Source organism: Miniopterus schreibersii (assembly GCF_964146895.1).
Source record: "Miniopterus schreibersii genome assembly, chromosome: 10".
In the NCBI taxonomy this organism is placed as follows: domain Eukaryota; kingdom Metazoa; phylum Chordata; class Mammalia; order Chiroptera; family Miniopteridae; genus Miniopterus; species Miniopterus schreibersii.
Genome location: NC_138110.1, coordinates 39,537,386 through 39,608,907, shown reverse-complemented (window position 1 = coordinate 39,608,907; position 71,522 = coordinate 39,537,386). Strand labels below are relative to the sequence as shown.

General features: G+C 43.8%; 1 protein-coding gene and 1 long non-coding RNA gene across 4 annotated transcripts; one reads left to right on the top strand and one right to left on the bottom strand.

The window, feature by feature from the left end:
* Positions 1 to 32,031: 32,031 nt before the first annotated feature.
* Positions 32,032 to 39,928, bottom strand: LOC308562567. Its single transcript, XR_013999627.1, has 3 exons — positions 39,368 to 39,928; positions 35,083 to 35,201; positions 32,032 to 33,212 (listed from the first exon to the last, which is right to left on the bottom strand). It is a non-coding gene; the product is annotated as an uncharacterized lncRNA (long non-coding RNA).
* GATA6 (GATA binding protein 6) lies at positions 39,441 to 70,401 on the top strand. Of its 3 annotated transcripts, none has more exons than XM_081148798.1 (7): positions 39,441 to 39,504; positions 41,838 to 42,994; positions 47,503 to 47,669; positions 51,188 to 51,313; positions 52,298 to 52,385; positions 52,481 to 52,584; positions 68,733 to 70,401. In XM_081148798.1, the coding sequence occupies exons 2-7, from the start codon at positions 41,875 to 41,877 to the stop codon at positions 68,901 to 68,903; spliced, it is 1,776 nt and encodes a 591-aa protein (XP_081004924.1). In that variant the 5' UTR covers positions 39,441 to 39,504; positions 41,838 to 41,874; the 3' UTR covers positions 68,904 to 70,401. The 3 variants fall into 3 exon arrangements, with proteins under 3 accessions (XP_081004924.1, XP_081004925.1, XP_081004923.1); XM_081148799.1 differs by lacking the exon at positions 39,441 to 39,504 and adding an exon at positions 40,237 to 40,303; XM_081148797.1 differs by lacking the exon at positions 39,441 to 39,504 and adding an exon at positions 40,321 to 40,494.
* Positions 70,402 to 71,522: the final 1,121 nt, after the last annotated feature.

Here is a 71,522-nt window from a genome sequence, read left to right as displayed (position 1 = left end):
ATGGATTTTAAAATTAAATCTATTGCTCTGGTCGCTGTGGCTCAGTTGTTTGGAGTGTTGTCCTATACCAGTCGATGTTTCTTTTGCACATTGACATTTCTCTGTCTCCCTTCCTCTCTCTAAAATCAGTTTTAAATAAATAAATAAAAGTTAAATCTATTTTTTTGAGAGCATTGGGAGAATTTCTTAACACTTTGTTGGAATAATTGAAAATCTCTGGAGTGTCCCAAGGTGGAAAAACTCTGGAAAACCACCGTGGTACAATGATAACAATAGTTTACCTTTATGAAATGCTTGCAGAATGCCAGGTTCCCTGGCAGGCAGCTCAAGTGCATTTTGTCATCTAATCCTCACACAGTCTGAGGAGACAAGTGCTGTTATTATCTATAGTTTGCAAGTAAAGAAATGGAGACTTGGAGAATCAGGTAATTTGTGCAATCTCTTTGAGCCAGTGAGAGGCAGATCTGAGAGACTCAACTCCATCCAGGCGACTCTAAGACCTGTCCTCTCTCACTGAGGCCAGGCAGGGGACACACTGAGGAGGGACTGAAAAACCCTTCTTAGAAAGAGGAATTTCTTTTCCCTACATTCTCAGAATTGGGTCACAAAAAGCTGAAAGCCAATTAACCTTGATTTCAAATTAAGGAGTCATTAGTTTTCTCAATATTTAACTGAGAAAGAAACACCTCCCTTCTTCCTCCTTGAAGTAATTTAATTTTCACATTATACTTTAAGGGATATCCTCTATTTACCCAATGCTTTCCTGTTCAGACCTTTCAGACTATGAATCTTGTATATTTTATATACACAAAGGTGACTTTTCCTTCCTTGAATGACCAATGCTTATCAGCACAAGCAACCGATACTGAGCTCATAAATATGTCACTCGGAGTTCAGTCTCAGCCCTTCTCTTTTCTAAGAGTAATTCTCACGTGACACTCCTCTTCCCCCTTTCTTTTCCTAACACTATCGAGACTGTGCTTGTGCTCCCAAAGCACCCTTGGGGTCTGTTTTGGTTTAATTCTGCATTGGCAAATATAAAAATGAGTGACCAGTGCTTTTACACCGAAGTCATTTCAGCAGGAGCCTGCAGACAATATAAAACAAGGCCCGTGGAGCCAGCGTCTTCCGATTCCAATTAAATATTTCCTGTAAGTCTGTGCCAATTGTGCATCTTGTAAGAACATTTGAAAACAGAAGTTTGAACTCACAGGGACCCTGTTGCCTTAAAAACCTGTTTCCTGTTTGACAAGATTTTACTAGTAAGAGCAAAGTAGCACATTCAGCAACAAAAGTCATTGTTAGTGGGTAAGATGTGCAAAGGTAGTGGTTTCCTCTCCTGAGTGCCCACTGCCCAGCCTCATTGAGTTGCAGATTTATGTCTTCCAGATAAATCTCTCTGAACATTAGAACTCAATTCCAAAGGGCTCTCATGACATTTCCAGCTTTACAGGAAATATTTGCTTATCTCCTATCTTTACATCCTACCCTGTGCAAATCTTGTAAAGTTAGAAAAGCTCTTCAGGACGACTCTGTAGATGTCATTGTCTCCATTTTACAGATGAGAAAACTGAGGCTTGGGGTTCCTATGTTACTAAGTTCTGTATAGAGTATTTTAGATTGCTAGGGACCAGGCGTTCAAGGTGCCTTTGTGTCATGACTTCGCGCAAGTTACTAAAATGTTTGCTATCTGTTCCTAATCCATAAAGTGGGCTAAATGGCAGCAGGAACTTGACATCAGAGATTGGAAACAACTTTAAGTTGTCTATAATAAAAGTGACCACAAAGCATTATTATTATTAGTGTATCATTATTATTATTTTAAAAATTACCTTAGGACTGAAACTCAAAGTTCTTCATGATCTAGCCCTAGTCTACTAGTCTACCAGCCTTTTCTCCAGCACGATTTCCTCCTTCTACTCCCCCATCTCTCTCTGTCTCTCTCTCTCTCTGTCTCTCTGTCTCTCTCTCTCTCACACACACACACACACAAACACAAACACACACATGCTATCCCTTTCTTCAAATATCATCCTCTGAATCTTTGTCCGCATGGTCCCTTCTACCTGGAACACACAGTCCTGCGGCCCCACTGCTTCTGTGAGGCCTTCCCCGTCTGCTTGGAGATGAGGCTGGTGTCATTCCTAGCACTGATATCAGAATTGGAAAAGCCCGCATTTGAAGTCTCGTGTCATTTAGGCAAGTTACTCAGCTTCTCTGTGTTGCCATACTAATCTCTAAACTGGGCTAATACCCTTTACCTCACCATATTATGGGAACTAAATGAAATAACCCATGTACCGCACAGGGCCCAGAATGGGCCTGCACCTCCCGTCCCCTCGAGTAAAATTCCTTTCTCCCTCCCTTGTGAATGTACTTTGCTTAATCTCTTATAACATTCACCAAATTCTGGTTTGTTTTATTGTCCCTTATGTATGTGTCCACTGCCTGCATGAAATTATAGGCTCGTTGAGAGCCAGAAAAATGCTGATTTATTTTCATGTCCACCACTGCCCTTGCCTCAGAGTAAGTTCACATGATACTTAGAGAACTCCAGGAATGTTAACCGGCTCTTCTGGACCTGCTTGCTTTGTGGGGTGGGCTGGTGACTAACGCTCGTGGCTAATTTGTAGAGCACGGGAAGCTGAGCCACAGAAGGTGAAGTGAGTCAGAACCGAGGCCCGAACATTCCAGAACTCATTCCCAGGCTCTGCTTCCAAACTTCCTTCTCTTGCCGGGTCAGCTTTGCACAAATTAAACGAGTGAACTATCTGCATGCCCATGTGAGTATAATTTGATGAAGTGAGGTTCAAACATTCATTTAACAAACATATAATATTAATATTTTTTTAAAAAGCCTCATCTAAGGATATAATTTTTTTAAAATTGATTTTCAGAAAGAGGAAAGGAGAAAGAGAGAGGGAGGAAAACATTGATATGAGAGAGAAACATGGATCGATTGGTTGCCTCCTTTACTCGCCCGACCGGTGATCGTACCTGCGACCTGGTATGTGCCCTGACCGGGAATCGAACCCACAACATTTGGTGTACAAGACGATGCTCCAACCAACTGAGGCACCCAGCCAGGGCAATATTAATACTTTTAATGGTAGGTACTACATTGTAGGATGCTGGATTTTTTACTCATATGATATTAATCTTCATGAAAATCCTGAGAGGTGTTTTTTTTTCCATTTGCAGTACAATAATGCTTAGACAATCCTGCGCTAAATTCTAGAGGTATCCACTAGCGAACACCAAGCTCCCATTTGTTAAGATTGCAATGTAGTGGCAGAGACAGGCGAACAAATCATTAACTGCATCATGAGGTACATAACTTATAAAGCGGAGACACAGAGGGAGAATAATTAACATTATTGGGAATGAGAAATTATCAGAAAACAGGCAATATTTGAACAGACTCCTGAAGGACACGAGTTCAGAGAACAGATGAAGGAGAAAGGCAGTTCTAGGAATAGGGAACAGTGTGTTCAAGGTTAAGGAGGAGAGAACAGAACTTATTTCAGTTATAGTGGAAAGAGGAGCTGAAACTTATGCTGGGGCAGGACTGGGTATCATGCCAAAGAGCTTGGCCTTTTTTTCTATAGGCAATGGGGAGCCATTGTGGGTTGTACACAGGGGGAATTACTCTGTTGTTTTCTGACAATCATTTTGGTGGCCTTGGAATGGGAGCAGACAATGAAGATTCCCTGAGCATGTTAGGTATAAAGTTATATCAATGGTAAAAGTTATCCTAATAAAAATATGAATAAGTTATTATTATCACTACTAGTATTATTATTCTTGCATATTAGCAAAATTATGCTTCTTCCATTTCAGTGCTTATTTCTTCTTTGGATAAAATTGAGAGAAGCTATTCTCTGTATCTAATACACTCCCTTACAGGGGCAAAAGATCTCAAAGAAGTTTCACTTTGTAGAATGTTTTCACCCAGAGTATGGTAATTGTTAATCTTTTGAATGACTATATTTTTTTGTTAGTGAAAATGCTGTTTGTCTGAGTGTATCTCTCAGGATATTTCCCCAACATTCTCTTCGCAGCACAGGCTATCACAGCGCCGTTGTAGGCAGAGAACTTTGCAGTATCCAACCATCCTGGCCCAGACCCATGTGCCCCAAATGAATGAAATCTTCAGACACAGACTATGTGTGCAGTGTGTAGTTTGTGCATATGTAGTTTTATATATTTGTAAATGGGGATGGGTAGAATATGTAGGATATGGGGGAAAGATAATCCAGAAATTTTGTTGAAACCAAAGATTTCCCTTGCACTGGCCAGTCCAATTCCTGCCCAAGCAAAGCCCTGGGTTGGAGAACCCCATGTGAGCAGTCTGTGCAGCGCTTGGCTTAGCCCAGGGAGGGTCCAGGGCACCTTCTCTTATGTGTTCCCTGTGGCTGCCTCATGGGACTGACCCTGCATGGGAAATGTCCTTGGACAGCTTTTTACATTTTCTTTTTTTAAAACAACACCTGACTGATCCCATGTGAAATGTCCTTAACAAAATGAGCCCACCAACAGATGGTGCTGCTGGGACTGGTCCCTATACAAACAACCTCCTCACCACTTGGCAGGGCTGGCTCCTCCGGCTTTCCACGTCAGGTTTTAACGTTCCTTCCATTTTCAAGCAATGAGTTCTTGCTCTTTCGCATCTTCTTGCAGTGGCCTGTGAGGGAGGACAATGTGTGTAAGAGGGCAGACATTCCCTGGGATGTGTCCTCCCCAAGGTCACACGGGTAGGCTTACTCTTCCCACCTTCCCCATGTGTGCCTTGAGTAGGCCATCATAAATTTCTAGAGGCTTCTTTTGAGGACACCAGGCATTGGCTCTGGGTCATTGGAGCTTCCAGAACCTTGGCATTTTACCCCCTTCCTGGTGTCAGGAACTTGCCCATTTCATGGTGGTGGTAGGTGGGTCTGATGCAGGTCTGATAACATCTTCACCTGGTGAAGATGGCCTCTGGGGTGACTGGCCGCTGGAGTGGATGCTGCCTCAGGTGTGGTTCCTATGGGAATGGTGAGTCACAGAGGGTGCTGGGCTGCTCCTTTACACATCTGCGTATGTCTGGAGGTGTTTCACTTCCTCCCAAAATGGAGAGAAAGGCCCAGGGTGCTGGGGTAGAGCTGCTCTGCCTCTGCCTAGTTACTTCATCTTCCTTAACTCACTTTGCCTTTCACCAGCTACCACCATTAGCTCTCAGAATCACCCAGAGGAAGCACATGGGGGAAAGCACGTGTGCTCCATCACGTCAGGCTCTGGAGCTGCCCAGGTAAGGACAGGATTAGTTCAAAGAAGCAATAAGAAGAGATCCTGAGCCCGGTTTGTGTGCTGGGTGGAGGGGCTGGTGTCGGGTGAGAGAGGCATGGATGTTGGTGCTGGACAGACATAAATTGGAATCCTACCTTTTCTACTAATGAGCCCCGTGGCCTTGGAAAGCCACTTGAGCTCTCTGAACCTCAGTTTCTTCTTCTGTAATGTGAGAGGTACAGTATTTTCCTCATAGATGTCATCAGATAGATTCCATCTGTCACCGGTCCTGGCTCCAAGACAGCCAGCACCTTCGGGAGTGTGGACAAGACTGTTGGGAGAACACCAGCAACCTGTGGGCTACACCAGAGCATTATGAGGCTGAAAGGACTTAAGGCCAGCTGGTTAACTTCCTGCACTCTGTAAGCTCCCAGCATTACCTGTGAAGGAAATGATCTTGTTAGAAAGGGTGCCAGACACGAGTTAGGAGAGCGGAATGGACTGAGCAGGCCTGGGTGACAGAGAACCATCTGTACAGTGTTCAATTACATCATCTTTCTCCAGATTTCTTTTTCCCCTGCCTCAGAGTCCTTTCATCAACTGCAGTGCCTGCTTTTGGATGGCATTTCTTAAACTTTTAAACATCTAGGTATATTTAAATGATAGACATGAACATGTGTGGAAAAATAAGTCCAATTGTCCAAATAAGGAAAATATTCACTATTGCATTAGATAATGCATCTGATTTCTTGGAAGCCATATTTGCTCATAATAAGCTGAAGCTTAGTTTTCCTATTTTGTTATTTTTATTACCTTAGTACATCTAAAAGTTACTCACGAGGCATTTAAAAAAATGCATTGGCTAAAAAATCCAAAAGATAATGAGGGTAAAAGAATAAACTAGGGGAAGAAAGTGAGTAACTCGTATTTTTTGAGCACTTACTATCACCTCTTGCTACGTATCAAGCACTCTAAATGATCTTACCTAAACCTCGTAACAGCCCTGAAATGGAGATTCCCCATCTCCATTTTACAGATGAGGGGTCCAAGACTGGGGGAGAGGGGGCAGGTAGAGTAATTTGCATAAAGATGGTGAGCTGTGGAGTTGAATTTGAATTCAAGCCAGCCCAGCTCTGAGGCTGTGCTCCTCCGTGTCACCTGCTCACCAGGCAGAATGCAACAGACTCACGGGCTAGGTGAGGTGTATGTAGGGACACTGGACACACAAATGTTTCTTGGGCCCTCAGTGTCCTCAACTGTGGTTAAATTGAATACCCCTTAAACTATTTTCAAGACTTAAGAGTATATTGATTGCCCTGGCCAGTTTGGCTCAGTGGTTAGAGCATCGGCCCTAGGACTGGAGGGTCCTGACTTCGATTCTGGCCCAGGGCACTTACCTCAGTCGCAGGCTCAATCTCAGGTGAGAGGTAACCAATCGGTGTCTCTTCTTGTCTACTCTCTCTGAAAAGCAATGGAAAAAATATCCTAGGGCGAGGATTAAAAATAAATGTTAAAAAAAAGTATTGCCTAAATGTTAATTGAACCATATTGTAGGTATGCAAAATTGTATAACAGATATTAGTTGAGATGGGCATGGCCCAGGTAGAAGGAAATAATATAATGTTGTGACTACACTGACTTGCATTAAAGTATCCATTCCTGTGGACCTTAACCATAGATTAGTTGTCAATTTTTATATTTAACTTATTCACATTAAAAATACGTTTTTACAAAAGTAGAGTTTTGGCATATTTTTAATAAACAAATATGATTGGCTCCTTCGTAAGACTTCTAAATACACGTTTGGGATTGACATTATAAATCAAGTTGATTTCTCCTCAGGTGTATATTTCCAATGGTTTCTCTTTCCGATGAGGCTTAAAAGGTCCCCAGGGCGCTGTTCATCTGGTGTTTAGCTTTAAATGTGCAGAGGCACCTGCTTTATAAGTATATCGGGAGTTTCTCCGTGTGTCTGCTGTGCACGGCTGCTCCGTGAGGACTGCTTCCTACATATGCTCTGGCTTACTTTGTATGAATTGTTGCCACACTTACTTTATCTATAGTTATCTGGAACATTTGGGCCTCCTTGATTTATATGAATGAATAAGAAAAAGCCATTAACATATCTAAACAATAAAAAGATAACAGGTGAGATAGCTGAAGCCAGTATGAGGGAAGAGAAACCACTGGAAATATGCACCTGATTCCTGCAGTTTCCTGCTTGCTATGGACACACTGGAAGTGGCCCTGTGCCTGATGGTGACTGGTATCGTCCCTGGGTCATCTGCTGGGAGTGTTCTGGGCATCCAGGCTGAAGTTGGGGAACTTGATAAGCATCGAGAGGCTTCGTAGAATGTGATGATTTATACTGAAGAGATAAGGGGTACCTGTTTTCCCTGGGGTATAAAGGAAATCTCAGAGTTAGCTTGACTTCTGTCATTAAGCTCTGGGGGCAAAATACATGTGACTTGGAGCACCAAATAAAATGAGAGTGAAATCCTGAGATGTCTCTCTCTGCATTTGAATCACTACTCATGAGGCAGCCCAAAAAGGGAAAAATTATGGGCTTCCAACCAATAGGGTCTCTCTAGAAGTCCTACAATCCATATACACAGAACTATCCCATAAAAACCAGCACCCTGGTCCAGGAGACTGGGGCAGGAGGCAAATGCCCTGTGCTCCTTCACACACATCTGGCTTAGTGTTGTTTTCCAGAGACATCTTTTCTCCCTTTTGGCCCAGAATTCACTTGCAGCAGAATTCACCAGTATGAACGTATTTGGGGGAAGAAGGGAGGTGGATGCCCAGGACCCCGCCAGGGACAGCTGCTTCTCCAACATACTGGATTCAGACTGAGAGTGAATTCCAGACAGTGCCTATTTGAATGCATTCCAAGCAAATGGACTGACTTAATGCTCCTTCATCAAATATCCTTAAAAGCCTTATTAATAAATAGACTGATTCCTGTCTGGTAGGTGTAGACCAGTGGTTCTCAAATTAGGCTCTGTTAGAGTCATCTGGAGAGCTCAAGATCGCAGTGATTTTATAGTTTCTTTAATGAACTGGAAAATGGAAGAATGTCATTCTAATAGACTCTCTCTTTCTGAAACTAACCTCCAGTGCCTTGCTTGCCCTTAATTAATGTGATCAGAGTTGACCCAAATAAAAATGTGTCTCATCCCATCTACTCCCCCTACCTGCCACCACTGAGCGAGAAGATGGTGTGAGGAAGCAGAGCTTGGCACCTTGCATGCCTGATGACACATAAGCCCGTGTGGATGCTCTGAGTCAGGAGCAGCCCTTCCTTCAGCTGGACATTCTTCCTGCAGGGTCCACAGTGCCGGCATTTCTAACCCACCCTGTCCCCCAACCCACACACCTGCTTTCAGTCACTTCAATGGGAAGAAAAGTCCAGCGGAGGAAGAAGCACAAGGCATCTTAGTAACAGAAATGGAGTTGCTTGAATGTCATCCTGTACTTAGCAACAAAGAAAAAAACCAACCTGAAGTGTAGCAGGAAAGAAGGCAAATTTCTCTCAGTGATGAAGATGAGCCATCCTAGCTGAGAAGGAGTCCCCAGGGATGGATGAGTGGAGACAGGAGTAGGGAGAGCTGGGGACTGATGTATTCTTCTGGATGGCTGGTCTTTCGGTGTGCTGGTTGTATTTCTGTAGAGTAAGGTAAGAGAAAAAAGAAGGGGAGGGAAACTTTGGTAGTGAGAGAAGTAGAGGCTCACGCAATTACTTTTTGCTGTTGAGGCCACGGTTTGCTGCTTTTATGGTTGGTCCATAAAAGAAGATGGGGGAATTTAAACCCTTACGCTTCTGGTTTTCTGAGCAGCCTAGTTTGAGGGGAACATTAGCAGCCTGGGCAGGCAGAGCCCAGATGCAATATATGGGGAAGCCCTCTTTCAGATGGGCTTTGGGACTCAGTGTATGTACATTTCACTCCTAAACATATCTGTGTGATCCCTCTAAGTAACCATAGTTTGTAGATGTCATGGTGGTGATGTTGTAAAGGAAAACCTGAGAGACAAACTGCTTAGCTTAATTGCTGCCAGCACTCACATGTCTTTGAAAGTGTAGAACATTTAGGAAAATCTTAGTGCCAGTCACACAGAGGACAGCCCCACACCCTGTCCTCTAAGGCTGGCTGAGCCAGATCACTGGCAAGGTTTGATCTTGATGCAGTTACAGAAATCATGTAAAAAGCAAAACTGACTCAAAACAAATAAAAACAAACTTCAGAGTGGAGATTAGTAAGGAATATAAAAGGGTTGCAGAGGCAAGATGGTCATATGACTTTCTAGCTTCCGAAGTCCGTGCAGAGCTTTGTGAATATTTAGGTAGGAAGGAAGGGTTTGGTCAGCCTGGAGGGGAGACCAGAGGAAAGGGGTGGGGAGCTGCTTCTTTGCCTGAGAACATGAGAGGAGAGTGTGGCCAGCACCTCCTAGACTGGGGCAGGGGACCTGAGGCAAGATCCAGGTTGTATATCTCTGAAACACCTGGACTACCCTCCAGGGAGGGTGTTGATCCTGTAAACTGTTTCATGCATGATCTGAAAGTGTGATAAGGAATGTGTGAGACCCCAACCCCTTCAAGCTGCCCAGCACCCTGCATCTTTCTCAAACACTTTCCAGGTACAAAATGCATAATTTCAAAGAGGAATTAACACATTTGTGGGACAAAATTGAACAGTGTTTTTAAGTTTTAAACACAAAAATTTTAAGAAATGTACCACTGTGACCATAGACATGAGGAAGGTAGACTTAATCTCCATGTATCCTCCAAGCAAAGTTGTTTCTTGTTCCCTGTTTTACAGTTGGCAACTCTGTAGGTTTCAATGACTGGGCAATATTAAATAAGGAAACTGTGGGCCTCCTTAAGTGTTTAGGGGATAAAATAGAACAAAACAGAATTAATATATTTCTTAGCAGTCAACAGCAGTTTCTAAAACCCTTCATTGTAATATTAAAAAAAAAAAAAAAAAAAAAGATTTTCCAGGTCAAGGATATGTTCCCAGAGTTATGAAATAATGTTGGAAAATAATTGTGTCCACATAAAACAACTCCATTCAAAAGAAAAAAATAGAAATACCCTTTAGGAATGGCCAAGGAAGGAAGCTGTGCCTTGTGTCCAAGCACAAGCGGGTGAGATTAACATTATTAGAAACCAATCCTAATGGAACAGCATGGCTCACCACACATCCAAATAATTTTCATTTCCACTGGTTTCCTCCTCAATAGTCGGAACTTCTAATTCATTTCAGGAAAGAAAACTGAAAGTAGATATTGCATCTAAATTCCTTTAAACTCATGGCCCATGTTCAACTGAAAGTTCTAATACAAAAAATAAGTTGTAAACTCATCCAGTGTCTGAAAGGATGTTTCAGGTTTTACCAGAAGGTCTCTCACCCACCTGCCTGCCCCTCTATAGGCCACTTGCTTTAGGTCCTTCTGGTTCCAAGAAGGAAACTAATTCATGGTCTTGCTGAAGCACCTGGCTGTTGTGTCATGTCAGGTGAGTGATAGCCCAGGGTGTTCCTGTCCTGTAGGGAAAATGGAGGAAGCTGAGGAGCACACAGTACACCTTAGATAGGTATCACTTTGTTTTCAAGACTCTTCTATTCACAGTGTGATCTCCTGAAGACTTTCCATGAGAATTTTAGGAATCTTCTATTTTAATTTTTGTTTTCTAATAAGAATAGATATAGAGAACAGACTGACAGTTGTGAGAGAGGAGGAAGGATGTGGGGCAGGGTGAAAAAAGTGAAGGGATTAAGCAAAAACAAACAAACAACTCATAGACAAAAACAACAGTATGGTGATTGCTATAGGGAAAGTGGAGCTGGGGGAGGTAGAAGAGGGTAAAGCGGGGATAAAGGGTGATGGAAGGAGACTTGACCTTGGGTTTTATAAAATAGTACACTTGAAATCTATATAATTTTATTAACCAATGCCACCCCAATAAATTCAAAATAAATAAATAAATGAATAAATAAATAAATAAAATTAAAGTTAAAAATAATAGAAACTTTTTCTTCATCTAAAATGATAACATCAAATTTCTTTCCTGGATTATTTTTCTTCTACTTTATCATCATCATTAGCATTTAATGATTTCATCATTAGGCTATAATTACTTTTTAAATATAAATTTTATTATTTTATAATGAGAAATAAAAATAAAAGTGGTAAAAATAAGAAGAAAAATGTCACATATATTTTCAGCAACCAAAACATCAAAATGGTAACTTGGGGTTATTTGTGCTTCCCCTCCATATAATAATTATTTTTAAAACTCAATATAAACATACTACAGAGTGAAAAGCCAAGACACAGACATTCTTGGGAAAATATATTTTCAATAAAAGTACCGGACAAAGGACTCATCCAGAATATTAAAAAGTTCTTTCAGATTAATAAGAAAATGACAACCTAATAGAAAAACAGTAAAGAGATTGAATGGGCAGACTGCTAAGAAAAGATGTTCAAATGGCCAATAAACATATGAAAGAATGTCCAACCTCATTAATAATAGGGAAATGCAAACTAAACCCACAATAACACATTGCCAAACATCTCCCACAAAGACAAAAATTAAAGTGACTGACAATATAAGGTGTTGCTAAGAATGTGGAGCAACTGGAATGCTCATATACTTCTCATGAGAGTGTAAATTGGCACAACTCTTTGGAAAACTTTTAGTTAGAATTTACTAAAAATGAACATGCATACACTCTACAACCACTAATTCCTATGCTAGGTATGTGCCTAACAGAAATGTGTACATCTGTGCAACAAAAGGCACATATGAGAATGTTCATTGTAGTACCATTTGTAATAGCCCCAAACTAGAGGCAATAAAATGTCCATCAAAATAGAATAGATTAAAATGTTATATTTACACAAGGGAATACCACACAGCGATAAGAAAGAATTACTGTTAAATGCAGCAGTGTGGGTGAATCTCATGAACATAAGTTAAAAAAAAAGATAACAAACACAAAGAAGAATATAGTGCCTGTTCCATTTGTATAGTTCAAAATCAGGTGATACAAATTTGGGTAATGATTACTTTTTGTGGGGTGGTCTGAGAGGGGACCTGACAGGGATTTGGGGATGCAGGAAACATTTGATTTCTTGTTCTAGGTGGTGCGTACGTGTCTGTGCTCATGTAGAGAAAATTTATTGACCAACAACCCCATGATTTTAATCCTCTTTGGTACGTACAAATGTCAAAAGAGGTCTACTTTTCAAAATACCATTTGAAAAAGAAAAAGACACTGTTTTCAAGATGTTTGTGAAGTTAAACAGTTGTTTTTTTCCCCCCTAAAATGAGTGGGAAAAAGGCAACATTTCAAAATTGCCATATTCTTTTATATAAAATGTGATTTTAAATGTGAAATGGATTAAAATTAAGTATTATAAGTAAAATTATATTATTGTAAACCTTGTAAAAATATTGTATCCAACTTATTTCACTTAACATAAACATGCTATGTTTATGTTATTAACATGTTATTATGTATTATGTTAATAACATGTTATTTTCATGTTATTAAAAATTCATCACAAATATCATTTCTGATGTCTATTGTAGCATCAAAATTTTCCTCCTTTTCCTCCTGCAGAACTGGGTAACTTAAAATTTAAAACTATTATTAAAAAAGGTACAATGAATACTTTGGTGTGTAATTTTGATCTATAGTTCAAATTATTTGCAGATATGAAATTACTGGGTTAGAAAGCAGACATTTTGAACACTTAATGTATGTTATCAAGTTGCTCTCCTAAGGGGCTCCTCCAATATATGCTCCTACCAGCAACCTGAGATTGTGCTTACTTCACTAAAATTTCACTGACATTATTTTCTGTTTCTTTAATTTTTGCTAATTTGATTTGTGAAAACAGTATCTCATTGAAAAGATCAATGCTTACTCCAAAAATACTGCATTTGCTGAAAATGTCTCTTCTGCATTTGTCTGCAGAATAGATTTATTATACCCACATAAGACTGTGTGAAACCCAAATAATGTTGTCCATCTTTAAAAATGTCTATGTTTATCAGACATTTGAAGAGTCATTTCAAACTTTTTGTTTCCAGTTGTGTCTTAGAAATAAAAATTATTTGTAAATATTCCAGTATGCATCCCCCAAAATAAGAGCTCTTCTTAAAAAACATAACCACAAAACCATAATCATACATAAAAAGATGATTCTTTAATTTTATTAATTACTTAGTCAATATTCATATTTTCCTTTGTCTTATAAATGTGTGTGTGTGTTTAAAATTTAGATCTACAGAAGTCTATACATTATGATTGGTTGATATGTTGTGTATGTCTCTTTTAATTTATAGTTTTCTGTGTAATCCGTCTCCCACCCTAGATTTATTGGTGGATAACATTGAAGAGAGTGATTGTTAGTCCTGCAGAGTCCTTACAGCTGGGATTGCACTGATTGCATTCTTGTGTTTGTTTGTTTTTAAACATGTTTACCTATTTCCTATTTTTGTAAATTGATAGCTCTTGAGGCTTGGTAAAATTCAGAATTTAAAAAGAATCATGATTACTTCATAGGTACCCATGTATGCTTCCCTTAAGAGGTACATAATGTCTAGTTGTCTCTTTTTATGTTTGTAGCCATTGATGGTCATTGCCTGGATAATGAAGTCATTAGGGCTTGCAAAATGCTGATGAATTATTTTTTTTTCATTTGTTAGTTGGAATACCTCAGTAAAGACAATCTTCTTTCTCAACTCTTTAGTTATCCTAAGATACACCTTATATAGGAAAGACAGAGTAAATGTTTTGCTTATCAGTTTTCAAAGTAACGAGTTGGTTCTCTGCTTTTTTCCACATGTGAACAATGAGTTTTGTTTTTTAGTATCATTGTGATTTCAGACTTGAACACATTTGATGTGTTTCAATCAGATGTAGTTATTCCTTTTTGACTCAGAAACAGTCACATACTTGGCCAATAGGAACCCCTCCAAATTGGCTCTTATGTTCTATTGACATGACCCTAATATTTCTGGATACCTTTTTTTGCTTTCTGTTATGATAGGATGTCCCAGACTCTTTAAAGAATGCTTTAAATTGACTTATCCTTAAAGGATGAATATTTTCAGTCATTGAAAATATTCAGAAAGGGAACATTAAACTCTGAGTACAATTCTCAAGTTGGAATCACCCCAGATATTCTGAGTGATGGCAGCTTCTTCCTTCCTTCAGGAGATAGAGGGTGTTGGCTTGAATGATATAACCCTAGTCAATTCATAAGTTCCAGCACATGTGCTTTAAAGCCATTTAGATTCTTTCATAATTAGACAATTTACATGTCTGCCTTCCTTGCTAGTCTGTATTCTGAGAACAAAAATTCTGTCTTCTTCTTTGTATTTCTAGTACAGTGTTTGTCACTTAGTTAGTACTTAAGAAATATGTTCTTTCATTTTGACTTTAGAACTAACATAAATAAATTTAGAAGAACTATATACTGTGGGAAAGCACAGTAAGGGAAACAAACCCCTACATTCCCAAAACCAAACAGACTCACTCTTAGTGTCTATCTGGGTGACTAGCTTTGCACCAGAAACGTGAGTTTAGGTTTTGCATTAATATAGCCTGTGGTTTTTGTAGTAATATCTATACAATAGTAAAATCTATACAATAATTTTTAGTCTTAAAATACTTTTTATATTTATTACTGGATTTTAATTCTACAAGTGATTAGTAAAATATATAACACAAGTGTAATGAAGGCCACTTTGTACTTTGGGAGCTAAGAAATAGAAAAGTTATTTAACTGAAGACACAGAAGAAGTGTCAGAACTTAGTGGAGACTGAATGAGCTTATTCCCAACCCCATTATTGACACCTTCCAGGCATTCTTATGTCCACAGCCTTTCGGGAAAACTGCTGGGATTACCTCTAGCTTTTGCTTGCAGCATTGATAGTCCTGGAGGTGTGGCGGAGGGGGGGGGCACATCACTGGCCTCAAGTCTTCAGGATAGTATTACTATTTTAAGAATATGAATAAACTTGAGATTTTTCAAGGGAACAGAAATGTCACCCTTTTAAGGGTACATTTTGCCTACTTTTTGACACTACTTTAGAACTCAAGTTACTCATCCCGCTTCAACTTAAGTTACTTAGAAAAAGACACGAGCATAATTTATGAAAGGCACAGGGTTTGGAAACAGAGACCATCTCCAAATGATGGTTCTTTCACTTATTAGCTTCTCTGTGTCTCAGTTTTCTTATGTGTAGAATGGAGATACACTCACCAGGAAGGATCTACGTTAGCATTCAACGAGAAAATTAAGGTAGCACTAACTAAGATCCTTGGTACCTAGTAAGTGCCAATAAATATCTAATACTATCAATATTATTAGTGCTTAGCAGAGTGTCAGGCTATTAGAGCTCAACAGATGATAGCTAATAATTTCATTAGCTGAGTTCTCAAGGTAAGCGTTCTGATTCCCCAAGTCTTCCCCTGTGGCTACTATTGACTTGGACCAAAGAGAGACCACTATTTGGAGGATGGACTTACATTAAGAAGGGCTTGGGATGTGGTGGGGTCCAGGTTACTGGGACATTTGACAGTAAGCAAAAGAGAAGAGGGGCTAAAGGTTTCTAAAATGGGAGCAAAGATGTACTGTGAATTCTTAATTTCTCAAATGATAAACAATTCAAGTGTTCCCAGTCTTCAGAGTGGAGGTTCAGGAGTGTGGTGGTGGGATAGCCAGATCAAGGCTATGGGTGAGGTGAGATAAAGGTCTTGACTCACTCAGATCAGAAGGCCCAACAGAAGGATTTGAACTTGGGAAAGTGATCCCCGTGGTAGAGACATCTGGACCTGTGGGGCCAAGTGAGATGCTGATACCCCTGGTGGCCACTTCCCAGGGGTGAGATTGGCTTTACCTGTGAGCAGTATGTAGAGCTACTCCTCTCAGGGCGTGGAGTTCTGCATCTCTGGTTTTCTCTCCACTTACAATGTCCTTATTCATTGCTTCCTTGGGCAGACCCGAGGCTCAAGAGGGAGGCCCCTCCCCTGACAGAAGCTGGGATATTTTACTCCTGTAGTCATGTTCCTACCTACCTCTCTTGCCCCCTCCAATGTACACTCACATATAAACAGAGCCACCTTTAAACATTTCAAAGGCTTTTAGATCCTGATAGGACTGCTGCTCTTACGGAAGGACTAGATTTATCAGACTCAACAGCCAGGTATTGTTACTCTGAAATTTAGTGACCTCTTTTCAATTCATCTCCCCCTTCCCCTTTTTTTTCTTGAAAAACTTCAAGCCTATATAAAACTTGAAAAAAAATAGCACAACGAACATCATGATATCCTTCACCTAGACTCTCCGATTCTTTCAGTTGACATTTATTATTATATATTACCCACTATGTACTAGACACGTGATAGCCTTTGGATTAACAAAAATGGGCGTGTCCTGCTTCCTGAGCTCAAGCTGCTCACGGCTTATTGGAAAGGGAGACCATAAAACAGAACACTATAATATGGCCGGATAATGTTGTATTCCAAGGAAGTGTATTCTGAGCAAAGGGAGCAGCATGGATGAAGGCATGGGAATTTGACAAAGCTGGTCGGTTTGAGGAAATGCAAATCAGTGAAGTAAGATATTCTGAGAAGAGAGAAGACCAATGTATGCTGGCTCTGGAAGACACTGGAGCTGATCAACCCAAAAGTTGTTGTTTTTTCCTCATGGTGTAGTTTTATTGTTTCAACCCAAAAGCTTTAAGCCAAAATGTTTTTCAGAATTGGTAAGGGAATTGCCTATGTTCCTTTATGAAAGAAAAATAAAGTGGGTGCCAGGGCTGGTGACTGTCAGAGATCCTGCTTCAAGAGTGTATTGGTGACTTAAGAGTGGTCGAGTTTCTTGGAATTGTTCTACTGATGTGTCAGACCTGGTATTTGGAATGCACTTGTTGGGGGGCCCCAGCCTTCATGAGCTCTTGGAACCCCTGTCCTCTAGCAATAACTTGATTCCCATTTCCTGGAATCCATCAGAAATGAGCCTTGTAGTATAATTACCCTAAGTCATTACAACTAAATTTTGAATGAAAAGAAGTAAAGAAAGATGCTTGAAATGTCAGGATGACTTTTAAAAGGATGCAGGAGCTATTTCTCCTTTTAAGAAGAACAGCAACTCCTAGCTTTTCTGTATGGCTCTGAAGCGATTGAGAGCACAGGGTAGCCATATCTGCAATTCCTCATCTCTGGGGAAGATTTAACTGCCCCTCTCACATGGCACCTAAGAGGACTAAGCTCTCCCATTTGTGTCCATATTTGCTTTAACCTTTTCATTTAACACTTAAGAAAACAAGTCATAGGACTAAAAGCTGTGACCTCTATCGCCTCGCCTCAAATATCTAAATTGTATAATCTTATTGTGGAAAGGGCTGGTTTATCTTGCTTAATTTGTTTAAATGTACTACAGCGTTTTCCTTGGTGTCCTTCAGATAGGACGGCATGGTGGTGGCCTCACTTTAGGAGGGGCTGTGGCAGAGGATGGGGGAGAGGTTGCTGAAAAAAACCCCTGCTCTTTCTGCTTCTGGGGCTCATAAAGAAATTCAGTTGCATTGGACTTGTTAAATACAATCTCTTCTCTGTATCTGAAATTTAGGTCTACAACCCAAGGTTGGCCCTCAAGCTGTAGCTCAGTATCTTGACCAGTGGATTTGCTGGTCAGATGGCAGCTCCACACCCACAGGAAAGGCTGTTGAGAGTTAGCATCTCTGCTTCCTGAGAGAATGAAGGTTCTCTCCTGTACTGTGGGGCTCCGGGCTGGCAGAGTGAAGTAGGGAGAGAGGAAGGCCTTACCCATTTAAAGATATGCTAACAGATAAAAACATAGCCTTGTTCCCTTGTCTTTTATTTCTGACCAGGGATGTACCCTGAGAAAACTAAAGGTGTCATTTATACAAAAAAATAATTATAATAACCAAAAATATAAAAACAAAGAAAAACCTCCAGTCCTGCCTATCATCGTTTGCATACTTTCATATCTAATGGTATATTCAGACAACATTGGTTCCTAGCAGATTTGGGATAAAAGAATTAAACAACTAACATTTTTCAGGATCTGTTCTTTTTATTTTATTTTATTTTTTCCAGATTTATTGAGATATGATTGACATATAACAGTGTATAAGTTTAAGATGTACAACATGATGATTTGATACACATATATTGTGAAATGATTACCACAGGAAGGTTAGTTAACATCATCACCTCACATAAGTACCTTTTTTGTGTGTGTGTGGTGAGAACACTTAAGATCTAATCTCCTAGCAACTTTCACTTATCTAATATGGTATTGTTAGCTACAGTCACCATGCTGTACATAAGGTCCCCAGAACTTATTCATCTCAGTGAGGGTCTATTCTGTAGAAAATACAGACATTTAAGGTATGAATAATACCTTTCTCTAAACAACTTTAAGTTAAAAATAAAGTTGGTGCTGAGGGAGGTCACAGGAAAGTTACAGCAGGGGAAGTCAGAGAAGGTTTCATGGGTGAGCAGTGAATTAGCAGGTTAAACTCAGCAAGTGTTACAACACCTAACACGTGTGAGAAGGGGCCTGGAAGATACACACCAGACTGTTTAGTTCTGGGGAGGAGCCTGGGACTGGGTATGGAGGCATTAAAAGGACAATTGATTTTTGTCTGGATTCATGTATTACTTATATAATCAGTGGTGGGCTGGTAAATGTTTAAGAAGCAGCTATTTCTTCTTTTGAAAAACTTTCTGTTGCAGTGCTGTCGATTTTTCATGCTGTAAATACTCCCACCATTGCTAATTGCAAGCAACCAGTACAAGATCAACTAGCTCACAAATTCTTGGAAATTCAGTAATTCAAGCACTTATGTGCCGGGTGCTGAGTCGGGTGCTGGGGCAGCTGGAGTAAAGATTATGATGCAGTCCTTGTCTGCCAGGAGACAGAAATATAGATGAGCTCAAAGAGAAACTAAAGGAAAAAGAGATTAACTTTGGCAAGGTGTAGGGAAGGAGGAAAATCCAAGAAGTTTCTCTGAATGAGCTTGGAGAGATGAGGTCATAGTTATGTAACTAGAGAATGGGAAAAGGCCCCAAAGCATGAAAGCACATGATACATTCAGGGAATTGCAAGCTGCTCACTTTGCGCGGGATTGGCACAAAATACAGGATGAGGCCAGAAGAGAGGGTCAAAGTAGTGAATTTCACTATGTAGTAATGAGGGCTACTGATAGCTTTTGAGAAACATCAGGCAATAATTCTGATAACAGTGTGCAGACTAAACTGTAAAAGAGACCACTGTGTTGTTTCAAGCAGGATATAAAGAGGGCTTCAGATGAAGCAATGCAATAGAGATGGAACTGAGGCAGATCCAAGGGAGGGAGAAATGACAGGACAATGGATTGGCTGAGGTCAGTGGAAGCGTTTGGTTGCTTGAAGATAATATCTAGGACTTCGAAAAATGATCATTCTGTCTCTTGTGGGAATGAATGACTTCATCAGAAAAGAAAGGAAGCGTTTTAAGAGACTATAAAGTTTAGGACTTGGGAGCTCACTTGGTTATTTCCTTTGCATTTTTTTTATTAACATTTGTAAGTTTGAAAGCAAAAAGGTCTGAAACATGAGTGGCAGATCATGAAGATGGTTTTGTTTTATTGAATTTGGATGTATGGATCTTGATTCTGGGTAGTTATAAAAAGGATGGGTTTTTGGTTTAGGATGGAGGGCATCTTACAAAATTGGGAAATAATAATTAACTCAGGAGTTTACCAGATAAAAATAATTTATTCATGGAGCTTGAAAAGAGAATAGGTAAGGGAAGGGAGGAAAGCACCCAGGTAGATCTGTGAATCTAGTTACTTGGAAGAGTAATAAGGGATGACAGAGAGCGAATAAGGGAGCAGGAGATGCCTGGTGATTCAACGAGAAAACAGTTGGGAAGGAGGCCAGAAACAATACTTAGGGCCTTAGGTGTCTGTGTACAAACACACAGGGCATAGGTAACAAGCAAAGTAAACTCGGGATTATAGCACTCGGTGTAAACATAATGATCTCATTGAAATCTTGCAGGTGGTACGCGAGACTGACATACAGTGATGAAATTGAATCTATGCCTCATTCAAAAGAAGCATGCCTATGGCCCTGACCGCGTGGCTCAGGTGGTTGGAGCATCACCCCATACACCAAAAGGTTACAGGTTCGATTCCTGGTCAGGGAACATATGGGAGGCAATTGATGGATGTTTCTCACATTGATGTTTCTCTCTCTCTCTCTCTCTCTCTCTCTCTCTCTCTCTCTCTCCCTTCCTCTCTCTAAAATCAACAAACATATCCTCAGGTGAGGATTTAAAAAAAGAAAAAGCAACAGCATACCTATGAAGTGGAGAAGAAGATTGATGTGTGTTGTAGGGGAACTAAGTGGAAGGCCATTGAAGAACATAAAGGTGAATATTTAGGAAAACAGGATCAGAATATTAAAGCAATTATTATGTATCATTTGACCAGAAGGTAATAGGGCAAATATTAAATATGGAATTTGTATAAAACATTAAAAAAAAAAAACTTTTAAAATTTGTAGTGAGAAATCTGACCTTGATTTCATGAACATGACATTTTTATATCCATTTTTATGCTTGAAATAGCTACATGTAGTTCTTGACCAAGACTCTTAAAAAATGATCTCTTGAAATTCTCAGTAACCTCATCAAGAAGAAAATTTCTTTGTATAAGTGGGTAGCAAAAGTTTTTAAATGTTTTTATAGCTATTTAAAAAATGTACAACAGTTAAGACAATCAAAAAGTACATACTTCTTTTTTTAAAAAAAATTGACAAATGTAATGTTCACATTCATGTGGTAAGGTAAACAGATTCTTTTTTTTTTTTCTTTTTTTTTTTTTAAATATATCTTTATTGACTTCAGAGAGAGGAAAGAAGAGGGAGAGAGAGAGGTAGAAACATCAATGATGAGAGAGTCATTGATCGAGCCCACAACCCGGGCATGTGCCCTGACCAGGAATCGAACCCCGATCGCCTGGATCCTAGGTCGACGCTCAACCGCTGAGCCACGCCCAGCAGGGCCAGATTCTTTTTTTAATAATTTCCAGAGGATATTTTTTCCATTGCTTTTAGAGAGAGTAGAAGGGAGAGAGAGAGAGAGAGAGAAACATCAATGTGAGAGAGACACATTGATTGGTTGCCTCCTGCACGTACACTGACCAGGGCCCGGGATAGAGCCTGCAACCGGGGTATGTGCCATTGACAGGAATTGAACCCAGGACCCTTCAGCCCCTGGGCCTATACTCTAATTACTGAGCACACTGGTTAGGGTGGTGAGCAGATTCTTTATGATGGGCAGGTACACTTGTCTCTCATCCATGGGGACAACTCTCCAGCTAACCCCTGTAGCCAAGGATTATGATTCTGTCCACAGAGGTCTGATCAAAACTTCAACAGTGGGAGTCTCTAGAAAGTGCCAGGTCAGAGGCATGTTGGTGCTCTCAGGTGGTCTAATCTTATTTGGAGCCATAATCCATCAGTACCTGGGGATTCGGGTGCTAAGGGTTGAATTGTGTCCTTCCTCTCAAATGCATATGTGCATATCCTAACCTCTAGTACCTCAGAATGTGACCTTATTTGGAAATAAGGGCTTTGCAGATGTAATCAATTTTAAATGGGGGTATATTGGATTAGAGTGGGCTCTGATCCAGTGGCTAGTGTCCTTATAAGAAGAGGGAAATTTGGATATAGAGACATACGAAGAGGGAAGGTAATATTAAGAGACACAGGGAGAAGATGGCCATCCACGAGTCAAGGAGAAAGGCCTGGAAGAGATTCTTTCCTCACAGACCTCAGGAAGAACCAACCCCGCCAACAGCTGGATTTTGGACTCTGGTCTCCAGAAGCGTGAGACAGTACGTTTCTGTTGCTTAAGCCACCCAGCCTGTGATGCTTTGTTATGATAGCCTTAGCTATATGGGATTCAGCTCCCAGAAGAGGGGGGTGGAGGGGGGGTGGGACTGGCAAGTACCAGGCAGTATATTGGAGTAACTGCCAAGCAGGGGAGTGAAGCTTCAGCTCCATGAGAGGAATGGAAATGAGAAAGGAAATGAGACAATTCCTAGTGAAGTTAAAACTGCACTTAGGGGCCGTCCCAGGATTCATTTCCCAAACATAAAAGATTTTACACCAAATGTAGGTCAGCAAGAGCCCAGGAAGGCTGGCTGTCTCCATGGGGATCGTTCGAGTGGCTGTCAGGTTGGCATGAATGTGGAAGTCCTCAGTACCTATGACCGAAGGGGTGTAGGCCAGGCACTTGGATGAAAGTAGGTTTGGCATTTATTACCTAGGAGGATGAGTTGTGGCTCAAAATGAGTATAAATTTTATTTTTTTAAAATAAAGGCACCTGGAATTTAAAATACCATAGGAAACTTGGAAAACAGGAAAAGAGAAAAAAATCTCCCCACAATCCCACCATCTTAACCAAATTCACCAGCATTTCCTTTGTTTTCTTCATGTATGTGTATTTTAAGTAGTTGGACTTAGAAAAATGTACATATAATTTGCACTTTTATTTTTAAATAAAATTATAGTGCAAGCATGTTCCCATTTTCTATGTGATTTCTCATAAGAATGACCTCTGATGGTTGCGTAAGTCCCCGGTGTGGGTGAGCCACAATGAACCATCCCTCCGTTGTTGGGTGTTAAGGTTGTGGCTGTTTTGTTCTTACCAATATTCACTTTAAGGTGCCTTCCAGTATTGAGATTCCCTGATTCTGTGTTTGGCAAAGGGAAATGAAAACCACTTCTCAAATTATCTTCTCCATCCCTAATTCCTCTTAAGAGAGGTCTTTTGAGACACCTTGACCATTAGGTCAGATTCCTGTTTATTTCCACAGAGCATCAGTTTCATGAAAAATGATTTTAAGAAATGTCTATCTAGTTTCTTATCTTGGACAATTTTTCCCCCAAGATGTACTCCCCCCCAAAAATGCAAAATTAATGCAAAGAATCTCTTTCACCCAGATTTCCCCCAAAGTTAATATTTCACCTAACCACAGAACAGTGATCAAAACTGGGGAATTAACTTTGAAACAATACTCTTACCAACCTGACTCAGGTGCCACCAGTTGTTCCACTCTGTCCTTTCCCCGGGTCCAGATCCAATGAGGTTGAATTAGCTGTTTTGTCTGCTTCAGTCTAGAACAGTTCCTCAGTCCTTCTTTTTATTTCACAATCTTGACACTTTTGAAGAGTACTGGCCAATTATTTTATAGAATGACTCTCCATTTGGGTCATCTTGTATTTTTCCTCATGGACTTCTTGTGCAACCATAGTGATGCTGGGTCCTTCTCAGGGCATCTGAATCAGGAGGCACATGGTAAAGATCTGTCCCATTACAAGCAATGCTAACTTTACTCACCTAATTAAGGTGCTTTCCCACCTCCCCTTATCCAAGGGGCTATGTCCCAAGACCCCCCCCAGTGGATGCCTGAAACCACAGATAGTGCTATGTTTTTCCTAGACATACATATCTATCATAAGGTTCAACTTATAAATTAGACAATTTTACAGATAGAAGATTTGTTCTTACCATAGATCTTAGCAATTTCAGCATACTATTGTTTTCTTTCTTTCTTAAATTGAGAACCTTTTTCTTTTCACTTAACGAAAGCACCTGTAGCTTCTCTTTAGCATATCCGAATTGCCAGCATCAATACTCTTGCACTTTGAGGACATTATTAAGTAAAATAAATATTACTCGAACACACACTGCGATACAGCAACAGTTGATGTAGCACCAAGATGGCTAAGTGACTAACGAGCACTTAGTGTGTACAGTGTAGAGACACTAGGCAAAGGAATGAGTCACGTCCCGGGTGAGAGAGAATGGATGGTTCAAGATTTCATCGTATTACTGAGAACAGTGGTGATTCTTGGATTTAAATATGTAGACTATAGTTGTAGATATGTAATATTTATTTATATCTGCAAAATTACTAGTGTTTTTTCCAACATATGGCCTATTTGCTAAATTTGTTAAAAATAACAGTGACTTAATAACAACAACAAAAAACCTGCTAATTTAATTATAAGCAAATCTAATTGGGTGTTAATTTTCACACGACATATCGACCGGAAACTTTGTCTGTTAAATTCAAAGTCCATAAAATCAAGGTCCGCAAAATCAAGGGTTTACTGTATTTTTAAGTCATTTGTGTCCCCTGTGATTGTCATACCTGGCACAAAGTAGGCACTGGATAAATATTTACTAACTGAGGCACTGACCTACTGACAGCCAGACTTTACACCCAGGGCGAGGGCCCAGCCGAGGCCTTCCTGAATTCCTGAAATTTTTTCTTATTTCAAAAAACAATACATGCTCATTATAGAAATTTGTAAAATAGAGAAAAGCACACACAAAAGAGAAAATGAAGCTCTCTTTATCTTACCAGCCATAGAGAAGATTTTGCCATATGATGACCATTTTCCTATTTATGAAATATTCTTCAAAAACATGTTTTTAATGGCAATAAAATGACCCAGTGTGTGGATGTGCCACATCTAACCATTTCCTTGTTGTGGGTCATATAAATTCTTTACAGTTTGCCACTACTGGAGATGATGTTGTAATGTTATACATTGAAATCTCTAACTATTAAAGCTGATTTGTAAGTTGCTTTCCAAAAGGATTACATCCATTTAAGACCACATGCTAGTGCTTCAGATATTTTAAATGCTGACAGTTGAGAAATGAGGGTTTCGAAGCAACTCCTTTTCTTTTAAACAGCCTCCAGTATGATGAGAGTGAACTAACGTTTTCCTCCAGACTTAACTCTGGGCCCCTGTGAAGCGTAGGGTAAACCACAGGGGAAGAGATAATTTGGAAAACATGCCTGGAAACCTCAACCTAAATTGAGGAGAGAGCATTAGCCTTCCAAAAAAAAGTTTGTGAGATAACTTAAGGAGAAATGATGCCCCAAATTGAACAATTGATAACACAAAACAACTAACTTCATTATGCTGATTGCCACTGTATTCATGGCCTCATATAAAGAACTGTTCTCTCTTTACAAAAGATAAAATCACGCTAATTAAAAGGGGGAAATAGCCCGCTGAGAGTGGCTCAGCGGTTGAGCATCGACCTAAGATCCAGGAGATGGAAGTTTGATTCCCGGTCAGGGCACATGCCCGGGTTGTGGGCTCGATCCCCAGTCGGGGGCGTGCAGGAGGCAGCTGATCAATGAGTCTCATCATTGATATCTCTCTCTCTCTCTCTCTCTCCCTCTCCTTTCCTCTCTCTGAAATCAATAAAGATATATTAAAAAACAAAACAAAACAGAAAACACACAGGAAGGGGGAAATATTGGGGAGAGGAATCAGTCAAATGAGAGAGCACTTTAAAAAAAACTAACATTCACTTCTACTCTGAGAAATATGTTTGTTTCATTCTGAAACACAAACATCACTTTCAAAAATAACACATAATGAAAGCCAAAACTTTCAAAACTTATTTGCCATTATCATAAAGAAAATTTCATCCTGGTGCTTGTTTTTTCTGCTGGTGCGTATTCCACCTCAGAGACTGGTAGACCAGGGGTCAGGCTGAAAGCTTTGCTCAGTACCTACTGCAGGTATCCATCAGCTCCTAAGGGCAGCATGTGCACATCTGTTTATTAAGCCAGAGTTTAAAATAACTGTGAGCCATTACAAACACCTAAAGTCTTATTATCATTGCAACAGAAGAGCTTAACTATTTTAAATTTAACCCTTAGTAGGACAGTCTATTACCAAGTTTCCAGTTGAGCACAGGCTATACTACTTGGAATTCTGTAGAACGTTCTAGAGATAGAGTCCTGGGCTCTGAGCCAGGCATTCCGTGGGAAATCACCATTTTAGAAAGTGAGGTTTTTGGAGTACAGTGGGAGTGAGGTTGAAATCAATCTTCATGTGGGACAATTTCGCTGAAAACTTGAATAACTGACCCTTTATTTTACTTTCCTGTTTTCATTGATTGTCACGAATCCAATTACAGCTTATTTTCCAATCATAAGCCTATTTATTATGTTTTACAGTTTGATGGCTCATGAATGAACATTGTAACCACCATTAGTAAAAACAAGGCTATTCTGTAGAGTTGGGTAAGTGTACTTTTATTAATATGAGGGTAGTTGTGAAGCAGTATCGCTCCCACTTTCTTTGTACATTTCTTTAGATAGCTTCATCGTTAACATTGCAGTTCTTACAGGTCATCAAAAGTGGATTCGAAGCCATAATAGTTCTGCCCCAAAGCATACTGGAAAGCCAATGGTACCAAAGCCATGTTGTTAGGGGATAAAGAATGAGTCATATTTCTAGGGCCCTTATGTTTCCCTTTGACAAGGAAGTGAGATGAAGAATATGTAAGATGTGTAGCCACTTCTAAATGATGCAAGATATATATTTTTTTCTATTGATATTTTCCTTTCTAGTGGTGATGTTAGATCTGAAATTTCTATGCTAGAGTAAAGGTCCAACTAGCTGGTATTTGAGACAGAGAGTGGAGATCTATGGTCTTGGGTATCTAGAGGAATAGAACATTTCTATTTTCTCCCTCTGATTCCTACATTTGTATGCCTGCTGATGCCATTCTAGCTTTCTTAGTTCTACTATGTCAGTGGCTGGGATTGGGGTCAAAGGGAAAAGATGATTTAGAGGATACTGTTGGTTATCTATCCATTTCTCCCCTTCCTCCTCTCAGTGGACCCACATTTTCACTTTAGTTTACACCATCACCCATGTACTTTGAGGGGAGATGACCTCAACCTTAACTCTTGGTTGGCTTAACACAATCAGCTCATTCCATTCCCAAGCTAAGGTCATTGATTCAAGGGTGAGCATATGACTTACAGGGTTCAATCAAGGTCATTCTCAGGACTTCTGCTTGGAATCCTGTGAGTGAGGTTCTCTCTTCCTTTTTCTGCATGCCAGGATATACAGGAACCACCATGATCCTTTTGCTACATGAGAAAAATGACCTAAAAGATGAGGTTAACAAATGGGAGAAACACATACAAAGGAGAGGCAGAGAAACAGAGCAGGAGCTCCTGGGTTAAACTGACTTTGAACTTCGAGTGACATGAACACATGAATGTCTTCATTGCTCAATCTAGTTAGAAAAGAGTTTCTGTATCTTGGAACCAAAAGCATTGCAACCTTTACAGAAGGTTGGAGGTCTTATATTGAAGCATCATAGGGCCCATCTCTAGAGGCTGTGTCTTCCTTCTGACATGTTATGTGTAGTCAAATACTCATACTAACTTAGAATATAGATGAAGTGTTATACGCTCACAGTGAACAATACTAGAAAACAAAACTGTTCAAGTACACAATACTGTATAATAAAGAGAGGAAGGGCAGGATTCTGGGATCTACCCATCATTTATGACTTATTTCTATAAGAAAATCTTCTCCAACTTCCAAACAAATTTAGAAATGAATTTTGGGGACCTTATAGGTCTCGGGTTTCTCATGAGGCTGAAATATTAAATGAAGTTTAAGGCATCTTCTAGCTTTAACATTCTATGATTCTTTGTTACCAGTTTGTTTTAAGTAAATACAAGCGAATCCCTGTAATACAGCAGCAGTCTTGAATAATATAGCACTTGAAGATTGTTCGTATCCTGTTCAGCAAGCTGTATCTTGTTTGTTTTCACAGCAGTTGAAGATCTGCCATCATTATTTTAACCATTTTTGAAATTCTAGCACAGTGCTCACATCTTGCCTCTAAATATTTATATGCAGAATGCCTTATTTCCTACAGCAAACTAATTTTTTGATTTGTCAGTTTTATGGAAACCTGAGAGATCCACATAGGTTCATATTTCTAAGCAAAAGCAAATAGTAATTTCCCCCTTCTCCACCCATGGCATGGGTTAGTCAAAGCAGGGACTTTTTCTAAGAGTAGAGATATTTGTCATCTTTTGATGGTTTTAACACAAAAATGTAATGGTTCATAATACTTTTGGTTCAACACAAGTTATAGACTGAAAAACAAACGATCAAGTAAGCATAAAGAATGCATTGAAATAAAAAGATTTATGCTTAGAATCATCATTAGGCAAAACCTCCCTTCCCTTTAGGTATGGCAGGTGATCTACCTGGTAAGAATTAAGTGTTCCTTGGAGACTCTCTCTACCCCCCCCCCTTGCCAAATCTCTCCCACTAGACTCCTAAGGAGTCTGAAATTTCACCAGTCCCTCCTCTAAGAAATTGTACTACACAAAGTCCCCATTGAAACAATGGTATGTTACCCTGAAGGGCTGGTTATTAGCCCAGTAACTCCCAGTAACAACCCACTGGCTTAGATCAGCCCCTGTGGCCACCTGTTTTGAGTGGGTTGTGGGGAGAGGGAAGAAGGGAAGGATTGAGTCTGACGAGAGTGCCTGTTGGTTACAAAGCACTGGATATAGGAACAAGGGACCAAGGACAATTTGTTGCCTTGGGCTTTCCTTATGTATCTTGATTCAAAAGAAGTCAGTAGATCTCATTTCTCCTTATTAAGTCTCAGAGGGTGCCAACTGGAATACATCTTCCTTCCATATCACTCCCATTCTCTGCCCTGTTCTTCCTTATTGTATGGCCACCTACAAAAAAATCTCCCCAGGACCCTCATGATGTGGTCAGGCAGTTGCTTCGTAAGTAAAAGAACAGCTGTTTCTCTCCCCTGAAGGACTTACTTAGGGTTCTGTCCAGAAGTAATAATGCCTTTTCAGTGAGCCCCTGGGTTGGTGCACAGAGGAAGGAAGTGACAGACAATTATTTCACTTCTCCCTCATCTCTAGCCCACAGTCCCTGTATCAGCGTGAGAGATGAAGTAATCAAGAGAAAATATAATATAGGCATCTGCTCTTGGTGTTGTGGGACAGAAGAAGGACAGTTGAGCTGATGTGGGTCTGGAACTTTGCTATGGATCTATTGGGGTGCATGTAATTAGGTAGGATGTTTTACGGAGGCTATCCTTTAACAAAGGATTCTGTAAGGCAGAAACTTTATCTGCAGTGTTCTTGTATGATGTTGTGTGAGAGTGTTTAAACTTGGTTTCCTTAGCAGTTCTTGCCCTGCTTCTGGTATATTTGGAGCTTCTAGGTAGGGAGGACCTGTGACAGATAGGGCACCAATTCTCAGACGAGGCATGTCCCCACCAATAACAAGAACTTTGAACTACCCCAAACAACACAATGGAAAATGTAAGTGATAGTATTCTTAAATTGAGTTCAGTAAAAATGAAAGGAATTTGACATTTTATTTGAATTACCCCTTCAAAAGTGACCCTCTTTCTCCTTTCATGGTGTGATATCATCCTATTTTATTTTTGGTAGATGCCAGCCATAAATCTGTTCATTTGTTATACCTAATGGCAAAGGGCAGTTGCTCTCAAGTCCGAAATTTGTTCCTTAATATTGGAATGATGGAAACAAGAGAGGCACATGTGTCCACTGCTAAAAATGGAAGTTACCTCTCTGCTTCATGTTCATGATGCTGGAGATGCTGTTGACATTTAAGAAATTCTTGCTGATTTGTACTATTTGCCATTAATTCTCCTTTTAAAGCATTTGTCTCATAGGTTTAATAGAGCATTGGCCAATACAGAATTCTGAATACAGATAATATAATATAATATTCTAAAGTGGCTGAATTGGGAGAAAAAATGGGGAAAGCATTTTGAAGTGGGAGGTAGTAGAACATAGTGAAATATAAATTCCATAAAAACAAGCAGTCTGGGAAGTAAAGGAACAATGCCTGCTATAACAACAGCCTCACAATATCTCCCTTAAAGACCAAACATACAAGGACCACAGGTTACAGTTAGGGTTACTGATCACAAAATACCTCATAAAGATATCATTGCTGGAATTCATGCTTTGGGCTTGGAGCGTTGTATCTTAAAATTTTCATAGTGTCACACCCAACAAGCATTTTGTGAGTGCTGTGTGCTAGACTTGGTGTGTGTCAACGGGGACACAAACATGAACGAGACATGATCTATGCCCCGCAGGTTTCACAGACTAGAACAGGATAGGGACACAGTAAAGATGAGCCACCTGTGATCCACCACATGTCACAATGACCACAGCGCTGCCAGAGCATAAAGAGGGCAGCCGTGACGGTGGGAGTGCGATGGGGTGCGTGGAGAAAGAAGGGGGCCATTGTGTGATGGAAACACATATGACAGGTTTCGATTATTTTGTGATGGGCTTCATGGTCATTAGAGCCACAGCAGTTGTGACTGTGGATGCAACTTGGGTTGCTCATGAAGACAGAGTGGGTGGTGTGACCCCAGGCCAAGTTCTGGCCATCACGCTGTGCTTCCTCTAGGGAGAAAGTGCGGCTCTGTCAGAAAAAAGAACCTTTTACATTTATTAGACATTAAAATATTTGTGCCCTGATAGAGTTTTATTGCCTCTGCAATCTTCACTTTTACCTCTATATAAACATGATATGGCTGGGCAAAAGCCTATGATTCCATTTGCAGATCAAATTATCGGTGCATTTGTCATTGTGAAAACAGTACATGGAAAGGTGCTATATACAGAAAGGGTGAGTTTATGTTGTTAAATAATCCCCAGCAGGAAATGTCTGACATTCTCAAAGGCTTTTTCCCCTATCTTATTTTTATGCCTTTGATCACTTCCTACCTAACTTTTTTGAGGCTTTGGTATGTTTTCTCTTTCCTCTCATCTCTCTTCCTCTTAAGAGGTGGCCTGAAATAGAAATTTATGTTTTTACTTATTAAACAGTTCAAATAGCCTGCTTGTCAAGCCAGGCATTCTTCTAAGCACTTTGTAAATATTAACTCGTTTAGTCTTCATAACTATTCTTTGAGGTGTCTACTGTTATTATCATTCCCTTTCTACAGATGAGGAAATGACACGTAGAGATATTAAGGAACTTGCATAAGAACACACAGCAGGAGAGAGAACAAGCTGTAGGGATGGGATTTGAACCCAGACCTCCATACAGTGCTTAATCTAGCTGCAGTGTTGAGGTGTAGGCAGATTCTGCTGCGGGCCCACAGCTCAAATCTTGGTAGGCTCTTCCCCATTCACCTAGTCTTTTCTGATTCTGCCTAAAGCATGCTGAGCTTTCTATGGAAAGGTACCTTTGAAATGCATAGGTTGACAGCTTTAATTGTGGATCCGTACTATAGTTTTTGGCTATAGTCTGCTGGTAACTGGTTTTGTAGTAGTCAGCCTTTAAAAATGGTATAATATTCACATTGCTTTTGTTGGATAAATTACATGTCTTTAATTTGTGGTATTATAAACAGAACAGTAATCTGGCTCAGGAGCAGCCAGAGAAAGTTATTTGATATCCATTAAGTCAAGTTTCTATTTTTATTCACCTCTATCGGGGTGAGTATTATAGTCAGGAAAAAGCAACATCATGAAATATATTCTAGTGGGTGTCCCCTGATTGGATAGATTTTTAAAAATAATGTCTTTTGAAGAAGATAGGTTTCCTTCTGCCTCCTTCCTTCCTTAACAGAGCAGGTAAATACAATTTTCACCTTACATATTATAACAGGTTAGCTTTCTTTAGAATATGAATTTTAAAGGGGAAAATAAAATCACACCTTTTTTAGTTCATGGACTTGGAACAGTGATTATTTTTTTAAAGATCTATTTAAACCGTTGCTACCTAAAATGTTTACCTTACTCAGAAAATTCTCGATAGTTCAAAATAAATAAAAACATTAAGCCATGTAATATAATTACTTTATTTAGTAAATATGAAGTTCCCAGATAGTAGCCATATTTGAAATAAGGGCATCCATTGTCAGTGATTACTTTTTATCAGTGTTCTGTGATTAATTGACCTATTATGTATTTATATGTAAAGAATAGATTCTTTAGATAGCATCTTCCATCAGAAGACATTTCAGTGGTTAAAAAACTTGAGCCTGAGCTAACCGTTCAGTCTTTGGAAATAAAGCATTCCTTTTGGTTAACCCATTGGTATAGTATTTAGATTAGCTTATAGGTTACTATTTAACCTGACAGAGTCCAAAGAATCAGATAAGACACATGCAAAGGGTCGTCCTGGGACCCTGACAGAACTACATACAGGGGGAGACCCAAGTCATTAGTCTGTGATTGTTTATAAAAATTAATATTTCTACCATTTTACAGATGGAGCATCTGAGGCACTGAGAGGTTAAGCAGCTACGTACCTGATCCAGGAAAATCAGGTACTCATGCCAGCTAACCTTGGTTTTGCATCCAATTCTCACCAGTTCTAAAATTTTGCAAGTTCCTGTACCTGCCCTCAGGTAGGTTACAAACTGGAATTTGGATCTAAAATGAGAGGATGTTGTTGACATTCACTTTCTAGGAGAAGAAAGCTACCAAGGTTTGCTCTAGCTAAAAGAGCTGACATGGGGGCTAATGGTTCCCATGGACCCAACCCTCTTGGACCTGCTGGCTCTCTGCTGATCCCCCAGGGCTTTAGTCCATGAGGATTCAATCAGCCCCAGACCGCTGGCCGGGGTGGGGGGCAGGAGGACTGTAAATCTGGGAAAGCTGCAAGCATTCAGGGTCTTGAACTTTATCAGGTTTAAATGTGTGATTGTGAAAGTAAAGAGCAGAGAAATGACAGCACTCAGTAAATCAAACATAGAGAAGATCAGGACTGTCAGAGACGAGAGAAAAACAGGCTCTGGGCACAAACCCGGTTGAAAACCTGCAGGGAGGGGAAGACTTTTATGTTGTCTCCAGACTTTGCCTTTTGAAAAACAAATCTTTTTCCCTGTCATTTTATCTAGAGAACAGTATTTTTTGTTATGTCCCATGGATTTCTTTTTTCTTTCTTTCTTTCTTTCTTTCTTTTTTTTTTTTTTTTAAGTTTTCCTGATTGAGGTTTAGATCTTGTTTTAGAAGACAGGGTCCTATAAGAAAAAAAAAAAAAAAACCAACAAGAAAAAACACTGAAAGAAAATCAGTTGGAAAATGTCTAGTGGCCTAGATTTTCCTCTGTCAGTAGTGTGTTCCATTTTAAGCAAAACTGGAAAAAAAATAGCGTGTTCCGTAGCTCCTCAGAGAAATAAATTTCTTTATTCCATAACAAAAATGTGATTAAAGTAGAATAAGTCTCTCACATATATAGCAATACCAAATCGAAAGGTAAAAAGCATGAGAGCATGGGAGAAGTGTAGTTAACTGACCAGGTCAATTTAATTAGTTTTTTCTTCCTGATATCTAGTGCCAGTTCTCATATCTTCCCTCCTTCATGGCCCCATCTGTTAATTCACTCCTATCTACTGCCGAAAAGGAGTTCCAGGGAGAGGGTGCTGCTAAGACTGGGATTCCTTTCTCGGAGCAGAGGACAAGCCTCAAGATTACTATCTTTGTCCTGTGGAAGATGTTGGTCTGTTGCTGGCATTTGCAAGGGGAACAACAAGGAATGTTTCCTCTTCAAAGGAATCAATAGCAAGTAAAGGACCTTTTTGTCTCACCTCCCTCCTCCCCCCTTTCCTACCATAATGCAATAAATAAAGTCCTTACTGCTGGTGCGTAGGAAAAGCCTGAGACCTCTGGTGAACAGCAGTCTCAAAGAAGCTCTTTCCTGGGAATTTAGCTTCGGGGGACAGTTAGGTCAAACGAGAAATTAAAATTTGGTGTAGTATATGCGAATCTATTACACTATAGATATTGGTAATAACAGTTCACATTTATGTAGTTCTTACTATGTGCCAAGTACTGTTAGCATTTTACATTTAAGAAGTCTTTGAATCCTCTCAACAATCCTGTAATGGAGGTACTTTTATCATCATTTTATAGATGAGGAAACTGAGGCACAGAGAGGTTAGGCAACTTGTCCTGGTCACACAGCTAGTGAGTGGTGGGGATAGGATTCAAACCCAGGCAGGCTGGCGCAGAGTCTGGGCTTCTAGAAAGTCCCTCAGTGTGTGAGCTAGAGCAACTCCCTTCTTTTCAAATTAACCACGAAGCCCAGAGAAAAATCTGAGCCTGAGCATTTCACTAGAGAAGAAAAAAGGCTCAGACACCTCCTTCTCTCTTGAAAGTTGTCTGTGGTACTTCGCCTCAGCAGCTCTACAGAAGTGCCAACCTTCTAGACTGTAAACACTTCAGAGCTAGAGGCCAACTCTAGTTCTGCTTTGTGCGGTGCGTGCTCAGCACTGCTGGGCAAGTGCAGGACACTGGAGGACTGCATGTGGGTAGACAACCCTTTGGTCCTAATTCTCTGCATATTTGCAACATAGCTAAATGGAGAGGTCATATTTCTGGGTGGCAATTACAGTAATTTTTTTTTTATTTCTTGGGCACTTTTTTTTTTCTTTAATTGATTCAAGGAGGAACATTGGTTACTCAGCAAATTTTCAAAAGCCTATCACCTCCTTTTTCTGCTGCCCCTTAACACCCTCCCCCTGAAAAAAAATACAACAAAAAAAACCTAGTCAGAAAGGTCTCTGACCTGAGACAGCTTTGGGGCAGTGGCATGTGGACCCTGACCCTAGGGTTGGCACTGCCCGCACACTTAATGATACCAGCAAAATCCAGGGAAAGCCCAAGATTTTGGGCTTCGGAACTTTCTGCATCACTTTCACCTTCTTGGGTGCAGAAAGGATCCCTTTCTCTCTGATGATTCTATTTTTCCCTTTCCTGGAGCCTGGGTGAGGAGAATTAGATTTTGGAGTTCGCCTTATTTGGATGGGGAGAGGAGAAAAGAGGCATCTTTAACTTCTGGGGCCCAGCATGAGGTGACAGACAGAAGCTAAAGATGCTGGACTGACTTACGGAATTCAGAGCCCGGTCTCCAACTCGACAGAGAACAGATAGGGGAAGGCAGAAGACGGTAGGAAGCGCCGCCGCTGGGAAGCCAAGGGGGTCTCCTGTGCCAGCCCCAGGCTTTCATCCTGCCAGATTCAAAGTGGTAGAAAAGGCTTATTCGGGCCTTAGGGGCAACTCGAAAACATGGCATCATACTCCCCAAGCTCACCTTCCAGTCCTGGATCAGGAAACTGAATATCCCTGGCTTCACCTTTGGCTAAAAGGGAAGGGATCGCCCCAGGGGCAGGGCTGGGGCCCAGCTGGCAGCCCTAGGCTTTGGGCAGCGATGCCAGCAGTAATTAATAATGATAATAAATACCGCGCTTCATAACCAAACCCAACCTGAGCACGACTGAATACTTGGACCTCTGCCTCCCACCTGCGCGCTGTGAGCCTGCTAGTCCCACCCTCCCCTTAGCTTGGGTCGGATCCAGCTGCCGTCCAGCCACCGAGGTCTGACCGGGGTTCAAAAGAAGGTCTGGTCCCAGGACCGGAGACGTGGGGTAACGCTGCCCCTCGGCAGAACCGCGGGGAGTGCGGGGGGAAGGCGGGGCGGCTTGGCCCTGCAGGACTCGGCCTCCGACGGCAGTCAGCACGCGCGGCTCTTAGGCCCCGCCGAGCGTGGTCCAGTCTTCGCGGCGCGCAGGGGGCTGCTCGGGGCCCCAGGGTCCGGCGCTCCCAGGCCCGGCAGCCGGGGGACCTCCGCATTCCGCGTGCAGAGGCCTCAGGGCCCCCCGGCGCACCCGAGGTCTGGGCCGCCGCAGTGGAGGTCTCGGGGCGTCGGGGTGCAGCCAGGCCGCGGGGAGGGGGGCCGGCGCCGGCGGGGAATGTCTTTATCGGGAGGCGAGAGCCACCCGCCTCTCCCGCGCTTCTTGGGGCGGCCACGGAAGGACACCTTTCGATCTTTTGTCAGACGTCTTGGCCCTTAATAGCTAAATTTATTTGGTTTAAAGCGGCCTTGGGAGAGGCAGGGGATGAAAATCTTTCGTCGGTCATTGGGTGGCCTAGATAACAAGCTTTAAAAGACAGAGGGGAGAAGAAAGTAGAAAGGTTAATGGATGAGGGGCGGGCCGCGAGGCGCCCGGCGCGGGGCTTTTACGGCGACCCTCCCCCGGCCGCGCTTATCGCCGCCGCGCGGCCCCGCGGACCGAGCGCATCGCGCCGCGTAAACAGCGCCGGGCCGCGCCGCCGCCGTGACCTTTCGCGCGCCGCGAGCCCACCTCCGCGCCGCGCTGGCGGCCGGGGCTGCGGGGCCCCCGCGCCCCTGAAGCTCGACTCCGGCCGCCCGGGGCCCCGGCGCGGCGCTGCCCGCTCCTGACCCAGGGGGGCCGAGGCGGGGCGAGGGCGTGGGGGCGACCTCTGGGCTGCGCGCTGTTCGCGCGGAGCCGCCGCCAGTGGGCATGGCTGAAGGGTGCTCTGCGGCTTTCGAGAATTTAAAAAAAATAAAACAAAACGACAACCACCTCTTCCCCCGTCCCCTCCCCCCTCCCCGCGAAAAACAGCCGTCAAGAGTCCGGGCGAAGGCCTGCGTGGGGCTGACAGCCGCTGGAGGGGGTGGGGTGGGGGTGACACGCCGCCGGGACCCAGCTAGTGCGCCGGGACGCTGGGGGGTTGGGGGCGCCGAGGTGACCTTGTGTCCTTCGGCCAAAGCGCCCCCGGTACAGGAAGAAATATGGTATAAACGGGAAGGCCCCATAAATCTGGTTTAAAACGCCCTCAATTAAAAACTGTGTTTAAAGTCAGACGTTGTGCTCCTTTTCTTTGAGAAACGTCGCCGGAGCAGCCAGGAGCTTCGTAAAATGACTGTCGAACGAGCTCGTTTGCGGGAGGAAAGGCGGGTGGTGACGAGGGCCCTCGGGGTCTCCTCCGGAAGCAGCGCACGGCCGAGTCCCCAAACCCCGTCTCGCGTCGGGCAGCAGAGCCCCCGCCCCCTGCCCAGCTGGCCGCAGTTTTCGGGCTGAATTCGAACCTGAGGAGAGCTGGGGTGCGGCCCAAATCAATCAGCCGCGGGACGGGCCGCGCCCCGAGCCTGCCCTCTCCCAGCCTGGGGCGCGCGGCCGCAGAGGGACGGCTCACCTACGAGGGGCCACCCCTGGGATCTAAATAGTGCGGAGAAAAACGATTTCGTTTCAGATTAGTAAACCCCAAAAGAGGAGACAGGCGGAAGGAAAAGAGAAGGGAAAGGGGGGAAAAAGTTAAGAAAAGAAACCACGAAGAAAAACAGAACCAAGAAGAGCCTGCCGGTCTACCTGGAGCCCTGAGGGGGCCCCCTGCAGCTCTTGAGTTTCTCTCTAGTTTGGGGTGTACTTCTGCACCCCTATTCTCCCTACCTTCCGAGACCTGCTGGGGCTCTCAGAGGAAGCTCAGAGCGCAGGGCCCTGGGGCCGGTGGGGGTGGCTTTGGAAATGTGCCGCTCCCCCGGGGTGTTGTCCCCAGGGCCAAAGTCGGTGCGTTGGGGAAAACTGCGAACTGGAAGGGTCAGGCGACCCGGCTTTGTGTCTGAATTAACTCTAGGGGTTAAACGGTTTTGTTTTATTTTTAAATTAACTGACCAGAAAAATACCTCACCTACCCATTCCCTTCTTTGGTTGGAAAGCCAATCTTAAAAATAAACACAAAAAACAATTTGTGACCCAGCAAAGGAGCAATGACCTTCCCCCCTCCCCGTCTTTGTTTTAAGCCCCGTCAAAAAGAGATTGGGGGTCTGGAGGGTAAAACGCCCGGTCCCTTCCCGAGCCCTCAGAGCCCGCACCGGGCACTGGGTCAGCGTCCGCCCTGCCGCTCACCTTCGTCGCAGCGGTGCCGGCGCCAGCGCGCCCCGTGGCCGGGCCGGGGAGCTTCGGGAAAAGGAGGCCCCTGGGGGTGAGCTGTTGTACAAGGAAATTCACACGGATACCCCCCGAAACCGCAAATATAAGGAAAAACACAGCAGGAATTCGGTTCGTGCAGGGCTGGGTGTCCTCGGGGCTCAGGCTCCGAGGCCCGTCACAGCCTGGACTCTAATTATCCAAAGGATTTATTTGCTAACCCGTCTTCATTTAAAAAAAAATAAAAAATCCGCTCACCCAAATTTGAATTAATAAAGAAAAACTTTGCTTTTAAGAGCAAACCTGAGAAACATTTAAAAACAGTTGGACTCAAAGGAACGCCAATGTCCACAGTTCTGTAACTGCCTACAAAGGAGCTTCTGCAAAAACTCTCTTTGGAAAGTTGGTTGGAACTCACGTAAAAAAACCAAAAGAAAGACACGGGAAGCCCAGGCCCGAGCTCGGTGCACGGCGGCCGCCGGGCTGTCGCGTTCCATCGAACTCGGGTGAAAACTTAAAGCCCCCGGAGCCCGCTCGCGTCGCCAGCGTCCGTCCCCGAGTTTTCCGCCTTCGGCCTCTCGGAACTGCGGCCGCAGCTGAAACCGGGAGCCGCCGCGGGGACTGGGGGAGGCAGAGAAAAACGTAATAAAAGTGACTGAACTAGATGGGAACGGTTTATGGACCTTCTCAGTAGCGATTTAAAATCCAGAAGTGTTCAGCGGCAATTTACGACGGAGAATGGAAAAATAATAATAATGATCGCCGGCTTCCTGAACGCCGCGCCCTCCCCCGCAGGGCCAGGCCGGGGCCGCTTCTCCCCCAGGACGCGCAGGTTCACGGCTCACGGTCCCGCCGGGAGGAACCGTACACTCAGCCGCCAGGTCTCAGTCTTTCGAAACCATCCTTTACAACGCCCCTGACCTACCCTGGGTTAACTATGCTTAGGTTCCTCTCCCTTCCCCAACTGGAAAACACGGAAACAAACAAACAGCCACGGAGCCCAAACGCTTTCAGGGGAGACTGACCTTTAGAAAATCATTTACTTCGATTTACCTGAAGAAGAAAAAAAAAAGTGTAAAAATCCATTCCCACACCACAACTCCTCCTGCCCTGGTTAAGTTTCTCACAAGCCTTCTGGGGTCACGTCTGTCGGAAGAAATTCTTTTGGTCGGCGAAAGGGAGGGAGACCTAATATCAGGGCTCCCGCGGCGGACGAACCCGCGGCCGCGCGACTCGCTGATGACAGATCGGCGCTGATAACCCCGCGACGTTTATTTCCAGTCCCTTTGCCGGCTAAGGATCATATCAGTTTGTACACAGTCGTGATAACCATTTGGAGGGAGCGGAGAAGGGGTGTGTATGTGGGGCTGGGTGGGAAGCGGCGTGTCGCGCTGGGTCCAGAGAAGGTGACCCCCCCTCTTTCCAACGACTTGTCTGAAACTTACCTGAAGTTCTCCAGGGAAAACCCAGAGCAAACGGGACACCCCAATTCGGACAGCATCTGTGGGCGCTACCGGCGCGGAAGCCCTTTGTCATCCTGTGCACCCCAGGGACTAACCTGGCACACCACTTACTAACTAACGTAAGTACAGCAGGACCCCGAATTAGAAGCCCCAAAGGCTAGCTGAGGCGTGCCGACGCGAACCTCCCAAGAATTTAGTGTGTTTCTTAAAAACAGGGCACAGATAGAGAGCTGGGCACTCGAGTTCCTTTTTTCCCACATCACAGAAGCCCCAGCCCTGCCGGACACCAAGACCCTGGAAGCTCGAGTGTTGAGAAGAGGTCGGGGAAAGTTTAAGGTCGACACACATAAATGCAGAGCAAGAAGCTCATTCAAAGTGGAGGGAGGAGCAGGGAAGGCCAGTGGAGTAAAGCGTCCCCCCCCCCATTCTGGGGGCGCGCTGACCCAGGAGCTGTCCCTCCCAGAGCGGTGGCTGCGCGGGGCTGTGCACCGCCAGCCCTTCCCGCGCCCTCGCCCCGCCCCCCGTCACCGCCACCCCGGGAGTGCGTGTGTAACTAGGGGCGGAGGAAAGTGCTCCGCGAAAGGTTGGGTGTGGGTCGCCTGCCAGGTCTGGCGCCCGGCCACCTCCGCCCCTCCCCCGGCGTCCCCGGGCTCGGCTCCCCCCCGGCGCGCTAGCCCCGCTCGCCCGACCGCGCGGGCCGCGGCGCTCACACCCGCGGGCTGCGCCGAGCCCAGTCCGCCCGCGGCGCGCTCCCCTCCCCCCGCCTCCCGCCGTCCCCTCCCCACCTCTGCTTTCTCCTCCCCTCGCCGCCGCCTCCTCCTCCTCCTTCTCTTCACCTCCAGCGCCCAGCTGCTCGCAGAGCGCAGTTCCGACCCGCAGCCTGGCACCCTTCGGCGAGCGCTGTTTGTTTAGGGCTCGGTGAGTCCAATCAGGAGCGCAGGCTGCAGTTTTCCGGCGGAGCAGTAAGAGGCGCCTCCTCTCTCCTTTTTATTCTCCGGCGGCGCCGCGCAGACCCGGGACTCGCGCTCGCCTGCCCGCGCCCTCGGCGTCTCTCCGCGCTCCGCAGCACCCTGCGCCGGGCCGTTCTCCATGCGCAGCTCCCACCCGAGGTTCGGCTGCTCCCTCTCGCGCTCGCGCTCCGCTCTTTCCTTCCCTCCACCCCCTGCTGGTCGCGGGCCCCACCTTCGGCTCCGCGGGCCCCGGCTCTCCGGGCCGCGGGCCGCCCCGAGGGTGTCTCCCTTCTCCACTCCCGACTGGCCGTAGCGGCTCCCGGGTCCGCGGGACACCGCGTACCAACTTCTGGTGTCTTTTCCTTTTCCCGAAGCGCTTATCTGCGCGCAGCCTTATCTCTGAGTTATCTCCGCGCCAAGGGGCGGGAGCGCAGTCCGGCGGGCTGACTTCTTGCTCGCTCTCCAGCCCGGGTCTGCGTGAGCGCTCAGTTTCGTACGGTTACCTCCGAAGAGCCCAGGCCATTCGGACAGGCAGCCGGGAGGAGGCCTGCCAGGCTGCTTTTGCCTCCCCCCTCCACCCCCTCCGCGTCTCCCTGTCATTCTTCCTTTCTCCTTTGGGGTGGCTTTGTCTCCGGGGCGGTCTCACGTCCCCCCTCCTTTTCTCTGCGCTCCGCTCCACCCCGATACGTCCGACTCCGGAACGCTCTGGCCTCTCCGCTCTGGGGATGACCGCGGGATGGGCCGGCTGGCGCGGCCGGCGAGAGCGCGCGCGCCGGGGGCTCCGGTGGTTGCACCGCGAGCCGCGTCGAAGGTGTGCGGTGCCCCCGGGGGCAGGCGGGCCGGGCGTGAGCCTCAGCCCCGGGGACACCCCGCGCCGCCGGTGCCCGGAAGGCCCGAGGCTGCCATCCCCGCCCCAGGCCCCACCTTCCCGGGGCTGAGCTGCGTTGCTCTGGGGCTTGCGTTCGGTCTCGTCAGCGCAGTCCCGGGAGCTCTGGGCGAGCCGGTGTGAGAGAAAACGGCGGTTTCGTTTTCGGAACAGGTTGCCACCCTCGCGCTGAGGGTTTTCACCGGGCAGCCTTCGTCCTGAGGCGTTCGGGGCGAGCGGCACCCGTGGGGAAGCGGGATAGGGCCGCGGCTTAGAAAGTTCTTTTGTGTGTGTGAGTGGCCGGGAGGGAGGCACCGAGAGGAGGCAGGAAAACCTCGCCGTCACCCCGGGGACGAGGCGCGCGCGGATGCGGGATGCTGCGCAGGGGTGCGCGGGGCGGGCGAGGGGCCCGAGAGGTGCGGGGCAGGGAGGGCGGCCGGCCCCGGTCCTCGGAGGATCCCGCGGCGGCTGCTCGGCCGCAGCCCCTTTCACTCGCCCGTTCCCACGCCCAGGGCAGAAACGGGATCTTTGAACCATCTCGTTGGTTAGGAAGGGGAGTGGGAGCGCGATGCCGTACCGCCCGCGCTTTCGGTGACCCCTTTTCACTTTCCCTCCCGTCCCTGTCTCCCCGCCTCAGGAGCCAGAAGTGAGCTCGCCGCGGCGCAGGACCGTGGATGGCCTTGACTGACGGCGGCTGGTGCCTGTCGAAGCGCTTGGGGGCCGCGGCTGCGGACGCCGGCGACTCCGGAGCCTTTCCCGCGCGCGAGCCCTCCACGCCGCCTTCCCCCATCTCCTCCTCTTCCTCCTCCTGCTGCTCCCGGGGTGGGGATCGCGGCCCCGGCGGCGCCGGCAGCTGCAGGACGCCGCAGCTCGACACGGAGGCGGCGGCGGGACCCCCGGCGCGGTCGCTGCTGCTCAGCCCCTACGCCTCGCATCCCTTCGGGGCTCCCCACGGACCTTCGGCGCCCGGGGTCGCTGGCCCCGGGGGCGCCCTGTCGAGCTGGGAGGACCTGCTGCTCTTCACTGACCTCGACCAGGCCGCGACCGCCAGTAAACTGCTGTGGTCCAGCCGCGGCGCCAAGCTGAGTCCCTTCGCGCCCGAGCAGCCCGAGGAGATGTACCAGACCCTCGCCGCCCTCTCCAGCCAGGGGCCGGCCGCGTACGACGGCTCCCCCGGAGGCTTCGTGCACTCGGCGGCGGCGGCGGCGGCCGCGGCGGCGGCGGCCAGCTCCCCGGTCTACGTGCCCACCACCCGCGTGGGGTCCATGCTGCCGGGCCTGCCGTACCTGCAGGGGGCGGGCAGCGGGCCCGCCGGCCACGCGGGCGGCGGGGGCGCGCACCCCGGCTGGCCGCAGACCTCGGCCGACAGCCCCCCGTACGGCGGCGGCGGCGGGGCGGGCGGCGGCGCCGTCGGGCCGGGCAGCGCCGGCGCGGCCGCGGCGCACGTCTCCGCGCGCTTCCCCTACTCGTCCAGCCCGCCCATGGCCAACGGCGCGGCGCGGGACCCCGGGGGCTACGCGGCGGCCGGCGGCGGGGGCGCGGGCGGCGTGGGCGGCGGCGGCGGCGGCCTGGCGGCCATGGGCGGCCGGGAGCATCAGTACAGCTCGCTGACGGCCGCGCGGCCGCTGAACGGGACGTACCACCACCACCACCACCACGCGAGCCCCTACTCGCCCTACGTGGGCGCGCCGCTGACGCCCGCCTGGCCCGCGGGGCCGTTCGAGACGCCGGTGCTGCACAGCCTGCAGAGCCGCGCCGGAGCCCCGCTCCCCGTGCCGCGGGGCCCCAGCGCAGGTAAGGGTCGCGCCGCAGCGCGGGTGGGCCCGAGAGCGGGGAGGAGCGGCTCTTCGACTCGGGCCCAGTTGCCAGGGCTTTCCCGTCCTGGCCCGGAGGTCGGCCCGGCCCCAGGCGGCATGTGCCGGCCTGTACCTGGGCGACCCCGAGTCCGGCGCGGTTGCTGCGGTGCTTCTGTTTCGCGGACTGTCTCAGCTCCTTTCCACGAAGGGGATGTCAGGGCCTAGGACGAGCTCCGAGGAGCTGATGAGTAGTGAGTGGGACGGGCAGGGGGAAGAAGTTAGCCCGGGAGGGAGCCCACAGGGCCTGAGCCCCGTCGAAGATGAGTTTTGCGTGAGTAGAACAGTGAGACCCCTTTGGGGGGTAAGTTTAGGGGCGTGTTGGAGACTTGATTCACCCTGTCCTTAAATACACACACGGTCTGGCCCAGTTCACCTCTCCAAAGGCGAGCTGTGTTTTCCTCAAGGAGAGTATTTAAAAGGGCGCCACAGTGGAAAAGCACCTAAGGACCTAGTTGGCATCCCCACGGCCCATCAGTGAGAGGACCCGGGACTGGTCAGCCTGTGACTCTCCTGAGGGAAAGCTGCTGGGGAGACCCTTTGACTTGACATAAGTTGGGCGGGGGCCTGGGGCTCCCACATCTACTCTTTCTCTAGAGTTCAGCCCACCAGCTTTTCAGTTTCCAGCCCCACTCATACTATCGTTCCTGTGCCTGGGGCAATTTGCCGATGAACTGGGAAAACACGATTGTCAGAATACCTGGAAAGAGCCCGTTTTGAAGTGTTTTGTTCACTGAAACGGGAGGGTGTGAACCGTGTTGTCTGGCCTGACAGAGGCACTTTGGATGCTTAGCTTTCTGGTGCTTTCACGGGTCCCTCTTACTTTATATTTAACCTGTTTGGTAACCTGACAGACTCCTAACATAACTTGATTTTTTGGGGGGCGAGGGGCTGTCATTTGTTTGAGGGGGTCTGTGGGAGTCACAGAGTCAGCTTAAATCATGTTACCTGGTGCTTTCACACCCTGAGTCTGAGAGCCTCAGCTTTCCATTTAGGGGCAAGAAGTTTTTCAGGGGTCCTGATTAGTTAGGATAAAGTGAGGCATTGCCAACCTTGTGTTCAAAAGACATGCTGGAAACTCTAGTGGCCTGAGAACGAAGGATCTGATCCGAAAGTACTAGTAACAGTGGGAGAAGGCAACAAGCTCTTCCTCTCTTCCTCCACCCACTCTAAGATTTTGGTCTCAAAATTCTCACTTCTTCCGCCTGCGAAGCTGGCTCTGGAGACCGTCATCACTGTGGGGGTGGAGGGCCCTGCTGGTTTGCTCTTTTGAGTAGAGGCTTGAGAGAGCACAGCACTGTCACCCTTCCAGCTGCATAGGGACCCACGTCTGGCTCCCAGGAGGAGAGAGAAGCGGGATGAAGGTTCTTCAAAGGATGGGAAGGGGGTGGCTGTTAGGGTGTGAGGCGTTTGTCAGTCAGGAGTCTAGCAGGGAATCTGAAAGGGTGTATGAGATGGGTAAGGGTGGGGCAGCTGCAGTTGGACCGAGGTCCTGTAGCTCTGCCTTGTTCCATGACACACCTTAACGTGATCTCCTTGTTGCTTTCCCCTAGTCTTCCAGTGTTTCACAGGACCGAGAAAGAGAAGTAGTCCCAAAGACATAACTGGAGTCTTTTTGGCTGTTTAAAGTAATTGGTTCTGTGAGGAAAATCCTTTTAGAGGCAATAGGGTGCAATTGCAGGCAAGTGATGTTTCTTTTCATTTTAAACAGCCTATCCTGCCCTGGCTGGGTAGCTCAGTTGGTCAGAGCGTTGTCCGAATATCCCAAGTTTTTGGGTTCAGTCTCCGATCAAGGCACATACAGGAAAGTGATCAGTGAGTGCATCAATAAGTAGGACAACAAATCCATGTCCCTCTCTCTCCCTCTCTCCCCCTCCCTCCCTTCTCTCTCTCAAAAAAAAAAAAGGTAAACGTAACCTATCCTTTTAGTAATATTTTCACTTCCTGGATAGGACACTGAAAAATTAGAAAAATTTTCTGTAGACCCAGAGTATATTTTAAAAAACAACCAACCAAAAATGGGAAGGGGGTTGGGAACACCCAGGCTTTTGCATAGTCTTATTAAGAAGGTGGGAAACTACTGAGTGAGAGTAAGCCAGACTGGGAGTGGTGGAGGCAAATAACCCTAACTTTGCTTGTCCTCACAGGTGTTCTCTTGCTAGACAGACTTTGACCCCCCAGCCCCTCTCCTCCCAGCTTCCTAGCTAGATTCCCTGCTTCTCCAATTTAATTTTTTTTTTTTTTAAACAAACCATTTCTGGAGGCACTCTTGAATTGATTTGGGCAAACAGCAGGGCTAAACCTGAGTGCTGAGCTTTCTCAACCTGCCTAGTGTGGAGGCTTCTGGGAACCTGCTCCACACATTTCTCCCTGGTTCTGGTAGTGGGTGAGTGGGTTGTGGGGAGTCCTGGGGTGAGCTCTGGGTCCTCACAGCTCTTCAGTCCTTCAGCCCAGCCCTTCTCCCCTGAGTCTGCATTCCCCAGGGGCACGCACCTAAGGCAGCCATGTTAGGAGAGAGATGATGGGTAGGGGGAAACTGATGAAGGGGATTCCAGTGCCATCTGATTTTATAATTTTTATTTACAAACTCTTTTCTTATTTTAATCAGTTATTGGATTGTAGCTGCTGGGTGAGGGATGGGGGGTGGTCTGGAAGAAATGGGAGCTATAGATTTTATTTAACTAAAAGTAAGCAAATGTACTAATTTTATTTTTATCCACGGTGGACTTTTAAGTTTTGTCAGTGGATTTTCAGATGACTAAGGAGAATTTACCTGGAGAGCTCACACTGTTGTCTCCTTATTGTTCTCACCTCAGGGGAAGGAGGCCAGTCACGGGGCTGGGTTCTCCAGGGAATGCCCCACTCCTCTATTGAGAGAGGCTCTGATAGGTAACATTTTAAAGTCAACAACAAAGACAAATACCTTGTTTAACTTCAGTGTCCTTGAAGTCCTGAGCGTTTTACTGATTACCGCAGTCAATAGTGGCTTTTAGGGCGGAGAAGAATAAATCTTTGTGATGTGTTGTAAGTTGCAGTATCCCCGCGACAACTTTGAACTCAAGTTATGTAGGATGCTAGTTTCTCTTAAACTTACCTCTTGAGGAAGGAGACTTGTTTTGTACGGTAAATAGTATTAATGGAATTAAAGAGTATTTATGCCAAAGACACATTTAACTGTCTTTACAACAAGTAGTTAATGGTAGAAACAAGCGGTGAAGTGCACAGGAATGAGAAGGAATAGAAAGGCCCATAATCTTCAAATAAAACTCTAAAGGGTGATGTTTATTTACTTTAAAAAAATTGCTTCAGAAATGTTCGTTAAGGAAAGCCAAATTGGAACATTTAAACCCTCTATAATGTTAATAACCCTAAATAGGAGGTACTTAGGTTTTTAAAGAGTCTGTTTAAAAAGTACATATGTAATTAATAAGTACCTATTTCATTTTACATAATATTTATTCATTCATATTTAACCGATATAGGGTAAGTAGTAAATGCCACAACCATTTATCCGTAAGATTGTTTCAGATAACAGGGCCAGGGTAGTTGCGAACTCTGAAAACTAACCAAGTAGAAATGACCTAAACACAATTTAGAAAGATGGCACAGGTTGAAATATTAGGGTAGGAAAATAGGAAACGGCTTTATTTAGCACTGGGCTGGTCTTAGTGTTTTTTCTGAATCAAAATATCAACCGTTTGTAGAAATCTTGCAGGTAGAAACAATCAGACCCACTTTAAAATCAGAACATCTTAATGTTTGGTCCTTGTGGCATGAAAATCAAACTTAACATTTATCTCTGCTTATTGTTAGTGCATTTTCCCCCTGAGGAGATCTCAGCCATTTTCTAACTAATTGTTATAAATGCTCAAGTATTTCTAATTTCGCTTGTCAGGTTTTTTTTTTTGTTTTTTTTTAATTGGGGAAAAGGCAGGGTGGCAGGTACAGTAAATGCTGCTTAAAAGAAAAAGGGAGATAAAAGAAATCAGGCGGCCCCCCGTGTCTGGGATCTTTGTGGGCTGGAGCCGGGGTCAGGGATCAGTGTTAACGTCCTGCGCTTTGCTCGGGCGCGGCAAGTGGCATACTGTAATTATGATGGATTTCAGTTCTGCAAAGCCTGTGAACAGCCGGAAAGGAGGGGTCAGGGGACCCAAATCGATCTCCCCACAGCTCATCTCAACCCCGAGGCCCTCGGTGGTAGAAGGCAGATGGCTCAGGCTCGGCTTCCAGCGCCGTCTCCTACTTTCCTAGCTTTCTACTGGGCGCGCCCAGGGGCGCCGAGGATGGCCCAGTGGGTCGATAGGGGCGTCCCGGGCGGTTTCCCCGCTTGGCCAGGGAGCGGAAAGGGTCGCTGGGGAAGGGCGCGCGCAGGGAGCCTTGGGGGGTGGGGGAGCCTCGGCTGGGGCGGGCGCGGCCTCACGGGGCCTCTCGTCCCCCCTCTCCCCGCAGACCTGCTGGAGGACCTGCCGGAGAGCCGCGAGTGCGTGAACTGCGGCTCCATCCAGACGCCGCTCTGGCGGAGGGACGGCACCGGCCACTACTTGTGCAACGCCTGCGGCCTCTACAGCAAGATGAACGGCCTCAGCCGGCCCCTCATCAAGCCGCAGAAGCGCGTGGTGAGTGCGAGCGCCCCGCGCGCCCCCCGCACAGGTGCCGCGCCGCCCGGGGCCTGGGGAGCCGCCCGAGCGCGGGCGCCGAGCCCCCGCCGTCCCGGTGACTGGCGCGCGGCTGGAGGTTCTCCCGAAGTCAGTGTCTGGCAACGAAAACAGCCTTGCCCCCACGATGAACGTAGGGAATGACATCTTATAGGAAAGGAAAAAAAAAAGGTGTAGGGTACTACCATTATTATTATTTTTTAGGACAAAAGTCTATATTTGCAGACCTCTCTATGTAGTGGTGACTGCGCCAGCGCAGTTCTGGAAGGAGACGCAGGAGATCTGTAATGATGGTGGTAACCCCGAGGAGGACTGAGGGTCCCGACCCAGGTCAGGTGGAGGGAGGAGATCTGTTCTCTCCGCACTCTCTGGTCGGGTTGGGATTTTATCCCTGAAAAACCATGCTCGGTTACAGCGCCCCTCACCCCCCAGCGGGACAGGGCGGCAGACCCACACTCCCGGTCCCCCTACAGCTTCATTCCGGGGTTCTGACTCTGCCCTTTGGACCTCTGGGTCCCTTCTGCCTCTTCTCGGAGGGAGACAGGTTTTAGCCACAGATTCCTCTGGTCATTTGGGTTGCCCTTGAGTCTGGTGAAAATGTATTTGCTCTCACCTTTGTTATTTTGAAATTTGGCTGTTCAGAGAACTACATAGAACTTGAGAGAAAAAACTGCAGTCTGTGAGTTCTCAGGTTGAGGATTTTCACCAATGTGAACACGTTTTACTGTGTTTTAAAGTACAGGAATTCAGATCCTTTCTTCCGGGATCGATCTCCTATGGTCATCACTGTGTGTGTGTGTTTTTAGGGGAGGGTATTTACTACTGTAGTGATTAGAGAAAATAGAGCTTTCGCAAACCCCACTGTAAGGCTAACATTTGTTTAGCCAAGCACCCATACTCTAATACCTTTTAAAGTAAAATATTTTACAGTTAGACGCCAGACATCTTAAGTATCCAAGTAATTTATTTAATTGTTATACTCTAATTAGCAGGGACAAACGCTACACGTGTTGTTTGTGTTAAACAGATTAGAGTGAAATTGCATCACAATGTAAGTCTGACACCTTAAGGAGAAGCAATTAGTTTTATGGTTGTTTTGTTTTTAATGCATTTAAAATAAAGTGGCCAAGGTTAATTTAATGAGTGCATGAGCCTTAAACTTGTTACAACCTCCCACAGCTTAAAAGTTTCTTCAAAGGCCATCCCTAACTTCAGCGCCTGACTCCCTATGGTTTTCATTTTTCTTACATGCATGATGTTAAAAAAAGGAAAAGTAGTAGCTGAAAAATATCCCTAGGAAATTCTTTGTTTTCATGTATTAGCCTATGTATTAACCAGGAAACTGATGATGATTTTGTTTTTGGAAAGGCACGTTGATCTGAGAAATAGCTGAGCTGGGAAAGGTAACATTTTCTCGAGATTGAGCAAAAAACTAATAGAATAGTAGCCCTTTTGGTTCTAGTTGCATTATAAATTTAATCTAGTAATGTCCATATTTAGGTAGTGCCATTGTTTTTTGCTTTTACAAGTATAAATAACAGAACAGTTTTTAACATCTCCGAGTCAATTAGTTTCCCTTCTGTGTGGCAACTGTGTTGGCTGTAACCAAGGTCAGCCAATACGCTTTGTAAATGGGTTATAAATGATACCGATTGAAGGGCGTGTCTATCAATTACTTCTCCTTGTGGGCTTCTTATTTATGGCTTTGATGGACCTACCTTGGTTATCAGAAGTAGAATGTTGAACCCAAGTTTGTTTAGCCAGCAGTACAGAGCCAATCACTGTGAATTTGAACTTGTAATACATTGCAAAATGAGAGATTTATGGTTAACTTGAATTCCTTGTCAATGATGAACATAACTGAGATCACTTGTTACAAGGAACTTTTATAACCCACTCACCTTCATTTCACATGTTTATGAGGACTGGCTTCACTTATGATCTGCAGTTGACAGTCATAAAGTTCTTTGTTATAATGGCAAATTCTGATAACACAAGTTTGCTTCACATTGGCTCCAAATTCCACTGGAAACTGTCATAAATGACCTGTTTATAAAATGAACCTTCCTGCCCCTGGTTTTCCGATTTCACATTTATTAAGAGAAAGGAGTGTTCTCCTAAGAAATTTTCTTTTAAACAAAAAGAAAAAAAAGAAACCCTAATGCATAAGGTTTTATACATTTTCATCATTTTAGCAAAGCAATTCCTCAAATAGTTCTGCCAGCCAAGTGTATTAATTACAACCAAAAGTCAAATTGATTTTTTACATCTTAAAGTGTTGTAGTACTAAGAGGCTTACCAGTATCTCTTTTTATAAATTGCCTGTGAAGAGCACTGCTAAAGTAATACAACAGGATGCAAACTGTACATGAGAAATTTAATTGTATCTTTTAAATTTGCCACCAAAGATTTGGAAATCTCTATCCTTTAATCTGTGAATTTTCAGTATATGCTCGATTTTTATTTCTGTTGTGCATTCTTCTTAACAACTTCTTTTCTTGAATTAATTAGTGTAGCTCCAGTCCCAAATTCTGTAACTTTCAATTTACTTTGGTTCCTGGATTTTCCCTATAGCTTCTTTTACTGAAGTCATGGCACCGTTTTTTTTAGTTGCCTATCTAGGTAATTTGAAAACAAATTTAGGTTTTTACCATTCTAATGAGAACCTTATACTAGGTTCATTCCTCATTCTTTATAACATAGAATTTAGGGGCAATAAATTCCCTTTAAGGATATTATGGGCATAACGGGAACATGGAAATCAGAATGACAGTAACCCTTTGTTAATAATGAACTTTAATAACAAAAGTGCATTATTATACTTTCAGGGTAAATAAAACATATTAATATCATTGTATATAAGACGATGCTAGCATTAAAACAGCCATAAAATTTGCTTGTTTTTTGCAAAAATGAAAAATACAAAACTCCAGGCAGCATTTGATCATGATAATTATGGAATGTATAAAAATATTTCTTTGCAAACATTTTGTACAATCCATTTCTATTACTGTCTAGGTTCTTCTGAAGTTTCTGGTTTGTTCCTCTGCACATATCTGAGAACTAGTCCTGATTGTCTTCAGTTCAGGTGAAGTGGAGACTGCCCAACACCACTTACCGTATTGGCAGGCAGTTATGATTGCATTTCAATGCTATTTTACATCAGACCTCTGACAACAGTAGGTGCAGTTACTGGCCAACATTGTGACTGCTTCCCTGTAGATTATTCTATAATCTACGCTAATATGCTGGAGCATATCAAATGTATGTTTGGGATCAAGCACAAAGTATGTAAAACTTAAGTTTCTTGAGCCAGGAAGGTCAGTCTAACTACACCTAATTTTTTTTTCTTCTCAAGGAACCTCTTATTTATAATAACCAGGTGCATGCTTATTGATGACAGGGACATGATGCAATAATGTATGTAGCATATACACAAAAACCACTTATAAACTACACTTTCTTGTGCTGCTTTCTAGCCTTCCTCCCGGCGGCTTGGATTGTCCTGTGCCAACTGTCACACCACAACCACCACTTTGTGGCGTAGAAACGCTGAGGGCGAACCTGTGTGCAATGCTTGTGGACTCTACATGAAACTCCATGGGGTGCGCCACATATTCTGCTTATGTGTATACACGTTTAGTATAGTTTTTACATGGTTTCGGTTAAGAAAAAAGTCAGCATGGATGCAGGGTGGAGGGGATCGAGAAGGGAAAAAGGAGGTATCTGAAATACTTTCAACAATAAAGATAAAATAAATTCATTGGTGTGAGGAATGTTAGTTCAGATCTTAGGTTCTACCCTATTACTGTCTGATATGATTAAATACTACAAGAGAATCATCTGATACCTCCACCTTTATCACCGACAGGTATGAGCTGCATTCACAAAAGCAGCTGCTAAAAAAAAAAACCAAAAGAGGAAAAAAAAAGTCAGCAAAGGAGAAGGGGATGAGAGTGAAAATCCGATTTTCTATATGCATGTTATTGAATCTCAGATGCTATTATATTAAACTGTTATCTCAATATTAGGAATATTAAAATGAAAAATAGATATTTTAGAATTGACAAAATGGTAGTAACCCTTTAAAAAAACTGCACAAAGAAGGAAAAATGCATGGAACCAACTAGAAATGCACAATAACTAGTTTATATCTTAATTTTGGAATGCAATAAAATATATTTACACTTCATTTTAAGGCTAGCACAAAATATATACACATCTACCTTAAAAAGGAAAATAACCTTGTATATGTAGGAGGATGGGACTACATGAGCTCTTGGAAATAAAAATATGCATTCAGTGGTTTTACTCTATAATTGAAGTTGTTTAAAACAATAAACATTAATTGGAGGAATAATATCTCTCTGGCAAATCATGTCATTTTCCCTGAAGGAATCTGCATTTGATGGGGTAAGTATAGTCTTTGTGCAGTTGGAATCTATTGACTGTATATAAAAATTGGTTTGAAATTTATGCCAAATTCTTCTAAATGAGAGCTTTCAGTATTGATGTTGGGTCTTTAGCTAATGTTGGGTTTTCTTCAATATATTTATTAACTGTATGGCCTGTGTGAAAAATTTTTTTAGGTGCCTCGACCGCTTGCTATGAAAAAAGAGGGAATTCAAACCAGGAAACGAAAACCTAAGAACATAAATAAGTCAAAAGCTTGCTCTGGTAAATATAATAAAATGCTATTAGATTGTAAAGTATTTGCCAACCTTAACAGTAGAGTATATGTGTATTTATGAGGTTAATTTTGACTGTTGCAGGCAATAGCAATAATTCCGTTCCTATGACTCCAACTTCCACTTCTTCTAACTCAGATGACTGCAGCAAAAATACTTCCCCTACAACACAACCGACAGCCTCAGGGGTAAGTGTTAAACAGTATAGACTCTAAACTAGTGAGTAGCTCTCTAGTTTACTATCTCAAATTTTATCTTATCTGGTAGTACCATAGTCTAAACCAACAGTTCAGTTCAGTTAGCTGATACCTAAGAATAGTTTTTAGAGGAATTACATTTAAATGTCAACAAAATGACAAACTTAAGTACTTTACAAACCTCTTAATTAAGATCTATATCATATTTTTTATGGTTAAATTAACCCAAGTAAAAGCTAGAAGTTTTGGTTTAAGTGCTTTAAATTGTTTTATTTCCAGGTTTTTGTTTGAGTTGCTATATATATGTATTTCTAATGTAGATAAAAAAACCCAGCCGCTCAGTGGTTTCATATACCCCAGAGCCCATGTAATTTAAATTGCTTTTGCTTATCATATCAACTTTTGCTTTCAATTTTCTTTTCCCTCTCCCTACCCTTCACTTCCCTCCCTCCCTCCCTCCCTCCCTCCCTCCCTCCCTCCCTCCCTCCCTCCCTCCCTCCCTCCCTTCCTTCCTTCCTTCCTTCCTTCCTTCCTTCCTTCCTTCCTTCCTTCCTTCCTTCCTCCCAAAACACAGTTCATCATGATGTGTCAGTTGCTGCTGTCTTCACCCAACTGTCCTCTTGCTGGAAGGCCTTGCCTTCTTTAAATGCACCTTAGTTGCACCCAGGCTTCTTTCAGCCTTGCTACATACAGACCTGTGAACAATTTGGTTTGAAAGTGAGAGCCTTTGTGAAGATCACACACAGAGTTAGTTTCTGTAAAGCTGTGATTGGAACTCAGTGTTTGTTGAGTGAAGAGCATTTTCCCACTGTAATATTTCCTAAATTTATCTGGAATGCTCTTTAAAAATGACCGGGTCTCACCCTAGATCTCACTGAAATCCAGGTGGGCCTGGGAAGCACGTCCCAGGTGATGGTAGGATTATACTGAGACTAGCTTAGGGTGAAACACCGGCATTAAAATCTCAGTTGATTTAGTAATTGTTTTCTGCATTTAGTTTTGTCCTATTTGGGGCACTTTGAAAAAGTAGAGGTTCCTGGGCTCCACTCCGGACTTTCTGAGTCAAAGTCTCTGGGGTGGGGCTTGGAAATACAAGGTTTTGAACAAGTGCCCCAGGTGAAATTAAAACCCTCACCTCGAAGTGTCTTCCAATCAGGGCTTGGGAACCTCAGAGCTGGTTTCTTTCATCGTATTTTTACAGGCTTAAACAAATGAAAATTAAACATTTAAAACAATTTTAAACTGTGCTTAAAACTATATTTATTCCTCTTTGTCCTCTGACCCAAATTCTTTTGGGCTTTTTCTTTAATGAAACAAGAAGTTCGATTCAAGTTTCACAAGGGAAAAAGCCTTTCATTCATGTAGGCTGTGTGTGTTGCTGATGGGTTAAAGGATGTTTCTAGCCTTTATAAAAGTGGATGCTGCTGTATGATGTTTTTACAGGAAGGTTACATGTAATTTTAAAGATCTAAAGTGGTAAATAGAACAGTTCCTTGTAGGGAAATGAAAAGATCAAAATTATTTATAAGTATTTTTTATTATGCCCTAAGTCCTCAGAAGCAATTATGTGGCTAAATGAGGCAAAACAATGTTCTGGTTTTCCAAAGCGTTTAGGGAGCAGCCAGGTTTTTGGCCTCAGTGTCTGTCTTTTTTAGCAGAAATGAGGACTGCTGCCAGCTCCAAGTCACTTTTGTTGGTGATACAGTCCAGCTTAAGCATGGCAAAAGCCAAATTTGAATGATAAATGGCAAAGAAATAGATATTTGCCCAACAATGGGCTTTGGGGACTTGGAACCCTAGTGGGTGGAGTCCATTTTGCTCTTGTGATATAAAATTTCAAATTTGGCTATGTGCAAGTCCAATCAGTTGCCCTCCCAGGGGAGGAACAGTGAAAAGGCAGTGACTGGCCCCGGCCTGTCTGGAAGAGGAATCTTGGGAGTTCTACTTTGGTGTCCCAGCATCTCTCACCTGGGACCCAGCTCACCAGAAGTGGCTTGCCAGACAGTGCCCTTTGGAGAATGCTCAGTTCCCTCCTAGAGGCCAGGAAGCAAAGCAGTAGGATTTTAGAAATTGGGGGATTTGAGAGCTGTAAGCTCCCATCCTTTTTGTAGTCTGGTCAGCCTTGAGGAATGGGCTGTGTGAGCTGCATTACAGATGGCCTGAGAAATGCTTTCTGACAGCTTTTCTGGTGTGTGAGGTGGATTGCCCGCCCTCCTCCCCTCACCCCAGGGACCCGCTCCTGGCCTGGCTCCACAGGCACTCCACTGGCACCTGGGTTGTGGGTTTTCATCAGATGGTGAGCCCATCACGAATGCCCCCATCAGCTCCTACCTGCTGTGCCTGTTGTGAGGAACTAGGCCTGCTTAGCAGAGTCCAATCTACTGGCTGTCTTTGGAAACTGTGCCCCTCCAAGAATAATTGTAGACTCCAGGGGCCTCCCCAGGTCACTACCAAGGAGTGCCAGTGTGTGCCTGTTGGTTCCCTGGCACTTTTGGAGCCTTCTCTGGGTGTGTATGGCCAGCGTGGTGGCTGAGGAGCTGTAAAGAGCATGCTAGCGGAGTTATCTGTGAGCCACTGGCAAAAGTATTTGTGAAAGGGGGCTGCGTTGACAAAGATGTGTTATTTTCCCATTTGGTCATGGTTATGATGTTGGAGGGCAGTTGGTATTGGTACTGTTGGTGTGAAGGGCTGTAAGGGGTGGGGAATGTTATAGCCACATAGCAAGGTCATATCTGGCACATAGTACATGGCACCTTCATTGGCTCAGTGTTTAAGCCTCCTATGGTGATGGGTACATCCCATTGATCTCCAGTCGCCCCTTTGGTGGAAATTAGGGTTATCCTCGCTTAATAGGGACAACTGAACTACAAAACAAAGGGCGATCTCAGGCATACTCCCAGTGGAACACAGGACCTGGGGCCACAAGTTCTTCCTTTGAGAGATGTAAATGGCAACGTAACTGCTCCGGCTTTCCTTAATGATTGTGAGGTACAGCAACGATGTCAGACCACTGTAGTGGTCTTAATCAAAATTGCTGATTATTTTCATTCCCCCTGAGAAATCAGACCACCAGTAGGTATTCCCTGCAGGTTTCTGTTCAGTCCTGATGTTCCTGCCCTGCCCTGCATGTGGGCATGTTCAGGTGGTGGCTCGAGGTCAGCAGCGTGGCCTGGTTCCTGAGCTCACCTGGCAGGGGCTGAGTGTTCTGGAGGGAGGCACTCCTAGTTGTCTGCTGCTATGAGAGGGAGCTCTAGGGCTCCTTCCCCGGCAGGATGACAGTGTGGGCAGGATTCCTAGCACACAGCATTCGGCATTCTTCCAGGACAAGTGCCATGAAAATAATTTTTGTGCTGCTCTGAAGCCTCATTTCTTTGACTTAATTGTGTGTCTTAGCTTTATGTACTTGTTTTAGTACTTTGTGTTTTCATTAGACCTCTGCTTGGGAAAAAGGAGACAATGACCTGGCTACCTTATGACTCAGTTTCTCTTTGTAGGCCGTGTGTGTGTGTGTGTGTGTGTGTGTGTGTGTGTGTGTGTGTGGTGGAGGTAGAGAGGATAGTTTGTTTTCTGTGTGAGATTGGGGGGACCCACTGCCACGCAGCCCATGGTTAAAATAGCCCCTGTATTGTTGCTTTCGAATCTTTATGTTTGTTAAGAAATGTGTTAAACTTAATTTTTGATAGTTGATTGATTTTTGTGACTTTTGAACTTAAAGATAAATTTCCCCAAAATAGTTTTTCATCGTGTCTAAAATTTTCTTATACAATAGTTTTACTGAAAAATGTATATTTAGTTGACCTAAATGGACAGCAGATTTTCTTTGGCATTTATATTCTCTGTGGATTGTAATAATATTTAAATTTTTCATTGATTTCCATTTACTGACTGAGTTATATTTTATAGGTTTTTTGTTATTGTTATTTAGGAGGGAGACATAGTAACATGTTCTATTTCAGCAGTTCCAAATAAGATTTAACAATGTATAAATATCACTATCCTTCCTATGACTTGTAACTAAAAATTTTTAAAATTAGAAGATACTTTATTTATGCATATATGACTAGCCCTTGCTTTACAGTTGTCCCATTTACAAAGCATTGTGCTATGAGAGGCCCTGTTTATAATTGAGTAAAATTAGGTCTCTGACCTCAAATTGTTCATGAGATGGTGGTAGTGGTGGGGGCAGGTCTAGACAGATTTTACTGCTAGTTAGATTTAGAAGTGCTTTAAATGAATGACAAAGTGACAACGTACAGTAGGAGGCGAAAGAGGGGAGTAGTGAATTCTGACTGCAGAGTTGGAAATGGCTCTGCAGAGTAGAGGAAATTCAAATTAGTTGGGTAGGATTTCTGGGGGGGAGACAATGGGATAAGAGTGTCCGGGAAGAAGAGGAGAATGGGTATCTATGGACTTGAGGTACATAGTTTTAGGAATTCAGTGTGGCCGGAATGCAGGGTGTAAGAAGCCAAAGGCAGGAGATGAAGCTGATAAAATAGGTGGAAGGTAGGTCTCTGAAATGATTTCAAATTAATATCAAGTCAGCCTTAAGAGGGGCCCAAACCACATTCATTTCTAAATGATGGACTTTCTCTAACCCCCACTGCAGTCACAAATGTATTTCTGTCAATGCGAGAGCCCCAAAATGAACACATTCTTAGCCAGGAGTATTTTGATAACTGATGTAAACAAACGCTGGCATGCTCCTACTTGTACATTTTATAAGCAGGGTTTCCCCCTCACACATAGTAAGAAAAAAAATCCTTCCTTGGATCTGGTGACATGCCCTGACCTCACAGCTTATAATGTTTAGTTTCTCGGTCCCCAGGGCTCCTCGGGGCAAGACGACTTAGGGTGGCTGCAGCGTGACTCTTCCGAATGGAAGTGCATTGGGCATGGTGTGGTAGCTATAGGAAAAATTCCTTCCCCTTGCGGTTCGTCGTTGGTGATAAACTTCCGCAGAGAGAGGCAGATGTCCTTAGACTGAGACAAGGACCTCATCTCGTGTTCCTCATTGGCTGATTCTGTGCCTTTTTGCGGACCTTACCGCTCTGGTCAGTTTCTCCTGATAAATAGGTGTCTTCATTCCTGCCTTACTTACTCTTCTGGGATGCTGTGTTCTTAGCTAGACCTGCTTTCTTATTGCAGTCACCCCTTGATAATAACATTATTCAGTGAACTTGTCAGGAGACGCACTTCTCCTGGGCCGCGTGGTGCTAAATCTTGTGCTAGAAGTGGTTTGAAAGAGTTAACGCACACCCGTAAGTGCTTGTAGCCGACAGGCGGTGATTTAGGGACTGACACTGTTAGGATATCTGGATGTCTTTACAAGGCCTTCTAAAGGAAGGCTAGGGACGTTGCGGGTTAATATTTAAAATTCTTTATGTAGATTTTATTTCATGTAGTAAATATTTGCATCCTATGGTAAAAATTGGGAAGCAATACTTTAGTCATGTAGCTTCTTTATTAGCAAATTTATATTCCACTGTCTTTTTCTCCAAGTAATGACTGTGGCATTATCGTTGACCACAAAATAATAGTTCCTAGTATTATTAACTATCCCTATAATAATTAAATAGCTGAAAGGTCATTCATACAGTGTGAGTTGCTTTCACTTAGAGGAACTTGGTTCTGAAGAGAGGATCTGATTCAAGAGACTGTCAAAATGGGGACAAAATTACTGCTGAGCGCCTAACCTGACTATCCCATAAGGGCCTTTAGAGGACTCAAAAGCCAGACATTAGGGGATTAGCCTTTCTTTTTATCAGTCCTACTCTTGCTTTTGGAAAGTTTTCTCCCTTTCCCATACTTTCTCATTTATAAGATAGTGGACGTAGGAAGGCAGGAAATGTGCTTCTATCAATACCTTTTATTGCTAATTATTACTCTACTAAGGTGGTGCTTTTATTACCATTTTTTATTTTCAGGGGTGAGATGGAAGGTAAGTAACTGGCCCAAGGTTATGTATTAAGGTCTTGGATTTGGATCCAGGTTGTTATCACTATGGCATACTAGATTAGTCTGTGATAGAACAGTGTGTGTGTGATATTAACATTTTTAAAGAGGAGGAATAATATTTTCTTAATGAAATCTAACTAATTTGATTAGTAGTTTTCAGCATTAAATGTTGCCCCACTGAAGCAGGTGGGAAAATAGTGCCAGAGAAATGATTTGCTCGTGACCAAACATGAGGCACATTGTACAAATTTTCTTGTTACTATTATACTTATTAATAAAATGTATTATAGTACTAAAACTAAGTTAGTTGGGTAATTGGAAAAATAGTGAAATTTACCATTGTTACCTCTACCTAATGTGATTGGGAAAAGATTCTCTTAAAATATTAAGTATAACATTGTAGTATTAAAATTCTTCTAATAATGGGATTTAAACTCAGACACAGTGAATGCCAAGCTAACTGGAACTTTTTAGAATGTTTAAATTGCTTTCAGTTAATTTTTTAAAAATCATTAAAAATGCATTTTTAATAGGCCAGTGCCCATTTTTTTCTCCCAGAGTTTATTATAGTCCAAGATACTCTCTTCTAAATGAATAAAAAAAGTTACAAAGTCCTTAATCTCTTACAAGGGTCTGAGAGAGAGTTGCAGTTAGGTCTTATTATTGCCTCATTTATAAACCAGGGCCCAGAGTGACTCCATAAGGTCACAAACCAAGCCCGTGTTGAAGCCGGGACTGGAACCGACGTCTCCTGCCTCCCAGTCCAGGGCTGTTACCACTCCCAGGAGTTGACCAATCATCATAGTTATTAATATCCCACTTGCCACTTGCTACAAGCCATGAACATAAATATTTTGTTGGCATTTTATCTTCACGCTCCCTGTGTGCCAGGCTCCCTTTCTTTCTTCTTTCACAGCCCCTTCTAATAACTCACGTTCCTGTCTCACCACACTGGCCTTCACAGGGAAAGTCCCACGTCACCCTGGCGAGGAACCTTGAAGTATGTGGAGTTTGCATACTTTCTTTTTGATCTCAAGGCCTTTTGTGGACTTCCCTCTTTTTAGTGTGTGAGTGCAGGGGCTTGTCACAGGGAGGGTGATAAAAGAGTCGTTAGAAATACGCTGTCCTACATTACTATCTGATGGCTTTGTGTGCATATTAGGAAACAGTAAAACTATTGCTCTTTAAATAGTTTATAATATATATGTTCACTCAATTTATCACGGGACTGCGATTTATTTAATAAGTAGCTCATCACAATCTGAAAACTAGAATACTAGGTAAAGAATAAGTGTGGGCAGAATGTCATTTGCCTTTTTATATGGCCTCAGGTTAGAAGGCTTTATCTTGGAAGACAACTTTTCTTTGTTGATTACAGATTCTTTGCAGCCCCCTCTGCCCCCCATCTTATAAGAATATACAAAATTGTCACAAAACTGGAAATAATGTTACGGGAAAATTTAAGAAACTTGGCTTAGAATGCTCTGAAATGTTATTGGTAAATGAATCTTAGAAGAAAAGGGATTCCTTTACTGGAACAAAAGTAATTTATTATGCATTTCATGGGTTTCTGCCAAAAGTTACTAGCAATATGAAGGCCTAATGAATATGAATTAAATACACTGTGGTAGCTCTGTTCATGTTTAGACCTACCTGTTACTTTTTTAAAAATCATTAAAATTTCAGAGAAAATTATCTCCAAAGGCAGGTGTTGGCATAGGTGATAATTCATAATGCTGCGGCTTATCACATCAGGCCCAGCACTTGGAATTTGTGAGACTGGGCACAAAGAGATTATTTTAAACAAATAAACAACAGGTATTGATTTCGACGTCCTGCTGGAGCCCTGTCAGTGAACGACTTCAAGTCAAGATACGCCGGTGTTTAAATGCTGATTTACTTGCTGTGCTGCCCCTTTGGTTGCTGGTAGTGAGATGTGGTTTCATCAGAGCTGGGGCAGGCACTCCAGTGTCATTTTTATCTTATTAAGCACAAATAGTCTTAACGTAAAGTTCTCATTAAGTTTAGTTGCTTGATTGACCGTGAAGTCGGGATCTGGGCTGAAGTTTATTCTGGGGGTTCGCAGGTGAGCAGCTGGAAGGAAACAGTTTCAGGCAGCCAGGCGCTTAGCTGCAGCTCTGTGTGTGACTATCGTAAGCTGCCAAGGTTTTGTAAAGCCTCTGTTTTCCTCTACTAACGGGGAAAAGTAATTCCTACCATCTGGTTCTTGGGAGTATTGTGTAGCATAAGTGGGAGATGCCTGTGGACCTCTTTGAAGCTCAAGAAGAGTAGCACTATTTAAATTTAATCCTGGAAGTTAACAGTGATGTGCTTTATTTGCATGGCAGTGTTTATCATCCCAAGACATGAGAAATAAATCCTTACTTTCCTAATGGGGGGAATTTAGAGATGGAGAGCTATTGTGTTAACAAAGGAACTATTTTTAAATACTGCTTTTATTTCTCTGCTAACAACAGTTTTTCGTTCCTTATGGTAGTTATATATTCATACTGCTTTCTTGTAAATGCTGTTTGGTTCTTGGACTATGATATGCTTTCTCTAATTGAGATGGTAAGATAAAGACCCTCATCCAGCCTCCTGAGAAGCCAGTTTTTTTATAAAAGATCATAATTCACCAGGTTTTAAATCTTGCCTCAGGATTCTTTGCCAGTTAATCTGAGGACTAGAATAGAGACGTCTGTTTTGTTTTGATTCATTTCAGAACAAAAACTTTTTCTTTAGTATGCTAATGACTTTGAGTTGTAGAACAAACCCTCCTCCTTTTCAATTTATATTTGTACATCAGCATTTTACTGACAACCCCAGAATACTTATACATTTGGGGCCATGCCTTTCTTCTCCACAACCATGCTCTCTGTTTAAGTGTGTACAGATGCATGAAACAATTTGCTTCTGCCCAGAGTAGATCATAAGTATAGAATTGTTCTTCTGTTCTTGAAAAGGCAGCATCCAGGGTATAGATAAACCTAGTGTACTCAGGCCCAGAAGGAGCAAGAGGGGTCAAGGGGGCAGCCAGAAAGCTCTCCTGTAAGGAATTTGTTAAATTACAAAAGTAACAATTCTGCTAAAAACTGAGTTCGGTCATCAGTTGAAGGGACCATGACTCCCTCTTCTTGCGAGAAAAGGTGCTCGTGTTCTCTGAGCCATTATGGGAGATTTAGGGGATTTTGTTATGATTGACGATTTTCACATGTCCTGGAGGAGAAAGAACCTCTGTGTGTTTGTGAATCTTTCTGTCTTGCCTCCTAAATTATTGAACCACTTTTTTGTCTGGTCCTATTACCTCCGTTTAAGCTGAAATGAGCATTGTTAGGGTGGAAGTTTAGATTTATCTGAAAGTGTTTCTTTGTTGGAATTTACGTGTAGTTTTTACTTTTTCTTTTGAGGAAGGCCGCTATAAAGCACTGCGAGAGTCTAACCTAGAGGTTATAAAAGCAGAGAAGAGAGCTTTGGCGGCGAGGGACGGCTGGCTTCCCCTCACACAAGAAAAAGCCGTAACCACAAACTTACTTAGATGTGTAGGAAGGACAGATCAGAGGCCACGGAAACCGACAGTCTGAATTCGAGCTAAGGAGGCCGTTGTGATCACCATCAAAGTCTTTTGCTCTGGAAATGATCACACGCTCACCCTCCACCTGCCTAGGGCGCAGTGTTTTGTTTCTTCAGGTCGAGGCTGCACTAAGAGAGATTACACACAGAGGACTGAGCACATCCTTGTCGACTCCTTATTGGTTTTCTTTCTAAAAAATGAAATGTGTGTTTATAATTTACAAGCCAGACAACCTGTGCTATTCCTTTAGAAGGGCTGTGTCCTTTAAGGGTTTCCTTGGCTCAGGGGTGTTGTGTTTCCAGAGCTGCCTCCCTGGGCATCCCCGCTGGAGGCTGTCGCTGGGCCTATTATGGGATATGTGGCAGAAAGGAAAAGAAAGAGAACTGACCGTGTTGGTGAGCCCACTCTGAGCAGACACTGCTGGGCATTGACTATATGAGTTTATCAAATCAGAAATCCCTGACTTTTCAGATACAAAGGGGTTGGCAAAAGTAGGTTTGCAGTTGTGAGTACACGAAACAGAGTTTATTCTTGTATTATTTATTAATTTTGTGTTTATTTGTATTACAACTGTAAATCTAGTTTTGCCCACCCTTGCAATGTCTGAAAACAAACAAAGGCTACTTCTCGCTGGGGAAAAATCTGGTGATCTGAGGATGAACTCTGCCTATTCGCAGGCCAGTGGATGTTTTCCATGTCCCGGCCTGCAGCCGCCGCGGCGTCCCTGAAGTCATTTATTCCTTTAGGAGGGAGTTTTCCAGCCCAGCTGCTCTGCCATCAGTCGTCTCCCACCTCACTTGGCCTGGGCTCCGTGCTAAGCCCAGGCTGGGTCTGGTGCTGATAACACATTTTTTTCAACAGGAAGTGCCTCCATTTTCAGTGTCTGTGGGAGGGTGGAGGGCAGATAAGCTGTGAATGGAAACACAGAACAGATTTCTGCTCCACCCTCATTGCACTTTGATCAGAGAAAGAGCGAGGACCTCTGCTGCCCGAGCTGCCCGAGAGAGGAGGAAGGATGATTCAGCCTCGGGCATCCCGGGGCCCTCTTCCCTGCTGTTTGGAAACACTCAGTGGGGTGGGTTGGTTTACGTTTGTGAAGTCTCTGCTTTGCTATGTTGAGATTTCTGCGATCTGAACTAAAGTCCTCTCATGGGTTTAACTAGATGTGAGAAGACGTAGTAGCCAATTAAAATTTATACTTGTATTTTTGTATGTATGTACTGGGTCCAGGGTCACGATAAGTTTTCTCTGATTTTAAAGGCGCTTAAATGGATAATGATATGACAGACCAGGTTTCTTAAGGAGAGTTGTGCCAATTCTAGACTTCCGCAGTTACAATACCAGTTTCAAAAGCTCAGGTTCCATGTTTCACGTGGGCACGGATGGCCAGGTTCCTGCCTGTGTCGGGTGTCATAGTGGTGACTCCAGGCATGCAGGAGGCCGCTTCCGATCCCCCTTCTCTCTGTTTGCGCCTCCACTCTGATTCCTCCCTATTTTTTCATGCTACTTTGTGACTCCATCCAGGCCGGTTCATCCAAGTGCTTGTGCCCCATGTTCCTGGTGCTACTCCCCCAAAGTTAGGCTGTACTATGCCATTCAGTTAAAATATTCAAAGAAAGGTGTAGATGGCTAATAGGTTGGGCCCTCTCAAATGGTCTTCTGTCCCCCATGTTCTCCTGGGTTCCCTTGAAATACTCTTGCATGGGTATGGACAAGTTGTAATTACGACATAGAATTTTTATATCCTGCTGTTTTTCACCCAACATTGCATTACAGGATTTTTCCCCCCCATTTTGCTACATGATCTTTTAATTTTTAATAATTGCATAATAGTTCATTGAGCGGATGTACTTTGCTTTTCCAACCGTTCGCATATTATTAGACATTAGATTATTTCCATGGTTTCCACTATTATAAGTAGACCTGCCATGGGTGTCTTCCTGTGTGGAACCTTTCCCTTCTTTTGAATTCTTTCCTTACAATACATTTTCAGAAGTGAAATTACAGAGCTAAGTAGGGTATAAAATTTTGATGTCTCTGCTAACTGCTTTCTAAGGCGTGTACCAGAATATGGCCCAACTGGCCAAGGATGAGGGTGTACTGGGGTTATCACAGTTTCATCAGATCTCATAATGATCTCATTATGTATTGTAATTTATTTTTATCAAGGTATGATTAACATACATAAAAGTTTTACAGTGTAGTATTTCATGTTTAAATAGTGTATCCCCATTTAAAAATATGGTTCTCAAGCTTTGGGCACAAATACTTGCTCCAGTTTTTTCTGAGAGACTCAAATGTTGCTTTTGATTTAAATGAGCTGATATTTTTAAAAATTTTTATTGAATTTACTGGGTGTGACATTGGTTAATAAAATTATAGGTTTTAGGTGTACAATTCTATAGTACATCTCTGTTTATTGTATTGTGTGTTCACCACCCCAAGTCAAGTCTCCTTCCATCACCATTTATCCCGCCTTTCCCCTCTTTTACCTCTCCCCCCACCCCCCCTTCTCTCTAGTAATCACCATATTGTTGCCTGTGTCTGTGAGTTTTGTTTGCTTGTTTTTGCTTAATCCCTTTACTTTTTTTGTTAATACTCACCTGGGGATATTTTTCCATTTCCTTTCTTTTTTTTTTTTTTTTTTTTTTTTTTAGAGAGAGTGGAAGGAAGTGGGGGGGAGAGAGAGAGAGATTGGTTGCCTCCTGTACGCACCCAACCAGGGCCGGGGATGGAATCTGAGACCCTTCTTCGGACTGATGCTCTAACCACTGAGCAACACCAGCAGGGCAGTCCCTTCACTTTTTTCACCCAGCCCCCTCCCCCTCTGACAGCTGTCGGTGTGTTCTCTGTATCTGTTTTGTTAGTTAGTTTATATTGTTCATTATAGCCCACGTATAAGTGAAATCATACTTGTCTTTGACTGGCTTATTTCACTTAGCATAATGCTCTCCAGGTCCATCCGTGCTGTCGCAAAGGGTAAGATTTTCTTCTTTTTTATGGCCATGTAGTATTCCATTATATAAATATACCACAGCTTTTTTATCCACTCATATATTGATGGGCACTTGGATTGTTTCCAGATCTTGGCTATTGTAAATAATGCAGTGAACATAGGGGTGCACATATTCTTTTGAATTAGTGTTTTGGGTTTCTTTCGACATATTCCCAGAAGTGGGATTGCTAGGTCGTAAGACAGTTCCATTTTTAATTTTTTGAGGTAACTGTACCGCTTTCCACAGTGGCTGCACCAGTCTGCATTCCCACCAACAGGGCACAAGGGGTCCCTTCCTCCACATCCTCACCAACACTTGCTGTTTGTTGATTTATTGATGATGGCCATTCTGACAGGTGTGAGGTGATACCTCATTGTGGTTTCAGTTTGCACTTATCTGATGCTTGGTGCCGTTTAGCATCTTTTCTTATGTCTATTGGCCATCTGTATGTCATCTTTGGAAAAGTGCCTATTCAGGTCCTTTGTCCATTTTTAATTGGATTGTTTGTTTTTTTTTGGTGTTTTATAAGTTTTGGATATTAACCTCTTAGAGCTGACTTTATGTATATGTATATATAAAAATATAAATATATATATATGTGTGTGTGTGTGTGTGTGCTTAAAAGTAATTTTTAAGGTTTGCCTGCCCTTTGACAGTAGGACTCTTGGCCTGCCATATAGCTTAACATTTTTTGTCTGAACTAAGAAGACAATAGGTATTTCAACTGGTAGCTTGGGGATTATTGCTCAGGTGTAAGAATAATAATCCAGGTATTAGGATTTCTTTAATGTGGCTTATTTGAAAAAGGGCCATTGAGCTTTTTGAAGGCTGTGGAAGCACCTTCTTTTCTCTCGAAAAGAGTTGTCAGTAACAGAATAAGGTCATCTTTGTGGTGGGCTTCCCGTAGCTCTGAATGAGTTCCCACTGCTCCCACCCAGTGATGGTGGTAACTCGTGAGATGAAGGATGGAACTGAAAGATTAAATTAGGTCTACACTCCTTACCCATAAGAGTAATGATACAATCCTAACAGCAGCGTATGCTTATGTAGTCTTTACCATTCTCAGACACTGCTCTAAAGGCTTTACATATATTAACTAATGTAATTCTTGCAATAACCTTACACATAACATGGATGCTTCTTTTCATTTCCATTTTCTAGTGAGGAAACTGAGGCACAGAAAATGCTAAGTCAGGTCTGCTAGTTTACCTCTCCTGCATTGTCTTTTGACTCCTTTGCTTAACACTTCTGTTTTTACTGGTTTTCCTGTGAGCAGGTCTCCCCCGTCCTGCATGCCTCCCATTCTGAACACCCTTTCCTCACCAATAACAATAGCTTCTTTTAATGAAATGTTTAACATGGCAGGGTGTCATGCTGATGTTACAAACACCTCAATTAATGGTCACAGCCATACTTGAGGTAGGTAAGACAAGGACCGGTTATGGAGGAGGCGGCTCATGGAAGTGACCACACTCAGTGGGTGGCAAAACCAGGACAGTACTTGAAAGCCCACGCTTGTCCCCATCATACAGGCTGCCTGTGGCTCTTCTCCAGGAATCTCTCCCCCTCTTTGATTCCTTTTATGACCTCTTCTCCACCTCCCTGTCTCAGCCACTCATTTATCATTTATGATAGGCAGTGGAGCAGCCTTACTGTTGAGTGTGTATGTGTCCTGGCTCCTCGTGTGGCCTGGGAGCTCATCCATGGAGTGACTATCTTTCTGGGGCTCACAGCCCCGGTGCCTGGCTCTCATGGGCCCCTTGCTGCTGTTCCTTGTTAGTCACTTGTGGTGACGACAAACCGCTCTGCTATCTCAGCACTTCTGGCCATTTGAGGTGGGCTGCTCCCTGGGTCAATCCAGGCGCCCTCTTCATTTCAGAGAATAGCACTTGCCATTGCCTAAGTCAGATTTGGGTCAGATAAATGCACATGTGCTTTTTGGGGGAATGAATAAATCACTACAAAGTTGAGTGTGGCATAAATCACTTACAAAGGAGCTTACTCTTCCTACTAGTTGAATGATAACTGATGAAGACTCTAAAACGAAGAGTCCTTTTGTAATTTAATATCACCCTTTTGTTTATTTCTTTGGGGGTTAACTCTGGATCCATGTTGGCTTTGCTCCTTGTAGAGGGTTTGGGTTTAAGGGCTGATGCTAATCACCATATTTATAGCTTTAGAATCTATTTTTAAGTTTTAGGAGTATCAATGACTTATTGAAATTTGCTTTTTATGCACCAAAAGCCCTCAGTTTTTGTTACTTAAAAAGAAGTTTGGGTGTGGGGTACTGTTGTTGCTTGATTTTTACAAACACTCAGTTTTGCTACGAAAAGGACAGATTGGATACCTGTGGAGGGGGCTGGCTTTGGTGTGTCCAGGTGGTAGGAAGTTGGGGTGGTCAGACCTCTTGAAGCCCTACCTCCCAGCATCATACAGTTATTGTGAGGATTAGAGAGAAAACCAGATTTTATCCAGGGAAGAGTAGGACCACATTTACTTCCATGCCCCAGGAACCAAGGGGGCTCTGTGCACCTTCCATTCAGTTCAGCCTGTGTCTCATGCCCTGTTTCTCTGAAGTGAATGTAACATCAATTCAGCCAGACAAATGTTTTAACGACTTAATGGGATTGTGTATGTAAAAAAGGAATGCTTTGAGAAGTACAAAATATTCTACCTGTGTGAAAAGGCAAGTATCCAGTAATTTATGGGGTAGAGCCCTGAAAGCACAGAAGAAATAATGGGTGTATGTGATTATGGCTAGATTTTTAGAAAAAAACAAATGCAGCTGCTTTCTCAAGTTACAGTCTAAACATGATTTTAGTTTGATTCTACTAACTTATATAAATTAGATGTTTTCTGTATGGCCTTTCTCATTTGGATGGAAGGAAGGAATGAAACAATACAAAGCTGACCTTTTGCTTTGAGAAATAATTGCTACAATCATGACAGATACAGGATATTAGCATTTTCATTGTAATGTGGTGTGCTTCAAACATAGCCCATTCTTCTTGGAAAGAATTAAGGTAAATGGGGTAGATATTAAAACCTGTATATGCACGGGTTAATTTTCCATGAAGTCAGTGCTCAAAAATTTTATTTATCAGGCCTTGCTGAACTGTGTAGCTTTCTCTTTTAGACTTTGACGTAACTGCTGCGCCTTGTGGCTCTGCTGTGTGTGTGTGTGTGTGTGTGTGTGTGTGTGTGTGTGTGTGTATACAATGCTCTGCATTTTCTCTTGAAATGATTAGATTGTGTGGGCATCTTTAGGGTCTATTTACCTATGTGGTGTGGCTTGTTTCACTGTCAGCGATCTTAGGGTTTGGCACTTTTTACAAATAGGCTTCCTCCAGTTCCTTTTCTACTTTTGTCCAGCTGCACATGTTGCTGTGTGGTTACTGCCATGAGTTCTCAAGATAACAGGAGAATGTTTGTGGGAGCTTAAGTCTCCAGGGTTAGGTCCATGGCACTGTGCAGCACAGTGAACGGCCCTCGCCCGGCTGCACGGACATCTCACTTGTCCCCACGTGTTTACCTAGCAGGAGCATGACACCTGACAAATTCATTGATAACTCTCTCCCCTTCTGTTTCTCCTCCCCTCTGTCCCCAACTTCTGCCAGGCGGGTGCCCCGGTGATGTCTGGCGCGGGAGAAAGCACTAACCCCGAGAACAGCGAGCTCAAGTACTCAGGTCAAGATGGGCTGTACATAGGCGTCAGCCTGGCCTCGCCGGCCGAAGTCACGTCCTCCTCGGTGAGACAGGATTCGTGGTGTGCGCTAGCCCTGGCCTGAGCCTGCTGCTGCAGCCGGCGGGAAGGGCCCTGGGGACCTGCGGTGATTATGCCACGCTGTGCAAACGGGGGCGAGTATGCTGACAGAACATTCCTCTGACGCGTGATTTCCGTGCCTTTATATTGAAAGAGATGCATTTCCCAAGAGGCTTGCTCTGCCTTACCAGCCAGCCCCTGTCAGTGAAGAGCCAGGGAGAAGATGGAGCGCTTCCTGGGAAGGCCAGTGCGGCCGCTGTGCTCGCCTCCTCCCTGGCCGCGGCCACTTCCAGCCAGCCTGCCCTGGGTCTGCCCGGGCACCCGCCGGCCCTGCCACTTCCAGAAACCTGGACTAGGACTGGGGGCCTTGCCTGCTAAGGAGTATTGAGATTTAAAAAAAAAGAGGTTTTATGTGTATTGCCCCAAATCTTCTGATCGGTTTTGGTTATTCCAGAATTTCTTAATGCCTTTCCACACCCAGATTTCACATGTGTTCACGGAGAAGACCATTTGAGGCCATTTGGTACACACCTCTGGAGGCTGAGTCGGTTCATGAGGTCACTTGTCAAAAATGTCACTCAGTTTGCAGGACTGCATTATAACCGTAACCTACACTGTGACTGACGTTTCTCAAAGTTCATATTGTGTGACTGATCTGAAGTCAGTCAGAATTTGTAAACAGGGTAGCAAACAAGATATTTTTCTTCCATGTATACAATAATTTTTTTTAAAAAGTGCAATTTGCGTTGCAGCAATCAGTGTTAAATCATTTGCATAAGATTTAACAACATTTTTTATAATGAATGTAAACATTTTAACTTAATGGTACTTAAATAATTTAAAAGAAAAATGTTAACTTAGACATTCTTATGCCTCTTTTACAACTACATCCCATTTCTAGATTTCCAATTGTTAAAAGAAAAATACTTCAAGAACAAATCTTCTCTCAGGAAAATTGCCTTTACTCATTTGTTAAGAATTCTTATACAAGAACACCAGTATCCCCCCTTTATTTTACTGTGGAATATGTGCTGGAAAAATTGCAACAAAACTCTACTACCTAACAGACAACATTTGTAAATACTCTAGGCACCTGTACACACTAAGATGAAGTCTCTATAGTGTGACTAACCCACAGGCAGGTTGGTTTACATTAATTTTTTAAAAATGGGATGTCATATGGAAACCTATTTCACCAGAGTTTTAAAAATAAAAAGGGTATTGTTTTCTCTTCTGTACAGTGAATTCCTTCCCTTTTAGTTTCATTTTTGATACTGTATGTGGCTATAGATATTCATATAAAACAAGCGCATGTGATGTTTGCAAATTGCCTTACAGCCTTCCTTTCAATGAGTTGTCCTTTTGGAGCTGTTTTATAACTTTGTTTATATGAAGTTGGCACATGGAGTTACCACTTTCAATTTGCATTGGGGACAATTTTTATAAGTGAAAGGGACCCGGTATTATTATATCACATTATCTGAGATGATAAACATTCTTTTTAGGGTCAGTCCCTAAAAACATTGAAAAAGTCCGGAGTTTCTTTCCCTCTGAGTGAAATATACTTTATAGTTCAGAAACGGTCTCCTTTCTGGAACCTCCCTTTTGCAAAGTGCAACCAAGTCTCAGAGCTCCTCTGAGGTTGAAGCCCTTACACTCACCAGAAGATATAAAACGGTCTGAACAGTCTCTGCTTTTTCTTCACTGTCGGGTGGATTTCAGGAAGCCAAGAATCTGCTTCACAACACAAAATGGTATAATTTCACTTTGGCTCAGAAGTGGGGGGCATTTTTTACTTTTCACGTACTGATACAGCTGTTCTACAGGGCCCACTTTGATTCTTTTAAGAGAAGGGACGTTTTCCTTTGTGGAGGGTGGTGTTGGAAGTCAGACTCAGGGCTGGGGTATGTGTGTGAACTAGAACCATGGTTAAGACTGCTGGGTCAGGTCTGACCACTAGACTTCACGTCCTGCTCTGCGTGCATGAGCTCGGAGGCCTTGGGCAAGTTATCCAACTCATTTTCCTCACCTGTAAAATGCTAGTAACATACAGCTCATAACATAGAGTCCATCTAAAGTGCTAGGGCAGGGCTCGACACATAGTCAGCATTGAGTGTGAACTTGACTTTGGAGGAGGGTGGCAGGACCTCTTACCACATGGATGTTTGGAATGGCGTAGTCCCTGTGCAGAATCAGAAGTTTATGTCTGAGAGAGTCTGTTCCTTGGCTCACCTGCAGTTCTTCAACAATGCTGGGGAGAGTGATACGAGGGATTCCCCCTGCCCAGGGGGTGGCAGAGATGGATGGGGAGGATGCTTGAGAGATACCAGTGCAAGTTGAGCTGATTGTTTAATAGAACAGGGCTGGTCTGACAGCAAAAGAAAATGATCATCCCCTCATTCCTCTTACGGTTTTCATTACTTTGAGTGCTTTCTGGTGCATTGGCAGTTGTTAGAGTTAATATGCTTTGATTGGAAAATGAGTTTTTCTCATTCGGGCTTCCAAGTGATCTTTTTTTTTCTTTTTTTCTGGGGATGGCCTCAAATGTTGCTACTTCCAATCCTAAAGTGCCATTAGGTTGCTAAAGCTCCTCTCCTTTTCCTTCAAAGGGGAAAGAATTCTAGCTTTCATGAAGTAAGTGACA

What these genes read in the sequence shown, in the direction of transcription:
- GATA6 (XM_081148798.1), top strand. Translation starts at nt 41,875, where the DNA reads ATGGCCTTGACTGACGGCGGCTGGTGCCTGTCGAAGCGCTTGGGGGCC. An exon ending in GCCGCGGGGCCCCAGCGCAG is followed by an intron (nt 42,995 to 47,502) that starts GTAAGGGTCGCG and finishes CTCTCCCCGCAG; the next exon opens with ACCTGCTGGAGGACCTGCCG. An exon ending in CACAACCGACAGCCTCAGGG is followed by an intron (nt 52,585 to 68,732) that starts GTAAGTGTTAAA and finishes AACTTCTGCCAG; the next exon opens with GCGGGTGCCCCGGTGATGTC.